Source organism: Pan paniscus, chromosome 18 (genome assembly GCF_029289425.2).
Source record: "Pan paniscus chromosome 18, NHGRI_mPanPan1-v2.0_pri, whole genome shotgun sequence".
NCBI lineage: Eukaryota > Metazoa > Chordata > Mammalia > Primates > Hominidae > Pan > Pan paniscus.
Window position 1 is genome coordinate 33546033 of NC_073267.2, and position 63777 is coordinate 33609809.

Consider the following 63777-nt stretch of genomic DNA (forward strand, 5'->3'; position numbering starts at 1 on the left):
GAACCTAAAATTACCCGCTCTTCCCACATCCTGTGTCTCTGTGAGCCAGGGAAGCCTGCGTCTCCTGTCTAGATGAGCGCCTCCTCTGTGGCATCAGTGGCTTCTGGGTTCTGTCTACATTCAGGTCTGTGCGGCCATGTTAAATGCCCCTCCCACAGCCACTGCCTCTGGTCCCAACAGGAAAAGGAAGAGGCTGCTCTATGGCCAGGCGCGGTGGCTCACGCCTGCAATCCCAGAACTTTGGGAGGCCAAGGTGGGTGGATCACAAGGTCAGGAGATGGAACCATCCTGGCTAACACAGTGAAACCCCGTCTCTATGAAAAATACACAAAAGTAGCCAGGTGTGGCGGCGCGCGCCTGTAATAGAGCTACTCAGGAGGCTGAGGCAGTAGAATCACTTGAACCTGGGAGGCAGAGGTTGCAGTGAGCTGAGATGGCACCACTGCACTGCAGCCTGGGCGACCGAGCGAGACTCTGTCTCAAAAAAAAAAAGAAAAGAAAAGAATCCAGATGAGAATACAGAGAAAGAACAGCAACTTCATCACAGCTTTGTTTAATTGCAAGAAGTTGGAAATAACCTAAATATCATCACCAAATAATGGATTTTAAAAACTGTGTCATAACTGTACAATGGAAATGTACCACCATTAAAAAGAATTGCATATATATATATTTTTTGACAAAATGAGTTCACAATGTTAAATGAAAAAAGGCAACTTACAAGATAATATACACAGTAAAATCCTTGTTCATTAAAATAAAAAATCCTGGCTGGGTTTGGTGGTACACACCTCTAATCTCAGCACTTTGGGAGACGCCTGCCTCACTTTGGGACAGGCAGGAGAATCGCTTGAGGCCAGGAGTTTGAGACCAGCCTGGGCAACATAGTGAGACCTCGTCTCTACAAAAAATGAAAAAGTTAGCCAGGCATGGTGGTGTTTACCTGTAGTCCAGCTGCTCAGGAGGCTGAGGTGGGAGGATTGCTTCAGCCTAGGGGTTCAAGGCTGCAGTGATTGGCACCACTGCACTCCAGCCTGGGTGGCACAGTGAGACCTGATCTCAAAAAAGCACTATTCCATTTAATCCTTTTTAAGAACTGGTTTAGCTCAGGCCTGTGAAGGTGAGGACAGGAGCCACAGGGCACGCCAGGCCTCTGGGGTGATATCCCCAAGCAAGGGGACTCTGTATTTGGAAGATGCTCTAAGGTTTCGAGAGCAGGATATCCCAAGGATCCTGTCTCTTAAGGAAAAATAAAAATAAAAGATCCAGCTTTCTCTTCGCATGAGGTTATTGCACAGAGAACAGGTGGGGCAGACACACACCAGGGGGTGCAATCATGGGACAGCTGCTGCTTCACTCATAAGTTTTTCTGCATTTTTTTTTTTTTTTTTTTTTGAGGCAGAGTCTCTGTCACCCAGGCTGGAGTACAGTGGCGCGATCTCGGCTCACTACCACCTCTGCCTCCTGGGTTCAAGCCATTCTCCTGCCTCAGCCTCCCGAATAGCTGGGATTACAGGCGCCCGCCACCACACCCAGCTGATTTTTACATTTTCAGTAAAGATGGGGTTTTGCCATGTTGGTCAGGCTGGTCTCAAACTCCTGACCTCAGGCGATCTGCCCACCTTGCTTCCGAAAGTGCTGGGATTACAGGCGTGAGCCACTGTTTCTGACCTCTGAACTGTTTTTGATTAATGGCTCTTAACTTTAAAAATGACAATCAAAGCAGTTTGAAATGAGCCTCGAGGAAGTGGGTAGAGGGGCTGCCACTCTGCTTAATTTTCTCCACACTGGGGTCTCATTTCCTCCTTGCCAGAGGGCTTGGAGAGTGAGACTTCCAAAGCAGCTCCAGTTTCCACAGGACCCACTAGGTGGGATACCTGTGAGTGGGAAGGGAGGTTTCAAGCCCTTCCCGAGAGACAAGAGCCCCACTGCACTCAGCCTGCCTTCCCCACAGCGCTCTCCTCCGCCCACCTGCCCTCCCCAAGGTCTCTCCAGACTTCCTGTGACCACTCTGTGATGAGGGCAACACAAAAGTCAAAAACCCATCAACACAGGCGGCACGGGCCGAGAGGGAGTTGCTTCTGGGTGGGAAAGAAAGTCCCCGAGTGGTGCGGAAAGGAGAGGAGCAGGCGAGTACCCTGTGGGCGCGCGTCCAGCTGCGCAGGGGCCCCCACGCACCCGTTTCCCGTGGGTCAGTTTCCCATGAGCCAGTACCTGTGGGGTCTCGTGCGGCCAGGTTTCTGCCCTATCCGTCCAAGACACAGGATGAAGCTCATGCCTCACTCAGGGTCTCCTTCTCTCTCCCTGCAGTGCACCCACTCTGGACGGGCCCGGTCTCCGTGCCAGGGGGCACCCGGCAGTCTCCTATCAACATCCAGTGGAGGGACAGCGTCTATGACCCCCGGCTGAAGCCACTCAGGGTCTCCTATGACGCGGCATCCTGCCTGTACATCTGGAACACTGGCTACCTCTTCCAGGTGGAATTTGACGATGCCACCAAGGCATCAGGTGAGTGCCAGCTGGGGCTCGAGGACTTTCTCCTCTCCGCTCCCTGTTCTGGGAGCAGGGTCAGGGGCTTCGCGGAGAAGGCGGAGGAGAGCAGGAAGGTGCCGCTTTCCTTGTGCTGCTGGCGCGCCACTGCACTTCAGCCTGGGAGACAGAGCGAGACTCCGTCTCAAAAAAAAAAAAAAAGAAGAAGAAATAGAAAACTTGAATAGGCCGGGCACGGGGGCTCACACCTGTAATCCCGGCACTTTGTGGTTTTTTTTTTCTCTCTCTCTCTCTCTTTTTGTTTTGTTTTGTTTGAGATGGAATTTCGCTCTTGTTACCCAGGCTGAAGTACAATTGTGCTATCTCGGCTCACTGCAGCCTCTGCCTCCCAGGTTCAAGCGATTTTCTTGCCTCAGCCTCCCAAGTAGCGGGGATTGCAGGCGCCCACCGCCGCGCCTGGCTAATTTTTTGTATTTTTAGTAGAGACAGGGTTTCACCATGTTGGACAGGCTGGTCTTGAACTCCTGACCTCAGGTGAACCATCCGCCTCGGCCTCCCAAAGTGCTAATCCCAGGAGGCCGAGGCAGGTGGATCACATGAGGCCAGCAGTAGTGCAAGACCAACCTGGAAAACAGGACAAAACCCCGTCTCTAGTAAAATTATAAAAATTAGCTGGGTGTGGTGATGTGCGCCTGTAGTCCCAGCTACTGGGTGTGGAGGCTGCAGTGAGCCAAGTTCACACCGGTGCACTCCAGCCTGGGCAACAGAGTGAAATTCTGTCTCAAAAAAAAAAAAAAAAAAAAAAAAAAGAGAAAAGAAAAGAAAACTTGAATAGCCTTAAATATAATTAATAAGGCTGGGTGTGGTGGCTCACACCTGTAATCCCAGCACTTTGGGAGGCCAAGGTGGGCAGATCGCGAGGTCAGGAGTTTCAGACCAGCCTGACCAACATGATGAAACCCCATCTCTACTAAAAATACAAAAATTAGCCAGGCATGGTGTCCGGCACCTGTAATCCCAGCTACTCAGGAGGCTGAGGCGGGAGAATCCCTTGAATCTGGGAGGCGGAGGTTGCAGTAAGCCAAGATCGCCCATTGCACTCCAGCCTGGGCAACAAGAGCAAAACTCTGTCTCAAAAAACAAAAAACAAACAAAACAAAACAAAACAAAACACTTTCCTACAAGATTAATTTGAGGTCGGTGCCTAAAGTAAAAGCTTTATCTTTGGAACTAGCACAGCTCTCTAGGCATCAAGAGCAAGGTTTTTCTTTTTCACTCCCAGAAGTGCTCTTTTTAATTTTTTTTTTTTTTTTAAACAGTCTCGCTCTGTTGCCCAGGCTGGAGTGCAGTGACCCAATCTCGACTCATTGCAACCTCTGCCTCCCGGGTTCAAGTGATTCTCCTGTCTCAGCCTCCCGAGTAGCTGGGATTACAGGCATAAGCCACCATACCCAGCTAAGTTTTGTATTTTTAGTAAAGACAGGGTTTCACCATGTTGTCCAGGCTGGTCTCGAACTCCTGACCTCAGGTGATCTGCCCATCTAGGCCTCCCAAAGTGCTGGGATTACAGGCGTGAGCCACCGTGCTTGGCTCTTTAATTTTTAAAATGCATTTTATTTTGTTTTGTTTTATTTTATTTTATTTATTTAGAGACAAAGTCTTGGTCTGTCACCCAGAATGGAGTGCAGTGGCACAATCATAGCTCACTGCAGCCTCAAATTCCTAGGGTCAAGGGATCCTCCTGCCTCAGCCTCTGGAGTAGCTGGAACTACAGGCTCGAGTCACCATGCCTGGCTAATTTTTTAAATTTTCGTAGAGACAGGGTCTTGCTATGTTGCCTAGGCTGGTCTCCAACTCCTGGACTCAATTGAGCCTCCTGCCTCACCCTCCCAAAATGCTGGAATTACCGGCATGAGCCACTATACCTGGCTCAAAGATTTCTTAAATAGGACACAAAAAGCACAAATGATTTTTTAATCAACAAATTAAGCCAGGTGCGGCGACTCACACCTGTAATCCCAGCACTTTGGGAGGCTGAAGCGGGCCAATCACTTGAGGTCAGGAGTTCGAGACCAGCCTGGCCAACATGGTGAAACCCCTTCTCTACTAAAAATACAAAAATTAGCTGGGTGTGGCAGCCTGTAGTCCCAGCTACTCAGGAGGCTGAGGCACAAGAATTCCTTGAACCCAGATGGCAGAGGTTGCAGTGAGCCGAGATTGCGCCACTGCACTCCAGCCTAGACCACATAGTGGGACTCTGTCTCAAAAAAAGAAAAAAAAAAAAAAAGATCAGCCTGGCCAACATGGTGAAACCCCATCTCCCCCATCTCTACTAAAAATACAAAAATTAGCCAGGCATGGTGGTGTGCGCCTCTAACGCCAGCTACTTGAGAAGCTGAGGCAGGAGAATTGCTTGAACCCAGGAGGCGGAGGTTGCACTGAGGTGAGATTGCACCACTGCACCCCAGCCTGGGAGACAGAGCAAGATTCTGTCTCAAAAAAAAGTCAGCAAATTAAATTTTAACCAGATTTAAAACTTTTGTTCTTCAAGATGATGACAGAAAAAAAAAAAAAAAAGACAAGTCATGGATCAAGAAAATATTCACAAAACAGAATCTGACAAAGGACTCATTATCTGGAATATCTAATGATCAAGGTCTCTTACAAGTCAATCAGAAGACAAACAATTCAGTTTTTAAAACAGGCAAAAAATATGAGCAAACACTTGACCAAAAATTTTGACAGGACTTTAGAGTCCCACAGACCTGGGTTAAAATCCTGGCTTTACCACCCTCAGGCTATGTGATGTTGAATGTCACCTCTCTGAGCCTCATTTTTCTCATCAGCAAAGTGGGAGAGATACGTAACTAAATAGGTAGTCAAGGAGATTAAACATAATATTCTGAACTTATTTAGGTCCCTAATAAATGCCAGACACCCTCTTCTTCCCCTGTCAAATAGAGGATGTATATATGTATACATACAAATATATATATATACACTTTTTGTGTGTGTAGAGATGGAGTCTGGCTATATTGCCCAGCTGGTCTCAAACTCCTTGGCTCAAGTCATCTGCCCACCTCAGCTGAGATTACATGCCTGGCAGAGAACGGGCTTAGTGTGTAAGCCTGGGAAGGCTGGGCCAGGTAAGAGGTCTCAATGTCTGAGGCCAGAGGGCAAATGCCCACATTGTATCCAAAGGAATGTGAAGTGTTCAAAACAGAAAAATGTGTCCCAAAGAGTGCACTGGAGCTATAAGGTCTGAAGCCACCAAGAGCTGCAAGGCAGCTGTATGGGGAGGGAATAGGGATGGGTGGGGTATCAGGAAAGTAAGAGCAAGTACGATGGCATCAGAATGGAGAAACTGGGCTGGGCATGGCAGCTCATGCCTGTAATCCCAACACTTTGGGAGACCCAGGCAGGAGGATCATTTGAGGCCAGGAGTTTGAGATCAGCCTGGTCAACATAGTGAGACCCCACGTCTATAAAAAATAAAAATAAAGGGGCTGAAGTGGGAGGATCACTTGAGCTCGGGAGGTCCAGCCTGCAGTGAGCTATGATCGCACCACTGCACTCCAGCCTGGGCAACACAGCAAGACGCTGTCTCTAAAACTAAATGGCAGAGCGCGGTGGCTCACAACTGTAATCCCAGCACTTTGGGAGGCCAAGGCAGGTGGATCACTTGAGGTCAGGAGCTCAAGACCACCCTGGCCAACATGGCAAAACCCCATCTCTATTAAAACTACAAAAATCTGCTGGGCGTGGTGGCGGGCGCCTGTAATCCCAGTTACTCAGGAGGCTGAAGAAGGAGAATTGCTTGAACCTGGGAGGCGGAGGTTGCAGTGAGCCGAGATCACGCCACTGCACTCCAGCCTGGGCAACAAGAGCGAAACTCAGTCTCAATAAATAAATAAATAAATAAATAATAAATACAAATAAATAAGAAGAGGGAAACCAGAGGCTGCCAGCGCCTGCTGCTGACTTTTACAGGCAGGTCATGTGCCACGTCTGCATGGGCAGCTGGGAAGCTGGCATCTTACATAAAGGGACAGAGAAGCCTCCTGGGGAACAGCGGCCTAGCGGGGACAGGATTGCAGCCACCTGCAGCGGCCAACTGGAGATGGCAGGGGTGGCCCACCGCAGGGGGTGTAGGTGGTCAGGGGCCACTGAACCCTCTCCTGTGGAGCATACCCCCGAGGGTGCCCGGCAGCTGGGGACTGGGCTCCACAGGGAGTTCAGAGTGGCTGCTGACTCCACGGAGCACTGTTGTTACTTGGGCCCCACACAAAACATCTACCTTGAAATCCATCCTTGGGAGAAACTCCTCTCAGGTCTTGGCATCAGGAGGAGCTGGGCATGTCCAGGTCTCCGGCTTGGTTCCTGCCGGGAGCAGAACGGAAGGCAAGTAGCTCAGCCTGACCCCCTGCCTGGGAGCCTGGGTGAAACGACTAGCAGCAGGTCATCAAGCTGGCCGCACTGCCGCTCTAGGGTCTGGGTAACTAGACACTCCTTATGGGAAGGGGTGGCAGATGTGGCAGAGACGTGAAGAGCCCTCATTCCTCCAGCATGAGGAGCTGGAGCCTTCACTTATTTGAACCCTGCTGGACTCCTGTGCAGGCCTTGTCTCTCACAGGGCCACAGCAACTGCCCAGGACAGAGTCTGACGCCCCAGGCCTCTGCCAGGAGTGCCGAGACTTCCTTCCCCAACTCCTGCTACTTCTCTGAAGAATAACCTGGCCAAGGCAAGAGGCTGCATTCAGGCCTGGGCGCCATGGCTCACGCCTGTAATCCCAGCACTTTAGGAGGCTGAGGTGGGCGGATCACCTGAGGTCAGGAGTTCGAGACCAGCCTGAGCAACATGGTAAAACCCCGTCTCTACAAAAAAAAATTGCAAAAATTTAGCCAGGAATGGTGCCATGCATCTCTTGCTCCAGCTACTAGGGCGGCCGAGGCAGGATTACTTGAACCCAGAAGCTTGAGGCCGCACTGAGCCATGATTGCACCATTGCACTCTACCCGGCTCGACAGAGCAAGACCCGGTCTCAAAAAAAAAGTTTTAAGTGAAAAGCAAAGAACTTCACCTCTGTGGTCTTCCTCCCTAAACTCCATAACCCAAACCTATTCATGAGAAAAAGGATCAGACAAACCCAAATTTTCGGAATATTCAACTGGGTGTGGAGGCTCACACCTGTAATCTCAGCACTGTAAGAGGCTGAGGCGAGAGGATCGCTTGAGCCTGGGAGTTCAAGAACAGCCTGGGCAACATAGTGAGACCTCATCTCTAGAAAAAATATATATATATATGTATATATATATATAATGCATATATATATAATGTGTATATATATATAATGTGTATATATATATGTGTGTGTGTATATATATATATACATTTTAAATTTATAAAGTTGTTTTTAAAAAGAATATTCTGAGGCCAGGTGCGGTGGCACACACCTGTAATCCCAGCACTTTGGGAGGCCGAGGCAGGTAGATCACCTGAGGTCAGGAGTTTGAGACCAGCCTGACCAACGTGGTGAAACCCCATCTCTACTAAAAATACAAAAATTAGCCGAGCATGGTGGCACACACCTATAATCCCAGTAACTCGGGAGGCTGAGGCAGGAGAATCACTTGAACCGGGGAGGTGGAGGTTGCAGTGAGCAGAGATCACACCATTGCACTCCAGCCTGGGTGACAGAGAGAGACTCCGTCCCCCGCCCCCCGCCGCCAAAAAAAAAAAAGAATATTCTACAAAATACAAACCAGCACTCCTTGAAACTGTCAAGGTCAACAAAGGTGAAGCCTGAGAAGCTGTCAGGCTGAGGAAGCTAAGTAGATGTGACAACTAAATATAATGTGGTGTCACAAGGGATCCTGAAGCAGAAAAGGACATTAGGGGAAAACTAGAAAAATAAAAAAAAAGTGTGAAGTTGAATTAATAAGAAAAATTTTTAAAAAGGGTGAAGTTGAATTAGTAGTAATGTTCCGTACATCCACACAATACAGTTATTCAACAATAAACAAAAGGACTGGGCACAGTGGTTCACGCCTGTAATCACAGCACTTTGGGAAGCCAAGGGGAGCAGATCACCTGAGGTCAGGGGTTTGAGACCAGCCTGGCCAACATGGTGAGACCTAGTCTCTACTAAAAATACAAAAACTAGCTAGGTGTGGTAGCACAGGCCTGTAATCCCAGCTACTTGGGAGGCTGAAGCAGAATCGCTTGAACCCAGCAAGCAGAGGTTGCAGTGAGCCAAGATCGTGCCACTGCACTCCAGCCTGGGTGACAGAGCAAGACTCCGTCTCAAAAAAAAAAAATAATAAAATAAACATAGATGAAGATATCCACATGGCTGAACTTGAAAGCATAGGGCCAAGTGGAAGCCAGACCCAGAAGACCACATATATGATTCCATTATCTTCAATGCCCAGAAGAGGCAAATCTAGAGGCAGGAAGTAGATGGGTGGTTGCCAGGGCTGGGGGGTGAGGAAAGGTGGGGAGTAGCGAGAAGGGGCTACTCATGGGTCAGGTTTCTTTCATGGTAGAAAAAAAAGGTTTTAAAATTAGACTGTGGTGATGGTTGCACAACCCTGTCAATATACAAAAAACCACTGAAGGGTACTGAAGCGTGGTGGCAGGTGCCTGTAGCCCCAGCTACTCGGGAGACTGAGGCATGACAATCCCTTGAACCCAGGAGGCAGAGGTTGCAGTGAGCTGAGATCGTGCCATTTGCACTCCAGCCCGGCAACAAGAGCGAAACTCCATCTCAAAAAAAAAAAAAAAAAAAAGCTTACTCAAACAAAAAGTTTATATCTATCTATCTATCCATATGTATCTCTTACAAACTGTATACATATAAACTGCATATATACACACACACAACTAAAAAAGAAAAGCACACTGGGCACAGTAGCCCATACCTGTAACCCCAGCACTTTGGGAGGCTGATCTGGGAGGATCGGTTGAGTGCAGGAGTTTGAGACTAGCCTGGGCAACATAGCAAGACCCTGCCACTACAAAAAAAAGTTTCTTAATTAGCCAGGTGAAGTGGTGCACTCCTGTAGACCCAGCTACTTAGGAGGCTGAGGTGGGAGGATCACTTGAACCCAGGAGTTCAAGGCTGCATTGAGCTATGATCACACCACTGTACTCCAGTGTAGAGAGATGTTGTCACCCCTACTGGGTGACAGTAACACCCTGTCTCTAAAAACAAAACAAACAAAAAGCCAAGGAGTGCTGTTTCAGATGTGCTATAAAGGCCACCCTAGCAAGAGGCAGCCACATTTATAAGTGCTGACAGGGACCTGAAATAGCAATGTGGTCACAGGAAGGGAGAACTTAGTGAGATCGGGTGGTTCATGAGGTGTCCCCTGGATGCATGAGTAGTTGTTTCCTATTGGGGCTGTTAACAAATTACCACAAACTGAGAGGTTGAAAACCACACCAATTTATTATCTTACAGTTCTAGAGGTCAGGAGTCCAAAATGGTTTTCACCAGGCTGAAGTCTTGTCAGTGCGGCTTTGTTTCTCCACGGAGGCTCTGGGGCAGAATCCAATGCCTTTTCCAGCTCCTCCAGGGGCCACCTCATCGCCTGGCCCCAGGCCTTCTTGCCATCTTCACAGCCAGAAGCTTCCTTGCTTCATGCGCAGACCCTCGTGACTCCCCTTCCCTTATAAGGGCCCCCATGATTACTCGGGGCCCACCTCAACCATCCACGGTCATCTCCCCACCACGAAATCCTGAACTGAAGCACAGGCGCCGGGCCCCTTTTGCCACGCAAGGTAACACTTTCCCACGTCCTGGGGTTCCAAACCTGGACATCTCTGGGGGCTGTTATTCCACCCACCGTCATCAGTGAGGCACCTTCAGGAGGGGCTGTGAGGTCACGTGAGGTCGGCTTCAGAAGGGCTAGGTTTGAGTGCCTGGAGGACACTGGCAGGAGGCGCCCCTGGGCTCCATCCATTTACCACGCACGCACTCAGCACCCCTAAGAGACCATCCCTGGGGCCTACAGGAGAACACTGTACCTCAGCAGCCCTGAAACCTGCTTTCCACTTCTGGACCTTTCTGAAATCAAGACGCATCTTTAGATCAATGGCATCTTACTGTGTCACCGGCAGGCCTCTTCTTTCTTAGTGACGTTTAAAGGAAGGTATCTTACCCCTGATGGCTTCTTGGAGTGAATGAAATTCCGTTGTGAGCAGGCACTAGAAGGGGCCTCACAAGAGTGTCAGGTAACCCCACTCCGCCCTGGCCACCAAGTCTTTCCTAGTTGCTCGTCTGGCCCTTTCTGCCCTGGGATCCCAAGTGTCCTGCAGCTCCAGTGCCCAGACCCCCATAACTAACAGACCCCACTAAAGCCACACACATGCTCAGCTCTACAACCACGGTGGGGTCCAGGAGCCACCCCTCCCGCTAGGTGTGCCTAAACCATGGGGATCTGACTCAGGGGCTCTCTCTCGGCCTGGCTGCAAGCTGAAAACACCTGGGGGCTTCCAAAATGCCCAATGCCTGGGCCACAACCTAGACCAGCTCAATCCGAATCTCCAAAGAGCTATTACAGCTCCCCAGGAGACTCCAAGGGGCAGCCAGAGTGCAAAACCGGAAGAAACCATCTAACGTGGGGCAAGGGAGGCGTAAGGCAATGCTGGTGGGGCGTGGAGGTGGAGGGTGCCAGGCCCAGGCTATAGAATTACATCTGTCTATCTCCCATGCCCCTGCCACCAGACTCTGAATTCCTGGAAGGGGACCAACCCAGCTACCTCAGTTTCCTCAAGGCACTAGCCCTGTGCCAGGCACATAGTGGGGTCCAGAGAATGTAGGCCGCAGGGCCTCCAAGGCCAGGCAGCAAAGGCTTTGTGCCAAGAAAGGTCTGGGAAAGGAGCCCACTGGGTCTGGGCCAGCCCTTTGATTCCTGTGACCTCCAGTGAGTCACTGCCCCTCTCTGTGCCAGTACAATGCACACTTGACCCACACTTGGCCACTGAGTTTGCACTTCACTGAAGGGCTGTGGGAACGACGGCAAGGATAGAGGAAAGCCAGATTAGGGAAGACACTGGCTCTCAGAACCTTAGGGATCTCGGTCTTGGGCCACTCATCCCACTTCTGCCCAGCATCTCAGGAGCTTGAGAGGGTGAAGCGAGAGTGAGAGGGTGAAGCGAGAGTAAGAGGGTTCCATGTTCACCCCCAACAGGGTCCCAATGTCTTCTCGATGCCCTGGTCCTTCTGGGCCTAAAAGATCCACTTCTGGGGCTCTGTCCTCTGGTGGCTACAAGGATAAAGAATCTGAGGTCCTGAAAGCCAAAGACCTAAGAGGAATCGAACAAGAAACCTGGGAGAGGAGCACAGAGCAGCGCAGTTGGGGATGTTTACACGGCAAGCAGAGTCCAGGCAGGGAGGCCACAGGATACCTGACAGGCACCTCCAAGGAGGATCTTCATGGGAGCACTCAGGGACCAAGACAAGTCCAAAGGGACTGTGGAGAAGGCCCCTGGCTTCTGGCCATCAGCACAGCCAAGGCCCCAGTACACAACTAAAGGCTTTTATTGGGAAAGGGAAATTGACTGAAAAATGGCCTCCAATTTCCTCGCTGCCTGAGACACTTGGTGCCTCCTCCACAAAGTCCAGGAAACAAGGGCCCACCAAACTGGGCCCCCAGCAGGCTCAGGTGTAGAGGTCAAAGTCAATGCGTTTGGAGTTGTAGAACTGACCACCAGGGGGGTCCAGCTTCCGGCAATAAACACCGTCCGGGAAGTAGCCTTCACTCACCCAGGTCTGCAAGGAGAGGGCAGAGCTGGGGAACAACTGACAGGAGTGGGGGAAGCAGGGACAAGGCAGAAGGAGGGAGAAAGCAGCTCACCTGCATCTGGGTGCTGGTGAAGGGCCCATACAGCTCGGCATCCCCCGTGTTCTCCCACTTATATTCCCACATCACATCCACCAGACCATCTCCCCGTGACTCTGCTTCTAAAATAACAGGGAAAGCCATTTGGCCTCCAGTGTCTCACTTCCTACCCACTGCCCCCTCCTCTGTCCTCCAAGCTCACCTCCTCTCTGGGTAGGGGTTGGGGTCTCCAGTTCCTCCTCCGCCACCTCCTCAGCGAACATGTCCAGGGAGGGTAGGGGTGTGGGATTGTGGGGTCCTACGGTCTGACACCCCAAACCCTTCAGACGCATAGCCAACCGTTCCCTTGTTTCCTGGTACACACCAAGGTTGCCCCGGGCCACCATCTGGTCGGCCAACCCGGAGAGCCGGTCCAGGCGCTGAGGGGAACTGGGTTGCCCAGGCCCCTTGCTCCCTTTGCCTCCTCCTCGGGCCCCCAGACGCCTCAGTGCCCCAGCCACTGTCTCTCTAGGCAATAGGAGCTCCAAAAGTCCCTCCAAGAGGGCTTGGGCACTCATTGAGGTCTGGCCCAAGCTGTCCTCCTCCTCCGAGTCTGAGGCCTGGCGCTGGCCAGGTGGCCGCTCCCGGATCTTCACCTGTAATGGGAAGATGGAGTGATTTCCCACCAACTGCCACGGGAGCAGGCCCAGCATCTGCCACTCCCAGGCCCCAGCCACGCCAGCCCTGGGCCGCACCCAGTCAATGTTGTCCAGCCAGCTGTCTCGGATCTGAGCATCCCGGTTCAGGAAGTAGTTGCCATCGGCATCAAAGTGGCCTTCCTCCATCTCCTCCTGCAGGTTAAAGGGTGTGATCCGAACACCCCCCTCGCTGGGGAGTGTGGCTGCCTCCTGACCTGCACCAAAGACACAGGTGCCCTTTTCCAGGCATGGAAAAAAGAGACCGGAGCCTCCCTCGCTCCACACCACCAGAGGCCCCTACTTGTTTTTCCAGCAGAGTGTATTCTTGGATACAGCTTACCTTCTACATCCTCTGAGGCCAAGATGTCATATTTGCTGGACCCCCCATCATCATCATCATCCTCCTCATCGCTATCCAAAGAGTGTTTGCCTTTAAAGCGGCTCCCAGGACCCCCTGACCCAGCCACAGGGTCCACCAGCTGTGAGCAGGAGCCAGAAAGTCGAGAAATGCAGGTTACTGGCTACCTCCCCAAATACTTCCGGATCTGAACCCAAATATTCTCCAAATATTTCAGGATCTCGACTACTTCCCCAAATATTTCAGGACCCACACTGAAGACGCTCCCAACCCATTCCTCAGAGAACCTGAAAAAACTAGGCTTTTCTCTGCCTGCCCGCCCCGCCCCTCTCCCGCCAGCTTTCTTCCTCTTCAGGCTTCTAGCTCCTCTTTCCCCCACACAAAGCAGTCTGGCCCCCTCACCTTCTTCTTGGGGACAATGATTTCATCCTCATCCTCCTCATCTCCCACGCCTTGGAAGGTCACTTTCCTCTTTGGCATGACGGGGCAAAGAGGTGTTTCTCAAGCTGAGGAAAGGATGCAGAGGAAGGGAACCGGGTGAGGAGGGGACTCGCCAACAGACGCAGCACAGCAAACATTTTTCCTGGTCTGTGACAGGTACAGTTTGGGAGCGGAGGGAGCACAAAAGCAGGGGCCGAAAGGAAGCTGGCAGCCAGGAGGCCTCCAGGACTTGGGTCTAGCATCCGCGAGTTAAATGGGGCGGGGACGGAGGAGCGGACCCTCTAGATCCCCCGACCCTGGCTGAAAGGAGACAGGCTTCACCACATGACCGCCCCCAACTCCAGCCCCCGCAGTCTGCGCGCCACCGGCTCCACGGGCTAACCCCCGCTCTCTACCCTGGCTCTCTCGGAGCTCGCCGGGCCCGGGCCGACTCAGGACCTGGCGCTCTCGCCACCCTGTTCCTCCCTGCTCCGAACTCCCAATTCCGTGTGGTGAGCCCCAACTGTCCCGGGCTGCGTACAACTTACAGGGCCACGGGGATTCGGGCGGTCCCACCCTCGCGCACTCACCTCGCAATCCGCGGAAGGCGAGGTGGCGAAAAGAAGAGATGCTTGCGCCAGGGCTACATCCGGGGCACCCGGCCGCCATCACCCGGAAGAGGACTGCGGAAGGCGCCCGGGAAGCCCGGAAGTGGCTTCACTCGGGTTAGGGAACTAACTGGAAGAGCGGGCGGAAGTATGCGATAAGCGAGGGAAGACGCCTCCACCCTCTCTCCCGCCAGAAGTGACGTCAGTCGCGTGGGAGGACAATGTTGAGAAGAGGGAACCTAAGAATGCCTGGACTCTGACCGGGCGTGAGAAATGGCCGGAAGTAGCTTCGAGTCCGTCATTCAAGCAGTAGAGGCTCTGGAGAAAAACTGGAGCGCATCTGCTTAAAGGGCCGCCCAGGGTCAGGATGGAGGGGCAAAGTCCGAGCAGGGTCAGTGGGTTGCTGCTCCGTTTTCCTGTCCTGGGTTCAAGTCACCCTTCCCCCAGGGCTAAGGGCTCAGCGCCCCTACCGTCTCGTTAGAAATCCTGCCTTCCCATTCCTATGGTCCAGCGGTCAGCCCTCCTAGCCTGAGAGGTGCAGCCTTGCCTCTCCGAGGGGAAGCCTGGCTCTCCCGATGGCCAGCCTGGGGCCCCTGGACGGCTCTCGGGGCACTTTCTGAACACACCTCCCTTTAGGACCCAGGGGAAGTAATTTGTCCCACGCCCATACCCTGGGCGAGTTCCTGGTTTCTGAGGTGGGAGAGCCATCACTGGAGAGGTGGCATTGGCGCCGGTACTCAGGCCAGAAGCCCCTTGTGCCCTGCTCTCAGGTAGGCCTGGAAAAGGGCAACAGTGCCTCTCTGCAGCATGAAGCCCCCCTGAGCAAATAGGGCCTAGCAACTCCTGCCCAGGTAACGGAATGTGGCCCAAGCAGAAGGGGGAATTGGGGAGGTAGCAGGGATCAGCCCCTGTGCTGGGACCCCTAGCTCTTGACACTCGGAGCTTGCATCCCCCTAAGCCAAGACTGTGCGCAGGCAGCACGTGCTGAAGCCAGACGAGGACAGCATGAGAGTTCCCCTACTCTTCCCCCAGGCAACTAGATGGGCCACTTCTTTCTCCCTAGGGGTTTCCTCCCATATTGGATCACGATGAAACTGCACAGAAAGTCCGTGCTCAGTTTCTTCCATGGTTACAGAACACAGGCCCCAGACCAGGAAGGCATCTTGCTAAAGAAGGGGACCCGAAACCTCAGCTACCAGCGCCGATGGTTCATCCTCCGAGGAAACCTCCTCTTCTACCTAGAACACTAGACCGACCATGCACCCCGGGCCTCATCCTGTTAGAGAACTGCCAGGTGGAACCACACCTTAAGGCCGCAGAACCCTATGCCTTTACCATCCTGACCCCTGGGGTGGAGGGCACAGGTGGGCGGGCCTACAAGCTGGCTGCAGAAACCCAGGAAGAGCTGGAGACTTGGCTGTGGGCACTGGCTGGCGCGAGCTGGAGGCGGCTGGCTGGGCTGCTGTCCCCCCTCCCCCCCCCCACCAAAACCCAATACTGGGAGCTGTGCCAGGCAGCTGGCCAAGAACCCATCTCATCCCCAGAGGACAGTGGCTTTCTAGCCACTGTGAGTACCCCCTCCAGCTTCCAGGAGTTGCATGAGCACTTTGGGAAGGAGATCCGGGTGCTGCACGTGGTGCATAGAGAGCTCCAGGCAGCCAGTGACAATGGAGACAGCAGATCCCAGGCAAAGATGGAGCAGGAGCTCAACCAGTGTCTGATGAGTGACTGAGAGATGGACCCAAAGCTAAGAGGTACCTACTTGCCAAGACAGCAGACTGCTTCAACAGAGACCCAGGTCCTGGCTCTGTCCCTCCCTCCCTCGTCCTTACCCCATCCCCCCCTCATCAAATAACAAGGCAGGAGACAGGCCCAGGTACAACAGCAGGTTCTTTTCCGATTCCTCAAAGCGCTGCATGGGGTGGGGGCAGAGACAGAAGAGAATGTAAACATTGGGTTCCACCCCCTGGAGCTCAAGGGAAGACCCTTACCCAGATAGGGACTAACTGGAGGGGTGGAAGGGAACAAGGTGAAAGGTATGGGTCCTGGTGAGACAAAAGCAGGGGGGCCTGAGAACACAGAGCAAGGTGGGTTTGGAGGGAGCACAGCAGGGTGCAGGAAGGGAGATGGGGGACATTTCCTATTCCAGTGCATGTCCCCTTAAATAAACTGGGTACAGGAGCATTAGGGAAGGAGAACCAAAGGACAGAAGACAAAGCGAGCACCCCCACCCCAGGCCAACGCCATCCTCTGTACACAATTACAACACAGGTCCAGAAGGAGAGCCCTGGCCAGGAAGTGGGGGACACAGGGAGGACTGAAGACAGGGAAAAGGAAGCCAGCTCCACCTCATGGTAAGGGGAGCCATGGAGTGTAAGAATCTGAAACTGCTGACTCCCATCACCAGGAGTCACCCCTGGGATGACAACAGGCCATTCAGGACAGCACCTAGGAGGGGACCCAGAGGGAACTGGGGCAGGAGCGACAGAGACCCCCCAGCTGAGCCTCATGGGAGATGAGAGGCTCCAGACTCATTTGCAGCTGCCCATCTGTCCTGCCCGTGTAGGGATCAGCAGCTGGCGAGGAGATGGGGAACCAAGCCACTTTCCCCAGCAAGGGACAGCCTGACAAGGTGCTAGGGGGTGGCACCTCGGGCCAGGCCTGTTCTTGGCTGAGGGAAAGAGGGGGGCCATGCAGTCCAGCCCCAGGGCAGAGGTCAGAAGTAAGCGTCCTGCCGGGCCTCGGCTGAGGGCCTGTCCCCACCATCATGGGGGCCTGGGGGCCCATCTGCCTTTCGACGCAGCGAAAGCTTCCGGCCTTGAGCCTTCTTCTCCTGCTTCTGCCGCTCCTTCTCCTGCTTCTCTCGCTCCTTTTCCTGCTTCTCTCGCTCTTTCTCCTGCTTCTGCCGCTCCTTCTCCCGCTCCTTCTCCTGTTTCTGCCGCTCCTTCTCCTGTTTCTGCCGCTCCTTCTCCTGCTTCCGGGTCTCCTTGCTGGAACCCAAGGGGGTGCTATTGCCAGTGGGTGAGGGAAGGGATGGATGCAGTCCCTCAGCAGTGACCACAGGCCCTGGGGCAGGCCCAGCACTGGCTCTGCGGATGGGGGGCGGCGGGGACGGGGCCCCTCCAGCTGCCCGGGAGCCTCGGCTCTTGAGGCCAGGGAGGCTGAGGAGGCTGGAGGAGGGGCCCAGGGGTGGCTGTTGCCGCCGGCGCTCCTCGTGGATGGCCCGGGACCCATGCAGTCGCCGTGAGGGCCGATACTGCAGCTCCCCCCGCGTTTCCCGCCACTTCTTGAGCTGGGCTGCATTCTCCCGCTCAATCAGTGCTTCTGTCACCGGCAGATTGGTCACCTGCACAGAGAGGAAATGTGTACCAGAATGGAGCTGAGGGTGGGAGCGGGCTGAGGCAGGCAGGGGCTGCGTTGAGGGCACAGGCCTACCTCATGCACCAGGAAGTCTTCCTGCATGCATTGCTGGGGCAGGTTACGCAGCTGCTCCATGGTCTCATACATGCCTTGGCAGGAGCGCAGCTTCTCCACCGAGCCCAGCGTGTGGCGCAGCAGGACCAGGGCCACCCGGAAGATGATCTTAACGCCTGCAGGGGTGGAGAGTAGAGAGCATGGGGTGGTCAGACCCAAGATCTCAGCCTGTCCTGATCAGGATAGACTCACAGCCCCCATCCCCATCTACTGCCAATCTCAGATGAGGAAACTGAGGCCCTGTGAAAGGACATGAGCTGCTATCAGTCTCAGGATCTTGGCAGGGAGAGCAGGCTCTGGGTTGGTGGCAGAACTAAAATCAGGCCTGTTTCTCCAGCCCCCAGCTGCTTATGGTGAAACCTCCACCCAACAAGTACCTTTTGTCCATGGACCACCAGAAATATGACAGAACCCCTGATAGCCACCACAGAAACCCCAGCCCCTCATGCCTGGAGGGCCACAGAAGTACCTTCACAGAAAAACATGTCCCAGACACGCAGCACCGACGCCCAGGGCAGGGTGCGGGCGAAGATGCACATGAACCACTCCGTCATGTAGAGCACAGGGTCAATGCGCTGCCGCCGCAGGTGGCGATGCGCCAGCGGGGAGGCCCGGCGCAGGAGTGCAAAAAAGATCTCCCCGTCCAGCTGAATGGCCTCCTGCAGGTGGGACAAACCATGAAAAGAGGGCCAAGTCAGCTGTGCCCCTATCAGGGGAGAACTGGCCGGCCCTGTGGGCAGAGGCCGGGTAGGCCAGGGTGGGGCAAGGCAAGGACCTGCCTGCAGCCTGGAGGAAACGCCACAGCCCCGGATGCACCCAGCCTCCAGACACTCACCAGCCCTGCACTGTAGTAACCTGGGAGGTACTTGTCGCAGATCTGCACCAGGCACCAAAAGGCTTGCTGAGAAGAGCAAGAACAAGGAGGAGGGGTGGGGCCTGAGAAGCAGGGAGCAGGGAGCTCCCCCATCACCACTGTAGGCTGAGATCCCCCCTGCCCCTCCCGGCCCAGGACCAGGGCGCTGACCTCCGCAGGCATGTGCATGAGCAGGACCGCAGCCACGGGGGCCTGGGCCTGGCAGTAACCCTCGTCAGGCCGGTAGATGGTGTAGGCCTTCAGGATTCGGTACAGGTCCTGTTGCCTGTGGGGGTTGGGGAAGACTGTGAGGACAGTCACGGGCTGAGAGCTCTGTCCCCAAACCCAGTTCCAGATTCGTCCCAGAGTTTATCACCAGGCTCCTCCATCCACCTGCCCAGTCCTGCTGAGCGAGCTTCAGCTAAAGGCTCAGCCCACAGCAGAGCACTCCAGGCCCCGGGGCTCCGCCTTTGGCTACATACTCCACATGGTCCTGGCCATCCCAGCACAGGCTACACCCTCGCCCTCCTTCCTCAGCCACATCCCAGAAACCTTCCAGGTCATTTTCTCCAGGAAGCTTTCCACAGCCGCAGCATCAGCCCTCCTCTAGCACTAAATGTCTTTGTCACCCCAAAGCAGGAGCTCCCCAGGGCAGGGCCTGCCTTATCGGTCTCACTGGATTTCATGGTTCTTGGGGAAGGCTTGGAAGCCAGCTGTGCCTCAGCCCTTTCTCTTGTCTCTGCATCCAAAAGAATAAAATCTGTACCCTAGACCTGCTCCTCTTGAGGGTGCCCCACTGCCGTGTCCAGGACTTCTATTCACTCAGCCCCACATCAGAAAAGAACCCCTTACTCCAAGCCTAAGCAGCGCTGCACCCTGAATTCCATTCCCGCCTGCTCCTCTCCACCTCCACAGCCATTCACAGCTCAGACCTCCATTTCTTGCCCATAAAAAATGACCTCCCAGATCCTCTCCCTGCCTCCAGTCTCACACATCCTCCTCCTGACCACTTCCCAGAATAGCTTTTCCCAAAACTCCAGGCATTCAAGTGTGATCTTCATTTGTATTTTATCTGCGTACCACCCTACTATTATTTAGTTGACATTTTTTCTCCACTTTGCAAAAGCATCCCCGAAATGACAGGTTTGATATGGTTATTTTACCTAATGCATATTAAAATAAATATGTAACTTCCACAAGCACCCACACCCATCACCCACCTGCCTGCTTCCGTGTCCCTGCCTTCTCCCTGTTGCTATGGGTGAAGAGTCTGTGATCCTGGCAAGCACTTCCTTTCCACTTGGGCCCAGGATCCCATCCCCTCTCGTGTGTACAGGCCACCACTCCAACAACCCTCCCCTTGCTCCTGCACTATCAATTTCTCTCTCCACCGTTCCCACAAGCATACCCACATGCTGTTATTTGAGTTTTAAAAAAAAAAAAGTCTCTTCACCAGGCGCAGTAGCTCGCGCCTGTAATCCTAGCACTTTGGGAGGCTAAGGTGGGTGGATCACCTGAGGTCAGGAGTTCGAGACCATCCTGGCCAACATGGCAAAACCCCGTCTCTACCAAAAATACAAAAATTAGCCAGGTGTGGTGGCGGGCACCTGTGATCCCAGGTACTTGGGAGGCTGAGGTGGGAGAATCACTTGAATCTGGGAATCTGGGAGGCAGAGGTTGCAGTGAGCCAAGATCACACCACTGCACTCCAGCCTGGGCGACAGTCAAGCTCTGTCTCAAAACAAACAAAAAAAAGTCTCTTTACCCCTCTCTTCCCTCCAAATACCACACTGTTTCTTTCCTTACCTATAGACTCACTGTCTTTAATTTCTTTTCTCCCATTCTCCAGTTAGGGTTTCACCCACTGCTCCACACAAAACTGTTTTTGTTTGTTTCGAGACAGAGTTTCACTCTCGTTGCCCAGGCCGCAGTGCAATGGTGCGATCCCAGCTCACGGCAAACTGTCTCCCAGGTTCACGCAATTCTCCTGCCTCAGCCTCCCTATAAAATGCCCGGCTAATTTTGTATTTTTAGTAGAGACAGGGTTTCTCCATGTTGGTCAGGCTGGTCTCAAACTCCTGACCTCAGGTGATCCGCCTGCCTCAGCCTCCCAAAGTGCTGGGATTACAGGCGTGAGCCACCGCGCCCAGCCACAAAACTGTTTTTTTTTTTCCTTTGAGACAGAGTTTCGCTCTTGTTGCCCAGGCTGGAGCGCAATGGCGTGATCTCGGCTCACTGAAACTTCTGCCTCAGCCTCCCGAGTAACTGGGATTACAGGCACCTGCCACCACAGCAAGCTAATTTTTTTTTTTTTTTTGAGACAGAATCTCCTCTGTCACCCAGGCTGGAGTGCAGTGGCGCCATCTCGGCTCACTGCAAGCTCTGCCTCCCAGGTTCACACCATTCTCCTGCCTCAGCCTCCCGAATAGCTGCAACTACAGGCGCCCGCCACCATGCCTAGCTAATTTTTTGTATTTTTTTAGTAGAGACGGGAGTTTCACCGTGTTAGCCAGGATGGTCTCGAACTCCTGACCTCATGATCTGCCCGCCTCGGCCTCCCAAAGTGCTGGGATTACAGGCGTGGGCCACCACGCCTGGCCTTTTAAAAATATTTTTAGTAGAGACGGGGTTTCACCATGTTGGCCAGGCTGGTCTTGAACTCCTGACCTCAGATGATCTGCCCGCCTTGGCTTCCCAAAGTGCTGGGATTACAGGTGTGAGCCACCGCACCCAGCCACAAAACTGTTTTTAACATGGTCACTAATGACTTCTCCAGTGTTCAATCCAGAGGTCAATTTTCAGGCTGGACTTTATTGGACCCTTCAGCAGCATTTCACACAGCTGATGCTTGAAACCCCACTACACTTTGCTCCCAATCACATGCTCCTGGTCCTCCTCCTACCTCTAGCTTCTCATTCCAGTCTCCTTTACCGGCTCTTTCTCATCTTCCCATTCTCAAACTATGGGAGCTGCAGGGCTCAATCGTTGGACATTTCGCATCAATTCCTTTTGTATCTACACTTGTTGCCTTTGTGACTTCATCCAGTCTCGTGGGTAAGATTTAGTCCCTCTATAAGTTGACGACTCTTAATTTCCAATTTATCTCCAGTTTAAACATCTGCCCTGAAATCCAGGTTTGTGTATACTGTACACTGAACTTACATCTCCATCTAGAGGTCCAATAAGCATTTTAAACTTAATGTTCCCTGCCGGGCATGGAGACTCACACCTGTAATCCCAGCACTTTGGAGGCCGAGGTGAGCAGATCACTTGAGGTCAGGAGTTCGAGACCAGCCTGGCCAACATGGCAAAACCCCGTCTCTAATAAAAATACAAAACTTAGCTGGGCATGGTGGCGGGTGCCTGTAATTCCAGCTACTCAGGAGGCTGAGGCAGGAGAATTGCTTGAACCTGGGAGGTGGAGGTTGCAGTGACCCGAGGTGGCGCCACTGCATTCCAGCCTGGGCGACAGAGCGAGACTCCGTCTCAAAAAACAAAAATAAAAAATAAACGTTCCAAAACTGAGCTCCTGATATGCCCCCCACAGCTACCTTTACCCCATCTGTATTAGTAAACAGCAACTCCATTCTTCTCATTTCTCAGGCCAAAAACCCTACTCCCCTCTCTCCTCTCACACTGCATGTCTAATCCATTGGCAAATCCCTTTGACTCGACCTTCAAAATATATCCAGAATCCAACCACTTCTCCCCATACTCCCGCTGCTACCATGCTGGTCTAGCTCTCACCCTCTCCTGGATTACAGGAAGTCTCCTAACTGGTCCGTTTCTGTCCTTGTCTCCCTATAGTCTGTTCTCAGCATGGTAGCCAGAATGACCCTTTTAAAACATAAGCAGGATCAAGTCATTTGTAACCCCATCCCCACTCACATTCTCTATTTCCCTCTTGCTTTAAACTCCTCTTTAGGCCCAGGCACAGTGGCTCACGCCTGTAATCCCAGCACTTAAGGAGGCTAAGGCAGGCGGATCGCTTGAGCCCAGGAGTTCAAGACCAGCCGGGGCAACATGATGAAAACCCATCTCTATCAAAAAACAAATAAAAGTAAAAATAAAAATAACCTCCTCTTTAATGCTTACCATCATTTCACATACAATATACTTTCCTTTCCCTGATTTATTGTTTGTCCCCACTAAAATATAAACACCATGAGATGAGTTTTTGGTTTTTTGTTCACTGCAATCATTTGTGACTAGACAGTGCCTGGTAGATAGCAGATGCTCAATAAATATTTGCTAAAGGATGAATTATTGATTTAAAAAATTGTCCGGCTGACCGTGTTGGCTCACGCCTATAATGCTAGCACTTTGGGAGGCCAAGGCAGGTGAATCACCTGAGGTCAGGAGTTCGAGACCAGCCTGGCCAACATGGTGAAACCCCGTCTCTACTAAAAATACAAAAATTAGCCGGGTGTGGTGGCACGCACCTGTAATCCCAGCTACTTGGGAGACTGAGGCAGGAGAATCACCTGAATCCAGGAGGCAGAGGTTGCAGTGAGCCAAGATCGTGCCACTGTACTCCTGCCTCGGCAACAAGAGCAAAACTCCATCTCAAAAAAAAAAAAAAGAAAAGAAAGAACAAAAAGTCCATCTGGCCAGGCGCAGTGGCTCACACCTGTAATCCCAGCATTTTGGGAGGTCAAGGCGGGCAGATCACTTGAGGTCGGGAGTTCAAGACCAGTCTGGCCAACACAGTGAAACCCCGTCTCTGCTAAAAACACAAAAATGAGCCGGGCACGATGGTGTGCACCTATAATCCCAGCTACTCAGGAGGCTGAGGCATGAGAATTGCTTGAACCTGGGAGGCAGAGGTTGCAGTGGGCTGAGATCGCACCACTGCACTCCAGCCTGGGCAACAAAGGGAGACTCCATCTCAAAAAACAAAACAAAAAAAAGTCCATCAGAGAACTCCCTAAGATGATCATCTTGCATACTACTAGAGAAGAGTATATACTGACATCTGGAGGAAGCTTGGTCTATAGAACAAAATTCCAAATGCTTTGGCATAGCATTTAAGGGTCCCTGGTGATCTTTTCCATAACCCCCAGGCAGGAAAACCCTGCCCCACTGCTGTAGCTCCCACCCCTCCAAAACCCAGCCCAAATGCAAGCTCTTCAAGGAGCCCATGACGTGCCCCCACACACAACCCGAGTCAAGTCTCCTTCCCAGGACAGTTCCTTTGACATGGCTTGACACTTATTCCATTACAGATAGCTCTTCTACAAGTCCTGAAGGGCAAAAACCACTTTCAACTCAGTCTTGTATCCACCTAGATAAAAGGTGGATCCTCCAGCCAATGTTTGCTGACTGACCCCCATGGTCCGGCCACCTTACCCATGCCCCCCTCGAGCAGCAAACATCTCGTGGAAAGGGAACTGGCGGTGCAGGTCCTTCTCAATCACATCCAGCCACTTGGGGTCCCCAGGAGCCCGTTCCAGCTCCTGCAGTGGGACAGTGGGGATTACCTCAGCATCTGGGGGAACTGATACCCCTTGCACAGACAGGGCCACATGTCCCCACACCTTGGAGCTGCACGCACCTCAAACTTTCCTGGGTTCTGCTCCAGAAGTTCCTTGCTATTAGACAGGTACTGCCAGGCCTTGGCTCTGAGAGAGGAGGGGATCCCCTTCCGGCAGCGCAGCTTCACCTAAGGCAAAGTGGCAGGAGGGGGACAGCTTCAAGGGCTGGCACAGCCTCCAAGCTTTCCCCAGCAGTCCACAAACTCCCTGGATACTCCTCCGACATCCCATAGGCTTGATTCCACTGGACCTGGCCTGGACTTCTATTTTTAAAGCCATTCCCCCGCCAGGGCCCATCTATCCCCAGTGTGGTCCAGAGGGCAGATATTATCGGCTTCCTGGGCTTCCCTGGAGCACATGCTACCCCTCCCAACTTGTGCATTGCCCTGCCCACCATTCAGCCCTCAAACCTTCTGGAATCGCCGTGACAGCCACTTATCCCAGTTACTGAACATGTCCAGCCATTTGAGCTCCCGCTGCCGAGCCACGTCCACGGGAATGGAGCTCTCTCTGTAGGGTCGGGGGAGCACGGAAGGGGTCAGTAGCAATAGTGTAAAACCTGCATTGCAGGGGGAACTGAGGCAAGCCACCTCCCCAAGCTCAAACGAGAAACTGGATAGTCTGTGAGCTGCCAAACATCAGGATGTCTGGCCACTTGGGCATCCCAAGGCACACTGAAAGGGCTTCCTTCCCTGATGGATCTCTATTCAGAGGTCATATTTAAATCTCACTTCTGACACATCCAAATCTGGGGAGAGAGTATGGAGTATTTTAAAGCCACATTTTGCATTAGATCTGGATCCAAGTCCTAGCTTTACCATTTATTCATTGTGTGACCTTGGGCAAATCACTTAATTTTGCTAAGCCCAATTTCCTCATCTGTAAGGTGGAGAAAGTAACAATATCTACCCGAAGGGGTTTGTTGAGAGTTTATACGAAATAACACACAGCGAAGTGCCCATTAAGTAATACCTTACTATCCATAAAATAAAACACCCTAGAGGGCCAGGCATGGTAGCTCATGCCTGTAATCCCAGCACTTTGGGAAGCAGAGGCAAGAGGATCACTTGAGGCCAGGAGTTCAAGGCCAGCCTGGGCAACATAACGAGATTCTGTCTCTACAAAAAATAAAAATAAAATAATAAAAGAGGCCGGGCATGGTGGCTCCCACCTGTAATCCCAGCACTTTGGGAGGCCGAGGCAGGTGGATGACTTGAGGTCAGGAGTTTGAGACCAGCCTGGACAACATGGTAAAACCCTGTCTCTACTATAAATACAAAAATTAGCCAGGCATGGTGGCACGTGCTTGAAATCCCAGCTATTCGCGAAGCTGAGGCATGAGAATCGCTTGAACCCGGGAGGTGGAGGGTGCAGTGAGTCGAGATTGTGCCACCGCACTCCAGCCTGGATGACAGAGCGAGACTCCATCGAAAAAAAATAATAATAATAAAATAAAATACAGAACAAATGTACTTCTGTCTCTTTAGACGCAACCATCTGAGTTTTGTCCTATCAAATGTTTGAGATCCCTTGGGTCACCTGCAATTTACTCTACCTCCTCCTCCCTGAAATCACCCCAGGCAAATAAAGGACTCCCTGCCCTATTTACTCACTGTTCTGTCAGAGGTTCATACTCATGGTGCCCCATCATTCTTCAAACACTTACTTGTAGGAGCCTGTACTAGGAGGTGAGTGGAACGGAAGAAAGCTTGGGTCTTAAGAATCAAACCTACCTAAGTTCAAATTTCAGTTCTGTCTCTGAGACAATGGGGAGCTTTGTCAAGGGATGACCTGAGTCCCTTCCTCAATTATAAAAAGACACCACCGGGCCGGGCATGGTGGCTCATGCCTGTAATCCCAGCACTTTGGGAGGCGGAGGTGTCAGAAGTGAGAAGCGGATCACCTGAGGTCGAGAGTTCAAGACCAGCCTGGCCAACATGGTGAAACCCTGTCTCTACTAAAAATACAAACTCAGCCGGGTGTGGTGGCACATGTCTTCAATCCGATACTCGGGAGGCTGAGGCAGGAGAATTGCTTGAACCTGGGAGGCAGAGGTTGCAGTGAGCCAAGATCGCACCATTGCACTCCAGCCTGGGCAACAAGAGCAAAACTCCGTCTCAAAAACAAAACAAAACAAAACAAAAAAAAACACCACCACCACCTACATCACAAAGTTATGAGAAGACTATTGAGAAACTGCATATAAACATCTGTTAAATAGAAGGGGCTCGTTAAATGTTAGTTTCCTTTGTTCTAGAAGCTCCTTAAACAGAGAGACCATCTCTCATTAATTTCTATCATAAGTCGGTTACAAACTCTACCAAGGGCTGGGAAGAGTAAGATACCTTCTGGCCCTCAAGAAGGTTACAGCCTAAGAGGAGCGATAACTGTAATACAGCATGGGAAATGCAATGACAAAGATGCACCAAAGACACATCTAATTGCAGTGGGGGCAGTGGGTATCAGGGAAGCTTCCTGGAGGAGGGGACATCTGAGGTAAGCCATGAAGAAATGAGTAGAACTTAGCAGGCAAAGAAAGGGGAGAAGAGCACTCCTGGCAGGTGCACAGCCTGAATATGAAGGGGAAAGGACTACAACTAGTTCAGCAGGACCACAGCGCAAAGCACCCGGTGAGGAATGGTGGCAAAGGTGACCAGAGAGGCTATGCGCAGGCCAAAGAGCCTGAACTTCATCCTGTGGACAGCAGCGAGCCACTGAACGCTGCGAAAGTAACATGGATTACAGTCAGTCTTGCCCAAGAGGTAGAGTTCTCTGGCATGGAAGCTGATCTTAGAGGGACAAAGCTACAAAGCAGAGAAACAGCACCCGGCATAGTGCCTGGCACACAAGAGGGACTCCCCCAAACTAAATTCAGCCCGAGTTCCTCAGGACAGCCTGCTATTGAGGAGAGAGCCACTGGTCACACAGATCCAGATTATTTGAGGGGGACAATTCACTCAACTGCACTAATTGTTTCTTCGTCTATAAACCGAGTCCTTGTGCCTAGAAAGCACCAGGGTCAAACCTCAGTTGCTTTCCCACGTAAGACCCTGAATGTTGGTACCCAGTCAAAGGCTTTCTGATTTTGGTTGGCTCGTGAACCCTGCCTGGAAAACTCTCCCACAGGGCTTCCCCCGATTCTTGCACACATAGCCAAGACTAAATCAATCCTACTTACTCTCCACGATTCAGAGCAGGTTCAGCTGACTCCCTGCTCTAGGTGCCTCAGGAAACCCTCTGGAGATCTCTAGGCTAAACCCGAGGTCTTCTATTGAAACCAACTGTTTAAGTACTTTTCTTTCTCTCCAGATGATTGGCTCCTTGAAAGGACTATTTTATCCTTAGCACCTGGGGCCTGACACCTGGGGGCCCAGGCGATGCTGTAGGCTGACTGGCCCAGCAGGTCAAAGGGGCACAGGAACAACGGGCAGGATCCAGAGAGGGGGAAGGAAGAAGTCAGAGGCAATCACCCCCTACCTCGGGAGTGACTCAGGCCCCGGAGAGAACTAGGAAAGAGTCAGCCCGGCTGGGGAGATGAGGAAATGGGGAAGAGGCCTCTCCCACCCTTTACTTCAGTGCAGATACAAGACTGCCCTGTTTCACAGCGGGATCCTGACTGCACGGTCTCCCTTCCATCAGCCAGACTTCCCCACCTCTCTACTCCATCCCTGGGACCTAGGGCTATGGGGGAAGGGAGATGCCTGCACCCCTCCCAGGCTATCCACCCTAAGGGACCAAGGGTCTCTACCAGAACCCTCGCCCAACCAACCCTCCAGAATATCCGGCCTGTAGCTGGAGTTCCCCATCAAAGAGCAGGGATGACCTCAGGTATCATCTCATTCAATCCACTTTATAGAGGAAGAAACTGAGGCACGGAAATGGGGAAGCCACTAGCTCAAGGGCACACAACCCATCAAAGGCAAGGCTTAAACCCAGACCTCTTGACCCCTGGTCTGAAACTCCACTAACATGCCAATGTCACAGGCACCTCAGGATGCTCAAGACACGGCAGCTCGCGCTGATCACCCCGTGGATCCTCAGAGGAGGCTGGGCTGCCAGAGTCTGGGCAAAGTGTATCGTTTCGCCCTCCCCCAACCTTTGCTTCCCCGAGGCGGTCCCGCTGGGTGCCCACTGGTACTCACAGGCTGCCCGAGTACTGGCTGCCCCCAAGGAAGCCATACTTGTCCGTCTTGCGCAGGGCCAGCCCGTTTATCTCTGAATCTGAGCCCATGGAGCTCACATCATCCGCCAAGGACTCCAAGGTCCCAGACATGAGGCTCACGGAGTCCAAGTAACTCAGCGTGTCCGGGGCCTGCCCTCGAGGCCCAGAGATGCCAGGTCCCAGGCTGGACGTGGAGCCCAGGTCTTGAGAGTTTTCAGCAGGCTCCGGAGCTGGGGTCACGGTCACGACAGCTACCGGAGCCTCACAAGTCCCAGAGGGGCCTGTGCCAGGGCCTGAGGGGTCCTCAGGAGCCTGTCCTGCTGATGCTGATGTTGCTGCGGCAGCTCCATGCCCACCTGTCACTTGTCCTGATGCACTCCGTGCAGTCACTCCTGAGGCCACTGTGGTTCCCGGCTTGGGGGCAAGCGGGGGTTTGGCGGTCAGGGCACCAGGAGCCGTTCTGGAAGGGGTCCTGGTAGGGGTCCCGGTGGGGGTCCCTGGTCCTGGGGCGGGTGAGGGTCGAGCCTCCTCTGTCTTCGGAGAGTCTGCCCCTGCGGCCAGAGCTCTCGATGTCTCAACTCCAGCCACCGCCGCGGGCTCTGGGGATTCCGGGCCGGAGGGGAGCTGCGGCTTTGGGGCTTCGAGCGAGGCCTCCAGGGTCAGCACCACCACCGTGCTGCCCGTGACAGCCGGGGCTGGGGCCGGGGCTGGGGCCGGAGCCGGAGCCGGAGCAGAGGTCTGGGCCGACCCCGGGACCCAGGCGGGCCGCGCCTCTCCGGGGGCCACCAGGGTGACGGGGGCCGAAGTGGCCGTAGTCACTGGAGGTCCCGGAGCCACCACCACGACGGGCCCGGCCCGGGAACCCCGGGGCGGCGGCGAGGGGGCCGCGGGGGCGCCATGACGGCGCGGCGGGGCCACCAGGGGCGCCGTGCCCGTCTCCATGGCCGCGGGCCGCCCCTCACATCCCCCCGCCGGGGAGGCCGCAGAAGGCGCCGCCCCTCGGGCCTCCCGGCGAGGCCAGCCGAGAAAGGGTAGAGGGCGAAGGGCGCGGCTCGGCGCGCGCCGGGGGCGGAGCGGCCGCTGGGCGCGCAGAGGCGGGGCAGGGGTCGGGGGGCGCCACGCGCCGGGGTCTCTCTCGAGCCCTCTCACCCCCTCGCGCGCTCTCGCCACCGCCCCCTCCCTCCCGCTTGGGGGCGAGCCGCCGACCTCGCGCCTGCGCACACGCTGCAGAGCCGGCTCCGCAGCCAGCGTCTCGGCGTTCCACGCCTGCGCGCGGACTGGCTCATCGCGCTCCTTTTTTCTCCCGCCTAGTCAGAGGATTTGGACGAATAGTGGGAGAGAGAGAACTGGGCTTCTGCCAATCGTTGGAATCGTGGGCGGGGCTGGAGGCGAAAAGGGGGTGGGTCATCTGGAAAGAGGAAACGGAGAAAGCCTAGGGCTGCAAGACCAATCAGAGGACGAGGAAAGGCAGGGGGCGATGGGATGAAAGAAATAACCAATAGAAACGCAGGGGTCTGAACCTCCTGGCCAATGAATATGACTGAAGGGTGAATGACCGCGGAAGGGGCTGCGCGAGTAAGAGGTGGGGCCTGGAGGCTTCTTAACCAATAGGAATGGTAAAAAGGGAGCCAATGAAAAGGGGAGTAGGTGGTGGTCAAATTGACAGGCAGTGATGTCTATTTAGGCGGTGACAGACAGCATCCGCAGTCAATAGGAAGAGCTGAAGAATTCTTTAGGTCTCCCAAAATGGTCAGTAAGGAATGACAGCTGGGAGGAGGCGGGGCAAGCTAGAGATTAATTCGCCCCGTCAGCCAATGATCGTGTTCTCCCACCTTGGCCACAGGACAGGAAAATAGATAGCTGTCTCAGCCAATGGGAGCATCCAAAGGGCAAAGATGCTGCCAGCAGGCGGTGCCAGCCCAGGGATAGTCGGTGACAACCGGAGACAAGCCTTATGGGAGGGTGACAGCTGGGGACAGCACGGAGAAGGGGCGGGGGCATTAGTGCAGCCCTCAACCAATGAGTGCCGCGCTGCCCCCTCTCGAGTCCTTTCCGGGCCCCTATTCTTCGTTCAGCTCCTGAGTCCCCCACTCTGGTGGTCTGTGGGACCCTGAGCCCCACCACAGATCCAGTGCCCTGACCCAGTACTCTCATCCTTTACTCTATAATTCTCCGATCCCGGCCCCCTACTAACCCCAACACTCCAGGCCCAGGTGGCAATAGCCAGAGCCCCCAGATCCTATAAGCAACCCATATCTGTGCTTCACCCATTTCCTGCGGGAATCCCAACCTCCAAGTCCCTCTCCTCAGTTCCCATCTATCTGAGCTCCTCCCCAGAACCCAGGCTCCAGTTCCTCAGACCTTATCCCTCTGAGTACCCCCTCCATTTCTTCTAGTGGGGATCTCAAACCCCAAATCCATGAATCCCTAATACCATGAACTCCCCATATGTGTGTTACTATTCTTTTGGGGATCCAAGGCCCCAGTCCCGTCAACCCCTCTCCCCTCACTGCCACATCCCTTTGTGCTCCTCATGTTCCACTGAGAATCCCGACCTCAATCTCATGAGCGCTCCAGGTTGTCCTTAGATCACAAGCATAAAGACCTGACGTTATGAGCTCCAACCTTCCAACTTCTAAACGCCCTCTTCTTTCTCTGACCCCCATATTCTGATTTCCATATAGCATCCACCATCCTGGAATTCCAGTGAGACCTAGCTCCCGACTTCTCAGCTCCTCCTTGGTTTCTGAGTTCTCTAAGGTCCCTCACTCCCAACTCAGCCCCATGTCCTGTCAATTCCCACTCAGTGTCTGATCTCCTTCTCCTCACCTTCCCCATCTCCCATTTGACCCAAGCTTCCTGAGCACTCCTCCCATTCCCCTTTTTGGAGTCCTCCTCCTCTCCCAGAACCCAGTAATAAGTGGGCTCCTCCCTGGCCTGGACCCCCATGGTAACCCTATAAGGCGAGGCAGCTGCCGTCTGAGGCAGGGAGGGGCTGGTGTGGGAGGCTAAGGGCAGCTGCTAAGTTTAGGGTGGCTCCTTCTCTCTTCTTACCGAGACAACAGGTGGCTGGGCCTCAGTGCCCAGAAAAGAAAATGTCTTAGAGGTATCGGCATGGGCCTGGAGGAGGGGGGACAGGGCAGGGGGAGGCATCTTCCTCAGGACATCGGGCCCTAGAGGGAGCGGGAGGAGAAGGAGATGATTGTCCTTGCCAACTTGGGGCTTCCTCAGCCACTATTTTTCCAGACTTCTGCTGCATGGAGGGGACTGGGTCACTGAGGCCCAGAGGGAGAAGAGAGGGTACATCAAAGTCACACAATCAGCCAAGCTGGCTCTTGGCCAGAATGAAGTGAGCTGCCACTGGCCATCAAGGCACCTCACAGAAAGTGACCAGCTGGCTGTCCTTTTAGGGTCTTTTCCTCCCCTCCTGAGTTCCAGCCTCCACACCAGTACCCAGAGAAAATATTCTAGACTCATACTAGATCACATCCTTCTTCTGCATGAAACCTTTCCAAGGTTCCCCAGGGTCTCCGTCCTGTGCCTGGCAAAGGCCCCTCAGGGGCTGGTCACCAGCCCCATCACAATTCTGGCCACCTGAACACTTCTGATCTTCCGCTCTCCAGGCCTTTGCTCAGGCCATGCCCTCCGCCCAGCACATCTGCTCCTCCACCTGCACCTGACTCCCTGGGCCTCGTGAAGCCACTCCCATACTCCTAGACAGAGCTGCTGCGCCCTCCACTTCTGGGCTCCTGACCAGCTCTGGTATGTCAGTTTCTGCATTCATTCCTGTCTCTATTAGTTATAAGGCAAGTTCTGTGGGATGGGAACTACATCTCCCTTTTACAGAGGGGAAACCAAGGCCCAGCACAAAACCTGAGACCACAAAGCATCTTGCCTCAAAAAATCCCTCTTGGCTCGGCGCGGTGGCTCATGCCTGTAATCCCAGCACTTTGAGCACTTTGGGAGGTCGAGATGGGTGGATCATCTGAAGTCGGAATTCGAGACCAGCCTGGCCAACATGGTGAAACGCCATCTCTACTAAAAATACAAAAAATTAGATGCCGGGCACGGTGGCTCATGCCTGTAATCCCAGCACTTTGGGAGGCCGAGGCAGGCAGATCACAAGGTCAGGAGATCGAGATCATCCTGGCTAACGCGGGGAAACCCCATCTCTACTAAAAATACAAAAAAATTAGGCGGGCGCGGTGACACGCGCCTGTAGTCCCAGCTACTCGGGAGGCTGAAGCAGGAGAATCACTTGAACCCGGGAGGCGGAGGTTACAGTGAGCCAAGATCACGCCACTGCACTCCAGCCTGGATAACAAAACGAGACTTCATCTCAAAAAAAAAAAAAAAAAAAGTAGCTGGGCATGGTGGCGGGTGCCTGGAATCCCAGCTACTCAGGAGGCTGAGGCAGAAGTATCGCTTGAACCCAGAAGGCGGAGGTTGCAGTAAGCCGAGATCGCACCATTGCACTCCCACCTGGGCGACAAGAGCAAGACTCCATCTCAAAAAAAAAAAAAAAAAAAGAAAAAAAAAAATTCCCCTCTCCTTGAAGGGAGGTAGGAGACCCACCTGATCCCTCAGCTTCCACAGATGGCTCTTTCTCACCACCCTCACACTTACACACACTTGACTATGAACTCCACCATGTGGGGGTGGAGGGATTGTGTCTGCCAAAGTGCATCCACAAAGCCCAGCCTAGCACGTGGCACACTGTGTGTGTTCAATACATGTTTACTGGGTTTATTTTATTAATTTAAAATAGAGACGGGGGCCAGGCGCAGTGGCTCACACCTGTAATCCCAGCACTTTGGGAGGCCTAGGTGGATGGATCACCAGGTCAGAAGATTGAGACCACTCTGGCCGACATGGTGAAACCCTGTCTCTACTAAAAATACAGAAAAAAAAAATTAGCCTGGCTTCGTGGCACACCTATAATCCCAGCTACTCGGGAGGCCAAGATAGGAGAATCACTTGAACAGGGGAGGTGGAGGTTGCAGTGAACCGAGATCACACTACTGCACTCCAGCCTGGGAGACAGAGCGAGACTGTCTAAAAAAAAAAAAAGGGAGACAGGGGTCTCACTATGTTGCCCAGGCTGGTCCTGAACTCCTGGCCTCAAGCAATCCTCCCGCCTCAGCTTCCCAAAGTGCTGGGATTACTGGTGTGAACCACTGCACCCAGACATTTACTGGGTTTAAATCTGAGCCCACCCCACTCAGGGGTACAGGATCTGGTTCATTTATCTCCCAGAATGATGCCTTGGGTTGCGTCCCCTCTAAACTCTGGCACATTCCAGCCCCTCTTTGGGAGAAAGAACATCCCTTCTTGCCCAGGCCCTAGTGAGACATGCATCGCAAGACATGCTCCCCCCTTCCTCCCCCCTGGGCTCCAGCTGCTGCCAGCCCTCCAAGAAAGGAGAGGCCCTGAGTTGGGCTATTTTGGTATCTGGGGTGGGCACCCGCAGGGCTAAGGTTACCTTGGTATGTTAAGGGCTCCCTGGGGCAGGACTATATAACCCCAGAGGGACTGCCCCATGCTGACTCCTTGCTTCTTTCCAGCCGGAGCCGCTGCCTTGCCCCCCGGAGACTGAAGACATGGTGAGTGAGAATCCTCCAACCCCTGCCCAGATCCCTTAGACCTCAGGGCAGCCTCACCCTTTGAAAGAAAGTAGCTGGTTCCCAGTCCAACAAAAAGTTAAAAGGATGCTCATCTCTTTCTCGGCATCACTGATAGAAAACAGACTGTGTGATGGCCTAAAGGATCCAATCAATGATAATCCGCCCAGACATTCAACTCACAGGGACCCAGTCCCTCTCAAAGCCTGATCCATTCGTTCTTGTACTCCATCTTCCTAGGGCCCTCTGGCACCAGCCAGGCAATAACTCCCATCCCATTTTACAAATGAGAAAGTAGAGGCTCAGGCCAGGTGCTGTGGTTCACGCCTGTAATCCCAGCACTTTGGGAGGCCAAGGTGGTTGGATCACTTGAAGCCAGGAGTTCGAGACCAGCCTGGCCAACAGGCGAAACCCCGTCTCTACTAAAAATACAAAAATTAACTGGGCATGGTGGTGCATGCCTGTAATCCCAGCTACTACGGAGGCTGGGGCATAAGAATCACTTGAACCCGGGAGGCAGAGGTTGCGGTAAGCCAAGATCGCAGCACCGCACTCCAGCCTGGGTGACAGAGCAAGACTCTGTCTCAAAAAAAAAAAAAAGAAAAGAAAAGTAGAGGCTCAAACAGGGCAAATGAGTGGCTGGGGTCACACAGCAAGTCTGAGGCTCAGAGGAGCTAGGCTCAGGACACTGAGAAGATAAGGAAGCTTCCACCCATTGTGGGGGATGGAGAGTTGGAGACCCAGGAGCCACAGATGGGAATTTGGGGAATGCAATCAAAGCAAGCCCCCTCAGCAAAGAGGTCCCAAGGAAGGGGAGACTCAGGCCAAAGGGCTGCTTTAGGAACAGGGACTCGAAGAATTCTGAATCTTAATCCATTGCCCCCAGAGAGGTGGAGGGACTGGTCCATGGGTCCCTTTGTTCAACCCTCACCCTCCAGGCACCCAAGAGGGCCAAGAGAAGGACAGTAGAGGGCGGAAGCTCCAGCGTCTTCTCCATGTTCGACCAGACTCAGATCCAGGAGTTCAAAGAGGTGGGTGAGGGGACGGGGAAACTGGAAGGCTGACCAAAAGCAACCCTGCTGGCCCTCTCCCTGGAATGTGCACCTGCTTGAAGGAGGGGAAAGGTTTAGAATTCCTTCCTCCCCTCTCTGCTTGGGGTGGAAGAGGACAGTTGGCTGAGAGCCAGCATCTGATCCTCCTGGGGTAGGGATGCTGAGGCTGGGCCATGGGGGACCTAACCCTCCCCACCACGGCCCTCCCCAGGCCTTCACTGTGATCGACCAGAACCGTGATGGTATTATAGACAAGGAGGACCTTCGGGACACCTTCGCAGCCATGGGTGAGCCCCCTACCCCCAGGTGGGAATATTCAAGGCTGCAGAGTCTAGGAAATTCAGTGGCCTTGGGTTCCAGCCCTGTCAGCTCCACCTTGGGCCTCAGTCTACCCAGCTGAAAAATGAATGGGATCAGCTGAATTAGTGGGAAGCGCAGGCCTGGCCCCAGGAGCCTGCTCCAGCCCATGCTTCCCCCAACCCCCTCCAGGCCGCCTCAATGTGAAGAATGAGGAGTTGGATGCCATGATGAAGGAAGCCAGCGGTCCCATCAACTTCACCGTCTTCCTGACCATGTTCGGGGAGAAGCTCAAGGGTGAGTGGAGTGTCCTGGGTCCAAGGCCCCGGCTGCCGTTTCCCAGACCCTTCAGGGACCCATCAGCTTCATGTGCCCTCTGACCCCCACAGGTGCCGACCCTGAGGATGTGATCACCGGAGCCTTCAAGGTCCTGGACCCTGAGGGAAAGGGCACCATCAAGAAGAAGTTGTAAGCATCGGCTCCCCCACCCTTCCGACCCTTCCCCCACTCCACCAGCTGCTCCCACACTGACAGCCTCCTTAAATTTCTACCAAGACTGGGCCCTGTGGCTCAGGCCTATAATCCCAGTGCTTTGGGAGGCAGAGGCAGGAGGATTTACTTGAGGACAGGAGTTTGAGATCAGCCTGGATAACACAGCATGACCCTGTTTCTAAAAACTTAACTAAAAAATTCGTGGGCTGGCCGGGCACAGTGGCTCATGCCTGTAATCCCAGCACTTTGGGAGGCCAAGGCGGGCGGATCATGTGAGGTCAGGAGTCCAAGAACAGCCTGGCCAACACGGTGAAACCCCGTCTACTAAAAATACAAAAATTAGCTGGGCGTGGTGGCGGGCGCCTGTAGTCCCAGCTACTAGGGAGACTGGGACATGAGAATCGCTTGAACCCTGGAGTCGGAGGTTGCAGTGAGCCAAGATCATGCCACTGCCCTCCAACCTGGGCGACAATAGCAAAACTCCGTCTCCAAAAAAAAGAAAAAAAAAAAATTCGCGGGAGTGGTGGCAAACACCTATAGTCCCAGCTACTCCGGAGGCTGAGGCAGGAAGATCCCTTGAGCCCAAGAGTTCCAGGTTGCAGTGAGCCGTGATCAAACCACTGCATTCCAGCCTGGGCGACAGGGTGAGACCCTGTCTCAAAACAAACAAAAACCCAAAAATTCCTACAAAGGGTTAGGCACTGCCAGAGGTAAGGGAGTAGTTAAGATTGTGGTAATGGGCGGTAAGATTGCATTTTCACAGCAAATGTGGGCGGAGAGGGCAAAAGCGAGTGTCTGGGAGGCCAATGAAGGAAGTAGAGTGACCTGGGTTTTCAGGGGAGGCTGGGGCTGGCATCGGGGATGAGGTGCGAGGGAGTGGAAAGGAACCAGGAACCCAATCGCAACTCCCCTTGTGTCACCTCTCTCCAGCCTGGAGGAGCTGCTGACCACGCAGTGTGACCGCTTCTCCCAGGAGGAGGTGAGTGGGGACCGGGGCGGGGCCGGAGCAGCAAAGGGGCTGGGGCCGGGGAGACTAAGGGCCTGTGCGAGACGCCCCTACGTCTTTCCCCAGATCAAGAACATGTGGGCGGCCTTCCCCCCCGACGTGGGCGGCAACGTCGACTACAAAAACATCTGCTATGTCATCACGCACGGCGACGCCAAGGACCAGGAGTAGGGGCCCCCGCGGGCCTCCGCTGCCCGACGCTTCTGTTCGGCCCGACCTCCACCCCGGCTCCCAATAAAATTTAACTGATCTTTGTTTCTTATGGGCGGCGCCTTCAGAGTGTCTGCGCGAGGGCCTCAGGTGGGAGCGCCCCACAAATGAATGGATGCGGCCTGGAGGCCTGCGGGGGTCGGCCCCACAATCTACGCCCGCCGCCTTTTTCCGCAAGGAAGGAGAAGGCTCGCGTGGCCGCGGGAAGCTCAGTTTTTATTGAAGACAGAGTCTGGGAGAAGAAGGGGGACTCCGGAAGACAGTGATGCGGTCGGAGATTGTGCAGGCCCCGGGCCGGGAAGTGGGCGGTGTCTGGGTGGGCGGGACCAGCGCCGGGGCGGGGCTACGGACTCAGGCTGGGAGAACCTCCCCCTAGCCCGCGCGAGGGCGGCACCCGCGGAGGTCCCGGGGGGCGCTGGGCAGTGTGGGGCGCGGGGATTGGACAAGAGGCCGACTGAAGGCGGAGCCGAGGTAAGGCCGGGCGGGGCGTGGCCTCAGAGGGCGTCTGACTGCTCGCCCTGGGCCTGGCTCTGCTGCATTTGGGCCTGCATCTTCTCCAGCATCTCTTGCATGCGGCGCAGCTGTGCAGGGCGAGATTGCAGGCGGTGACCTGGCGAGGCCAGAGGGGGACCTGGGGCATCGGTCGGGGGGAAGCGAGGTGCGTGCTCACCTCTTCGTCTTTCTCGCGGATCAGCTTCTCGGTGTCCGCCAGAGGCAGCATGGGCAGCGGGATCTCCGTGGCGCTCTGGCGGGAAAGCTTACTGCGGGACAGTGGGAAGGGGACAGGAATCAGGAGCGGGACCTGAGGTTGTGGGTGAGGCCCAGGAGGCAGGGCCTGGGGCGAGGTTGGGGTCTAGGAGGCGGAGCCAGGTCCTTGAGGTTAGGGCCGGAGGCAAAGCGGGTGGGGAGAGAGGGGGAGAGGGGGAGAGGGGGAGAGGGGGAGAGGGGGAGAGAGGGAGAGAGGGAGAGAGGGAGGGAGGGAGAGAGAGAGAGGTCTGAGTGGTGAAGGCGGAGTCACGGGTGGTGGGGACGAGGCCTCAGGGCGGGGTCATGGGTGAGGCGGGACCTTGGAGGCTCCGATACTGTCCGCCCCGGGTCTCACCTGCGGCTGGCTCGATCGCGAGCCCCAGGCCGGGCCAGGCTCTGTAGGCAGCGGGCCCGGTAGCCCTCGTAGAGCAGATCGTGCGTCACCTCTTTCAGGTCCTGCAGGTGTGTCTGCACCAGCATCCGTCGCAGGTTCAGGAAATCGCAGTGATGTGGGTTCTCCACTGGAGGGGGGGCGGCGCGGACCAGCGAACGTCAGGGAGTTTCGGGTCCAACCCACCCGTAAGGGTCGGGTCTACAGGAAAGTCCTGCTGCCACTCTAGCGGAGGGTCCGCGGTCTGCAGCCCAGCGACCCCCCTTTCCTCCTAGGATCCCCTGGGACCAAAGCCCACCCCAACTTCACATGTTGAGTGCGCCTGACCCAGAGGCCCCGGGCTCCCTGCTGGCCTTAGGACCCCTGCCTGGCCTCACTCACCCTCCACGGTCCCCCAGGAGTAGCGGCGTCCCCTCACCGGCCGGTTCCCGCCATCCCTCACCACCTCGCATGATCCCACGACTGCAAAAGGGATGCTTTCCTGGAGGGCAGGGGGCAGGGGTTCACCATTGGCTCACACGGCAGAAACTTTCTCTTTCCCAGCTTCAATCTCCACACCCGCCTCCTCTGCTTCCTGCCCCTTCTTTTTTTTTTTTTTTTTTTTTTGAGACAGGGTCTCACTCCATTGCCCAGGCTGGAGTGTTCAAGTGATTCTCCTGCCTCAGCCTCCCGAGTAGCTGGAATTACAGGCGCCCACCATCACACCTGGCTAATTTGTGTATTTTTAGTAGAGGTGGGGTCTCGCCATGTTGCCCAGGCTGGTCTGGAACTCCTGACCTCAGGGGATCCTCCCGTCTCAGCCTCCCAAAGTGCTGGGATTACAGACGTGAGCCACCGTGCCCGGCCTGCCTTCCTTCTTTGTTTCCCACACCTTCATCTCTGCATCCTGCCTCTTGAAGTCTTCATCTTCATCAGAGTCACATTCGGGGAACTGGTAGATGTGGATCTCCTCTTCCTTCAACTGATCCCGGATCTCAGGGGAAACAGATATAGAGACAGTGTGAAACGGGCCACAATGACAGACATTTCATGACCAGAGACAGTGAGACACAGAGACACTGGGTGGTCAGAGACAGAGAGAAAGACATGAAAGACAGAGATGGGGAGAGATGGACATACAGGAAGACAAAAACAAAATCTCAGAGACATAGATGGTGAGAAACACAAGATTCTAAGATGGGGCAGACATTAAGAGACCAGGAGAAGCCTGGGCAATATAGCTAGATCCCATCTCTACAAAAAATATACACATATATTTTGAAACAAGGTTTCACTCTATCACCCAGGCTGGAGTCCAGTGGCTCCATCTTGGTTCACTGCAGCCTCAACCTCTCAGGTTCAGGTGATCCTCCCATCTCAGCCTCCTGAGTAACTGGGACTACAAGTGCACACCACCACACCTGGCTAATTTTTGTACTTTTTGTAGAGATGGGGTTTTACCATGTTGCCGTGGCTTGTCTTAAACTCTTCAGCTCAAGCAATCCACTGACCTCAGCCTCCCAAAGTGCTGGGATTAACAGGTGTCTGCCACCAAGCCCAGCCAAAAAAATATTTTTTATGTTAGCCAGGCATGGTGGTGTTCATCTATAGTCCCTGCTACTCAAGAGGCTGAGGCAGGAGGATCACTTGCGCCTACAAGTTCGAGGCTGCAGTGAGCTATGATCTTGCCACTGTACTGCAGCCTGGGCCACAGAGTGCGACTCTATCTAAAAAAAAAAAGAGAGAAAGAGAGGCCGAGAGAGATATAGGCAGAAACAGTGGGAAAGGGCTCTGAAGACACGGGGTGGGGGCCAGAGGGAAGTCACTATGTTCTCATGTCTATGCTCCTGCCCTCAAATAGGCCTCAGCCAGGCATCTAGCCCAGGGGCTGCATATGTAGCCTATTTTGAGCCTTCAGAGACATGGCTATGCTGGCGGCTTACCACCCGCCTTCCTCAGAAGCTTCTCCTACAATCTAGCCTGATGCACCATGCTCCAGAAAGGCCACTTCAAGATCAAAGAAGTCTAAGCTGAAATCAGGTTTGGCCTCACATGGGGTCAAAGGTCAGAGGTCATCACTCACACCTTCCGCTTGAGGGCCTGGGTTTCCTGGGGCATCAGAGCATCTGCTTTGCCAATGACTGGGATGATGTTGACTTTCTCGTGTACTGCCCGGAGGAAGGCCACATCTAGGGGCCGGAGCCTGCACCCAGGGATTGGTCATTGCCCAGCCTCAGGGGGCAGAGACCCCCCAGCCCTCCCTAAATGCCCCAGCCCCCAGGATCCCCCCACCAGACCCCCGGCCGAAGGGCGAGATGAAGTAGAGGCAGCAGTGGACTCGGGAGTCCTGGATGTTCTTCCGGTTCAGGCCACTCTCATCCCTAAGGTACTGCTCAAATTGCTCCTCGATGAATTTCACCACCGGAAGCCAGCTGGGTGTGGGGAGAGGATGTGAGGTCAGAGATCAAAGGCCAGAGGGCAGGGGGCAAGGCTAGCCAGGACTGTGGGAGTAGAATGTCATTTCTTTGGCTCCCTCCAAAGACATTAAGGGGAACTGGTGGGGGCCTAGGTGAGTCATCAAGAAGCACAGGGACCCAGTGGCCCTCTGAAACAGACACCACCTTTTGAGATAGGGAGCCAGCACAAACCAGTCCTGTAACTCTCCAGGGAGTTGCCACTGTGAAAGGCTGAGCCTCTGTCCCCTTTCCTCTTCCTCACCAGTCAGAGCAGTCCACTGAGTCCCCAAAGCCAGGTGTGTCCACAAGGGTCAGCTTCACTTTCACACCCCCTTCCTCAATCTCTACGCCCCGGCGCTCAATGGCCAGGGTCTGTGTCAAGCGAGCTGTGGGATGGGGGAGAGGTCAGGGATCCGGGGAGGCTCTGAGGCAGAATTAATTTCCTTTGTCAATATCACAGTTGCCTGCACCCATTTCCCAGGGGAGGAAAGTCTCAGAAAAAAGCAGTCAACTACCTGAGTCCCCAGATGGAAAAGACTAGGGTGTAACCTGGGGACAGGGGCTACTGCCTCGAGAGGGTGGGGAGGGTCTTACCACTGGCCTCTGGCACCTGGCGATCCTCATAGAGGTTGGTGAGGAAGAGGCTGTTGATGAGGGTGGATTTCCCTAGGCCTGACTCCCCTGTGGACAGAACAGGCCCAACTGGTCAGGGGAGGGGACAGCCAGGGTCTCCTAAGGACATCCCCTCCGCAGTTCCCTCTCCAAAACCCCCAGACCTGCCACCATTAGCGTGAAGTCAAACCCCTTCTTGACAGACTTGCGGTGCAGCTGATTGGGGAGGGCAGCAAAACCCACGTACTCCTTGTCCTATGGATGGGGGTGGACAATATGAGGCTGCTGGCAATGGCAGGCAGGGTCCCCAGGATCACTTGAGTTCCTGGGCTAGGAAGAGTCAGTGGGGTCTGGGGACCCCAGGCATGGGGGCTGGGGGCCGAGATGCCCAGGTTTCTGGGTGTAAGGACTCACCATGACTCCGCCAGCCATCACTGCACCTGCCGTCTCTCCCCACTTCCTCTGGTGGGGCAGGAAGCTGAGTGCGGCTAACAAGGGGGCGGGCAGAAGAGGCAGCTGAGATGCTCAAACTGGCCCAGTCCCAGAGAGGTGGGGAAGGCCAAGGCCAAGAACACCTGGGGTTACCACCTCCTGAACCCCTTTGCCCATCACCTGTCTACGTACCTTCAACCCTCCATCCTTCACACATCTGGATTCCAAGTCCCACTGTAGCTCCATCATCGTGGTGAGACATGGGGTATGTGCAGAGAGGAAGGAAGTGGCTCCCTTTGTTAGCAGGGGAGATGAAGGTTTTGATGAGCTGATTAGAAAACAGTTCCCAGGACGGGCAAGGTGGCTCTCGCCTGTAATCTCAGCACTTTGGGAGGCAGAGGAGGGAGGACAGCTTGAGCCAAGGAGTTCCAGACCAACCTGGGCAACAGAGGGACGTGCCCCTCTACCATCTCTACAAAACATTAAAAAATTAGCCAGGCATGTTGGTACAATCCTGTAGTCCCAGCTACTGGGGAGGCTGAGGTGGGAGGATTGCATGAGCCCAGAAGATCAAGACTGCAGTGAGCTGTGATCACACCACTACACTCCAGCCTGAGCAACACAGCAAAACCCTGTTTCTTTTTCTTTCTTTCTTTTTTTTTTTGAGACGGAGTCTCGCTCTGTTGCCCAGGCTGGAGTGTAGTGGCGCCATCTCGGCTCACTGCAAGCTCCACCTCCCGGGTTCCCGCCATTCTCCTGCCTCAGCCTCCAGAGTAGCTGGGACTACAGGCACCTGCTACCGCGCCTGGCTAATTTTTTTGTGTTTTTAGTAGAGACGAGATTTCACCGTGTTAGCCAGGATGGTTTCGATCTCCTGACCTCGTGATCTGCCCGCCTCAGCCTCCCAAACTGCTGGGATTACGGGCGTGAGCCACCATGCCAGGCCAATGCTGTTTCAAAAAAAGAAAAAGAAAAAAGTTCTCATGGTTTAAGTGGACCAGAAGCCATGATGGGATTGGGAGTGGGTGAAGCCATACATTTTCCAGCTCAGACAATGGATTCATAAAAGGACTCCAGGTCTTTGGACACCACTGCCTGAGAGATTTTCCTTCAGAATCCTGGCCAAAGAACTCCACTGCTCAAAATCCTTCAGGAACTCCCCAGTAACTCAGAGTCAAGTCTGAATTCTGGCCTGACTGCCAAAGCCTCCCTCAGCTGGCCTCATCACCCCATCTCTCACTCTTCCAAACGTCCTTGGCTCTCTACCCACATTGAGCTTTTCCTTTTTCTGAATCAGTTAAACTCTTCCTCATCCTTCAAGTGTTTCTTTCCAAGGGCTCTGCCTCTATGCAATCTCTCCACCTACCCTAGGCAGGGTCATTGTCCCTCCTTCAGATTCCCAGCACCTGGCTGGCGTGGTGGCTCACACCTGTAATCCCAGCACTTTGGGAGGCCGAGGTGGGTGGATCACTTGAGGCCAGGAGTTCAAGACCAGCCTGGCCAACATGGCGAGACCCTGTCTAGCAAAAATACAAAAATTAGCCAGGCATGGTGGTGCGTACCTATAATTCCAGCTACTTGGGAATCTGAGGCAAGAGAATTGCTTGAGCCCAGGAGGTGGAGGTTGCAGTGAGCAGAGATTGCACCGCTACACTCCATCCTGGGCAACAGAGCAAGACCCTATCTCAAACAAACAAACAAACAAACAAATCTACCTCAGGACCGCTGTGGTGGCTCACACCTGTAATCCCAGCACTTTGGGAGGCTGAGTCGGGCAGATCACGAGGTCAAGAGATTGAGACCATCTTGGCCAACATGGTGAAACCCCATCTCTACTAAAAATACAAAAAATTAGCTGGGCATGGTGGCATTGCCTGTAGTCCCAGCTACTCAGGAGGCTAAAGCAGAATTGCTTGAACCCAGGAGGTGGAGGTTGCAGTGAGCCAAGATCGTGCCACTGCACTCCAGCCTGGTGACAGAGCAAGACTCCGTCTCAAAAAACAAAAAACAAACAAACAAAAATGCTACTTAATACCATCTAGGGACTGTTAAGAATCTGGAAAGGGGGGCTGGGTGCGGTGGCTCATGCCTGTAATTCCAGCACTTTGGGAGGACAGGGCAGTCGGATCAATTGAGGCCAGGAGTTCGAGACCAGCCTGGCCAACATGGTGAAACCCCCGTCTCTACTAAGAATACAAAAATTAGCCAGGCATGGTGGTGCACGCCTGTAATCACAGCTACTAGGGAGGCTGAGGCAGGAGAATTGCTAGAACCTGAGAGGCGTAGGTTGCAGTGAGCCAAGATCCTGCCACTGCACTCCAGCCTGGGCGACAGGGCAAGACTCCGTCTCAAAAAAATAAATAAGTAGGCCAGGCGCGGTGGCTCATGCCTGTAATCCCAGCACTTTGGGAGGCTGAGTCAGGCAGATCACCTGTGGTCAGGAGTTCGAGACCAGCCTGAGCAATATGGAGAAACCCTGACTCTACTAAAAATACAAAATTAGCAGGGCGTGATGGCGCATGCCTGTAATCCCAGCTACACGGGAGCTGAAGCAGGAGAATCACTTGAACCTGGGAGGCGAAGTTTGCGGTGAGCTGAGATTGTGCCATTGCACTCCAATCTGGGCAACAAGAGCAAAACTCTTTCTCAAATAGTAATAATAATAATAATAATATAAATAAATAAATAAATAAATAAATAAGCAAAGGGCAGGGATCATGTTACCTCTCAGCACTCCACCACCGGCCTTCCTCCTGCATCTCTCACCAGGTTGAGCATCTCTACGGTCTGAGTTAAAATTCTGAAATCAGCTGGGTGTGGTGGTTCACACCTGTAATCCCAGGACTTGGGGAGGCCAAGGCAGGCAGATCAGAAGGTCAGGAGATCGAGACCATCCTGGCCAACATGGTGAAACCCCGTCTCTACTAAAAATACAAAAATTAGTTGGGTGTGGTGGCGCGTGCCTGTAATCCCAGCTACTTGGGAGGCTGAGGCACAAGAATCACTTGAACCCAGGAGGCACAGGTTGCAGTGAGCCAAGATCACACCACTGCACTCCAGCCTGGCGACAGAGCAAGACTCTGTCTCAAAAAAAAGGAAAAAAAACTTTCTGAACTCCTCCCACTCTCACTCCCCACAAGTGTTTCCAGTGAGTTTCCAATTCCCACCTATCCTTCAGAAAAATTGGTCCCCTTTTCTTCACACTCTCCATGCCATTAACTTGCTTTGGGTTCAGACCCTAATCAACTCTTCTCTGAGTTATTCAACAGCCTTTGACAGAATAACATGTTTAAAGGAAAAAAAAAAAAATGTTGGGCGTGGTGGTTCACGCCTGTAATCCCAGTGCTTTGGGAGGCTGAGGTGGGAGGATTGCTTGAGGCTAGGAGTTCAAGACCAGTCTGGTCAACATAGCAAGACCCGATCTGTATTAAAAAAATAAATAAAAAAGAGGATAACATGTAGGCCAGGCAGTGGCTCATGTCTGTAATCTCAGCACTTTGGGAGGCCGAGGTGGGAGGATCACTTGAGGCCAGGAGTTTGAGACCAGCCTGAGCAACACAGTGAGATCCTGTCTTTACAAATTAAAAAAAAAAATTAGCTGGGCATCGTGGTGCACAATTGTTGTCCCAGCTAGTTGGGAGGTTGAGGCAGGAGGATCACTTGAGCTCAGGAATTTGAGGCTGCAATGAGTCACTGTGGTGTCACTACACTTTAGCATGGGTGACAGAGCGAGACCCTGTCTCAAAAAAAATACAAAATTTAGGATGACATATATTTATCTATTTATTGTACAACCAACACATGTTTTCATAGAAAAATTATAAAATGCAATTGAAATATAAACATTTAAATGTGGGCCGGGAGTGGTGGCTCATGCCTGTAATCCCAGCACTTTGGGAGGCTGAGGCAGGAGGATGGCTTAAGCTCAGGAATTCGAGACCAGCCTGGGGAACATGGTGAAACCCCACGTCTACAAAAAATACAAAAATTAGCTGGGCATGGTGGCATGCACCTGTGGTCCCAGCTACTCAGAAGGCTGAGGTGGGAGGATCGTCCAGTCTGTGTGACAGAGCCAGACCCTACCTCGAAAAAAATATATTTTTTAATGTGATATCACCATTTTTTTTTTCTTGAGATGGAGTTTCGCTCTTGTAGTTTCGCTCTTGTTGTCCAAGCTGGAGTGCAATGGTGTGATCTCGGCTCACTGCAACCTCCGCCTCCCGGGTTCAAGTGATTTTCCTGCCTCAGCCTCCCGAGTAGCTAGGATTACAGGCATGTGCCACCATGCCCAGGTAATTTTGTATTTTTAGTAGAGATGGGGTTTCACCATGTTGGTCAGGCTGGTCTCGAACTTCTGGCATCCCAAAGTGCTGGGATTACAGGTATGAGCCACTGCAACTGGCCTTTTTTTTTTTTTTTTTTTTTTTGAGACGGAGTCTCGCTCTGTCGCCCAGGCTGGAGTGCAGTGGCGCGATCTCGGCTCACTGCAAGCTCCGCCTCCCGGGTTCACGCCATTCTCCTGCCTCAGCCTCCCGAGTAGCTGGGACTACAGGCGCCCGCTACCACGCCCGGCTAATTTTTTGTATTTTTAGTAGAGACGGGGTTTCACCGTGTTAGCCAGGATGGTCTCGATCTCCTGACCTCGTGATCCACCCGCCTCGGCCTCCCAAAGTGCTGGGATTACAGGCGTGAGCCACCGCGCCCGGCCTTTTTTTTTTTTTTTTTTTTTTTTTGAGACAGAGTCTTGCTCTGTCGCTCAGGCCGGAGTGCAGTGGCACGATCTTGGCTCACTGCAAGCTCTGCCTCCAGGGTTCATGCCATTCTCCTGCCTCAGCCTCCCGAATAGCTGGGACTACAGGTGCCCACCACCATGCCTGGCTAATTTTTTTGTATTTTTAGTAGAGATGGGGTTTCACTGTGTTAGCCAGGATGGTCTCGATCTCTTGACCTTGTGATCCACCCGCCTCAGCCTCCCGAAGTGCTGGGATTACAGGCGTGAGCCACTGCGCCTGGCCTTTTTTTTTTTTTTTTTTTTTTTGAGACGGAGTCTCGCTCTGTCACCCAGCCTGGAGTGCAGTGGCGTGATATCAGCTCACTGCAAGATCCACCTCCTGGGTTCATGCCATTCTCCTGCCTCAGCCTCCCAAGTAGCTGGAACTACAGGCGCCCGCCACCAGGCCCGGCTAATTTTTTGTATTTTTAGTAGAGACGGGGTTTCACCATGTTAGCCAGGACGGTCTCGATCTCCTGACCTTGTGATCCGCCCGCCTTGGCCTCCCAAAGTGCTGGGATTACAGGCGTGAGCCACCGCACCCGGCCTTCTTTTTTTTTTTTTTTAAAGACAGTGTTTCGGCGGGGCACCATGGCTCACTCCTGTAATCCCAGCACTTTGGGAGGCCTAGGTGGGCGGTTCACCTGATGTCGGGAGTTCAAGACCAGCCTGGCCAACATGTTGAAATCCTGTCTCTACTAAAAATACAAAAATTAGCCAGGCATGGTGGTGCATGCCTGTAATCCCAGCTACTCGGGAGGCTGAGGTAGGAGAATCACTTGAACCCGGGAGGCGGAGGTTGCAGTGAGTGGAGATCGCACCATCGCACTCCAGCCTGGGGGACAAGAGTGAGACTTCCTCTCCAAAACAAAACAAAACCAAAAAAAGACAGAGTTTTCCTCGTCACCCAGGCTGGAGTACAATGGCGCGATCTCAGCTCACTGCATCCTCTGCCTCCTGGGTTCAAGTGATTCTCCTGCCTCAGCCTCCCGACTAGCTGTGATTACAGATGCCTGCCATCATACCTGACTAATTTTTGTATTTTTAGTAGAGACAGGGTTTCACCATGTTGTCCAGGCTGATCTTGAACTTCTGACCTCAGGTGCTCTGCCCACCTTGGCCTCCCAATCACTATCTTTCTATAACCCTATATTAGTATTTATCCTTCTCGTACGCCTATATATATGTATACACACTGTTTATATTTATAAAAACAGGGTCACATTATAACTTTGGAAACATGCTTTTGTTGCTTCATGTGTTCTCTACATCTTTTTTTTTTCTTTTTTGGAGAGGGAGTTTTTCTCTTGTTGCCCAGGCTAGAGTGCAATGGCGCGATCTCGGCTCACCACAACCTCCGCCTCCTGGGTTCAAGCGATTCTCCTACCTCAGCCTCCCAAGTAGCTGGGATTGATTACAGGCATGCACCACCATGCTTGGCTAATTTTTTTTGTATTTTTAGTAGAGATGGGGTTTCTCAATGTTGGTCAGGCTGGTCTCGAATTCCCAGTCTCAGGTGATCCACCCACCTCAGCCTCCCAAAGTGCTAGGATTACAGGTGTGAGCCACCACGCCAGGCCTGTTCTCTACATCTTTCTATGATACATGCACATGTACATTATCTGTTTTTGTTTTAGTTTTTGTGTTTGTTTTAGCTGGGACTACAGGTGTTCACCACCATACCCAGTTAAGCTTTTTGATTTTTAGTAAAGACAAGATCTTGCTATGTTGCCCTGGCTGGTCTTGAACTCCTGAACTCACACAATCCTCCCTTCTTGGTTTCCCAAAGTCCTGGGATTACAGCCACTGCACCAAGGTATATATTTTAAGCATTTGTACATATTAATGCCAGGCCAGGTGCAGTGGCAATAGGGCGAGACCTTGTCTCAAAAAAAACAACCACAGTCCGGGCGCGGTGGCTCATGCCTGTAATCCCAGCACTTTGGGAGATCAACGTGGGTGGATCACCTGAGGTCAGGAGTTCAAGACCAGCCTGGCCAACATGGCGACACCCCATCTCTACTAAAAAAAAAATACAAAAATTAGCCGGGCGTGGTGCTGCACACCAGTAATCTCAGCTACTCAGGAGGCTGAGGCAGGAGAATTGCTTGAACTCAGGATGCAGAGGTTGCAGTGAGCCGAGACTGCGCCACTGCACTCCAGCCTGGGCGACAGAGTAAGACTCTATCTCAAAAGAAAATTAAAAATAAAAATAAATAAAAATAAAAACAAAAACAACAACAACAAAAAGAAAACAACCCTGTAAAAAAGGCTCTTGTGGCCGGGCGTGGTGGCTCACGCCTGTAATCCCAGCACTTTGGGAAGCTGAGGCAGGCGGATCATGAGATCAGGAGTTCGAGACTAGCCTGGCCAACAAAGTGAAACTCTGTCTCTACTAAAAATACAAAAATTGGCTGGGCGCAGTGGCTCATGCCTGTAATTCCAGCACTTTGGGAGGCCGAGGCGGGCGGATCACGAGGTCAGGAGATCGAGATCATCCTGGCTGACACGGTGAAACCCCTCTCTACTAAGAATACAAAAAATTAGCCGGGCGTGGTGGTGGGCGCCTGTAGTCCCAGCTACTCGGGAGGCTGAGGCAGGAGAATGGCGTGAACCCGGGAGGTGTAGCTTGCAGTGAGCCGAGATTGTGCTACTGCACTCCAGCCTAGGCAACAGAGTGAGACTCCATCTCAAAATAATAATAATAATAATAATAATAATAATACAAAAATTAGCTGGGCATGGTGGTGCGTGTCTGTAATCCCAGCTACTTGGGAGGCTGAGGCAGAAGAATTGCTTGAACCTGGGAGGCGGAGGTTGTGGTGAGCCGAGATCGTGCCACTGCACTCCAGCCTGGGCAACAGAGTGAGACTCTGTCTCAAAAAAAAAAAAAAAAGGCTCTTGCTTGGTCATTGTGTTAAATGTAGAGTTTATATGAATTAACAGTGACACCATAGTCCATTTACATGCTTATTAATTCCAACTAATTATGGCAAATCATTCATATGATATTTGGGGCTTGTTTGCTTCGACAAAGGAAGGCAGTACCTTGAGTTTCATATAGGGCAGTGTGTGGTGGACAGCTCTCTTCCCATTTAGTAATTATTTAGTAATTTGGATTAGTTTTTTTTTTTTTTTTTTTTTTTTTTTTTAGAAACAGGGTCTTGTTCTGTTGCCCAGGCTGGAATGTAGTAGTGCGATCATAGGTTATTGCAGTCTTGAACACCTGGGCTCACTTCTGCCTCCCAAGTAGCTGGGACTATAGCTTTGCAACACCATCCCTGGCTAATTCTTTTTTCTTTTTAGAGATGGGGTCACTATGTTGGCCAGGCTGGTCCCAAACTCCTGACCTCAAATGATTCTCCTGCCTCGGCCTCCAAAGCACTGGGATTCCAGGTGTAAGCCACTATGCCCAGCCCGTATTAGTTCTTCTTCATCTTGCCATCATGTCTTCATAGTTACCTCTTCCCCTCCCCCTTGCATCCCTTGAGGGACTTCTATATCTTTAGACATTAATTCAAGTTCAGATCTAATAACTATAGGATTTGTCCTCTCAAAGTCAGAGTTAGGCAGCTCTGCAAATGAATATGGCAGGCATGCTGACCATTTATACCCTCTTCTATTTCCCAGCACAAATGCCCAGTACCTGATGGATACCCAGGAAATGTTTGTGGAACAAATGAATAAACTTACATTCTTTTTTATTTTTATTTATTTATTTATTTTGAGTCGGAGTCTCGCTCTGTCGCCCAGGCTGGAGTGCAGTGGCGCGATCTGGGCTCACTGCAACATCCCCTCCCGGGTTCACGTGATTCTCCTGCCTCAGCCTCCCGAGTAGCTGGGGCTACAGGCACCTGCCACCACGCCCAGCTAATTTTTTGTATTTTTAGTAGAGACGGGGTTTTTTTTTTTTTTTTTTTTTTTTTTTTTTTTTTTTTGAGATGGAGTTTTCTCTGCCGCCCAGGCTGGAGTGCAGTGGTGTGATCTCGGCTCACTGCAAGCTCCGCCTCCTGGGTTCATGCCATTCTCCTGCCTCAGCCTCCTGAGTAGCTGGGACTACAGGCGCCCGCCATCACGCCTGGCTAATTTTTTTTTTATATTTTTAGTAGAGACGGGGTTTCACCGTGTTAGCCAGGATGCTCTCGATCTCCTGACCTCGTGATCCGCCCACCTCAGCCTCCCAAAGTGCTGGGATTACAGGCGTGAGCCACCGCGCCAGGCCAGAGACAGGGTTTCAATGTGTTAGCCAGGATGGTCTCGATCTCCTGACCTCGTGATCTGCCCACCTTGACCTCCCAAAGTGCTGGGATTAGAGGCATGAGCCACTGCGCCCGGCCGAATAAACTTACATTCTATCTTCATCTTTCACTGCTTTCCTAATATGTAAACTCACAGCACATTAAAACGGAACTATTCTCTATTTTCCTCTCTGAAGATAGGTCATAATCCATAGTCATCTTTGGATCTCAAGCTTCTAGCACACATTAGGTTTTCTTTTATTTTTATTTTTTGAGACGGAGTCTCACTCTGTCGCCCAGGCTGGAGTGCAGTGATCTCTGCTCACTGAAACCTCTGCCTCCCGGTTCAAATGATTCTCCTGCCTCAGCCTCCTGAGTAGCTGGGATTACAGGTGAGAGCCACCACCTCCAGCTAATTTTTTTATTTTTAGTAGAGACGGGTTTTCACCATGTTGGTCAGGCTGGTCTCCAACCCCTGACCTCATGATCCGCCCGCCTCAGCCTACCAAAGTGCTGGGATTACAGGCGTGAGCCACTGCTCCTGGCAGTTTTTTTCTTTTCTTTTTTTTTTTTAAACAGAGTTTTGTTCTGTTGCCCAGAACGGAATGCAGTGGTGTGATCTCAGCTCACTGCAACCTCCGGCTCCCGAGTTCAAGCGATTCTCCTGCCTCCGCCTCCCGAGTAGCTGGGATTACAGGCGCGTACCACCACATCTGGCTAATTTTTGTATTTTTTAGTAGAGATGGGGTTTCACCATGTTGGCCAAACTGGTCTCGAACTCCTGACCTCAGGTGATTCACCTGCCTCAGCCTCCCAAAGTGTGGGGATTATAGGCGTGAGCCACTGATTCCAGCCTAAGGTTTTCTTTCTCTTTCCTTTTCTTTCTCCTTTTTTTTTGGCGGGGGGGTGGGGGTGGGATAGGGTCTTGCTCTGTCACCCAGGCTGGAGTGCAGTGGCATGATCTCAGCTCCCTGCAACTTTCACCTCCCGCGCCCAAGAGATCCTCTCACCTCAGCCTCCCAAGTAGCTGGGACTACAGGTGTGCACCACCACTCCCAGCTAACTTTTTTGTATCTTTTTATTTATTTTATTTTTTCCTGAGGCGGCGTATCGCTCTGTCGCCCAGGCTGGAGCGCAGCGGCGCGATCTCGGCTAACTGGAAGCTCCGCCTCCCAGGTTCACGCCATTCTCCTGCTTCAGCCTCCTGAGTATCTGGGACTACAGGCGCCCGCCACCACGCCCATCTAATTTTTTTGTATTTTTAGTAGAGACGGGGTTTCACTGTGTTAGCCAGGATGGTCTCAATCTTCTGACCTCGTGATCCGCCCACCTCGGCATCCCAAAGTGCTGGGATTACAGGAGTGAGCCACCGCCCCCGGTCCTGTATCTTTTTAGAGACGGGTTTTCACCATGTTGGCCAGGCTGGTCTCAAACTGCTGGACTCAAGAGACCTGCCCACCTCAGCCTCCCGAGGTGTTGGGATTACAGGCGTGAGCCACCATGCCTGGCCCATATTAGGTTTTCAATTAGTATGTGGCCCACTGTTTATTCAGCCCCCACTGCCTGGAGTTGTTCATTCAGCCCCCACTCCAGGCAGAGTCTGGACTTTGCCGAAATCAAACCAATTAGAGTAATAGCTGATACTTTTGCTAAGTGCTTTACACATATTCATCCTCAACCATCAAAGTTAGCTGTTATCATCCCTATTTTACAGTTTGGGAAACAGAAGCTTAAGTAACTTCCCTAAAGTCAAGTAGCAATTAAGTGACAAAGGCCAAGAACCACACTCTGCATAAATGGCTTTAAAGACAGTATCTGCAGCCACTGAACACTACAGAAGGTATCTCTGTGCGCTACACTCCTATAAAATTTTGTCCATACAGTCAATATAGAACCTGTCACACCATCTGACAACTCCATATCCTATTGGGCCAAGAGCTCCCTGAAGAGTTTCCTTATTTCCAGGGCCTAGGACAGTGTTTAGGTATTAGCTAGTGATCAATAGTTATGTGTTGATTTCTGGTCCCTGTTTCTGTCAGTGCTAACATCCATGCATGCCAGGCACACAGAGATTCATTACTACAAACTAGAACCCTTCCTGTTCTCCCACACTGTCGTGAATTGGTCCATATAACTTTTTTTTTTTTTTCTTGAGATGAAGTCTCGCTCTTGTCCCCCAGGCTGGAGTGCAATGGCACGATCTCAGCTCACTGCAACCTCCGCCTCTGGGGTTCAAGTGATTCTCCTGCCTCAGCCTCCCAAGTAGCTGGGATTACAGGTGCCTGCCACCACGCCCTGCTAATTTTTGTATTTTTAGTAGAGATGGGGTTTCACCATGTTGGCCAGGCTGGTCTGGAACTCCTGACCTCAAGTGAGCTCCTGCCTCTGGCTCCCAAAGGGCTGGGATTACAGGTGTGAGGCACCACACCTGGCCTTTTAAATTTTATTTATTTATTTTTTTGAGACGCAGTCTGACTCTGTCACCCAGGCTGGAATGCAGTGGCGTGATCTCGGCTCTTTCCAACCTCCGCCTCTCAGGTTCAAGTGATACTCCTGCCTCAGCCTCCTGAGTAGCTGGGATTACAGGCCTGTGCCACCACGCCCTGCTAAGTTTTGTATTTTTAGTAGAGACGGGGTTTCACCATGTTGGCCAGATTGGTCTCAAACTCCTGACCTCATGTAATTCACCTGCCTCGGCCTCCCAAAGTGTTGGGATTACAGGTGTGAGCCACTGCACCTGGCCGGGTCCATATAACTACCTTAACAGTCTCTCTTTCTCTTTTTTTTTTAGATGGGGTCTCGCTCTATTACCCAGGCTGAAGGGCAGTGTCACAAATATGGTTTACTGCAGCCTCAACCTCCTGGGCTCAGGTGATCCTCCTGCCTCAGTCTCCAGTGTAGCCAGGACCACAGATATGTGCTACCATGCGCTGCTAAATTTTTGGGTTTTTTTGTAGAGACAAGGTCCACTTTTTTGCCTAGGCTGGTTTCGAACTACTGGCCTTAAGTGATCCTCCCACCTTGGCCTCCCAAAGTGCTGGGATTACAGGCATGAGCCACTGGGCCCAGCCCATTCTCTCTCTCTCTCTCTTTTTTTTTTTTTTAAAGAGACAGGGTCTCGCTCTGTTGCCCAGCATGGAGTACAGTGGCACGATCCACGATCATGGCTCACTGCATCCTTGAATGCCCAGGTTCAGGGAATCCTCTCAGCTGGGATTACAGGGGCAGGCCACCAGGCCCAGCTAAATTCTCTAAATTCAGTGATTTGTGTACTTGCTGCTTTAGACTGGTAGCTCTCCAAGGACAAATCTTGCAGGTGTTTCAACTTTTTATCCCCAACTCTTGGCTTAGCACTAAGATGCTAATAAATGTGAATTAATACATAAACCACAGTTACCCCCACCATCATTGGCAGAGGGGCTGAAGACACCTCCAGACACTCTCTCCACCCCAAAACCAAGCCCGCCCAGAGAGCGGATACTGGGATCTTGCTCCTAGGGCCTGGGAACCTGGAAACACAGCTCCAGCCAGGGGCCCACCAGGATGGGAAACAGGGCTTGTTCTTCAGCCTCTCCCTGAGCCTGGCCTCTATAGGGCTGCCGACCTGTCCGGAGTCTTTCTGGCCGCCTCTTTCTTTGTGTCTCTTTCTCTTTGTCTCTGCCTGTTTCGCTCACTATCGTCTTTTGTTCCTCTGCTTCTGGGCCTGTTACTCTCCAGGCTCCCAGCCGCTTACTGCTCCTCGGACTCTGCGTCAATGACTTTATCTCTTATCCGTTTCTACGTCTCTTTGTCTCTAGCGGCCAATCTTTGGCTCCCCTTATTTTTGGTCAGCCGCTGTCCCTCGGTCTCTCTCTGCCTTTGCGTCCTCTGTGACAGGGCTCTAATGTGAGTCTCTGGCTCACGGTCTCTGTTCCGGGCCCCAGGTCTGATTCCATCTCTCCAGCAGCATTTACCCGGTGTCTGCCTCTAGCCTCTGCTCCTGCCTCGGTCTCCCCAGCCCAGCCCCCATTCCATCCCCACCCCCACCCCGGGCCCTCGGCCTCTCGGACCAGCCCCGCTTTGTTTCCCACGTCTCGGCGCCTCGCCCCGCCCCGTCTGGGGTCTCCGCCGCCCTTTGTCTGCCTTGGTCTCTCCCCCACCCCTTTCCCCGGGTCCGTCTTTGGATCCCTCTTTCTTTGTCTCTCCCAGGTCGGAGTGGCTGGCGCTGTCAGCCGGCCCGGGAGGTCGGCGCGGGTGGCTGGAGACACACAGCTACAATTACGAAGAGCCTCGGGCCTCACCACCCAGCTGCAGCTCAGGAGGCACACGGTTAATACCACCGAGTTCGGGCCGCCGGCCTCGGCTTAGAGTAGCCCCTGGGCCGCACGCTGCCGCCCGCCGGCCACAGAGCTACCGCCGACGCGGGCGACCCCCACAGGCGCGCAGCTCCTCCAAGGTCCTAGAGCGGCTCCGTGCGGCCCCGCGCTTCCGCTTCCCGTCCCCGCCCCCGGTGGCCGCCCCCGGGACGCCTGGGTCCGAGCCCGCTCCCGGCTTGGCGCGGAGCCTGCATCCCGGAGCCGCTGGCGGCTCGGGCGCCTGCACCCCACTGAGGAGCTCCGGAGGGCGCCGGGGTGGCGGAGCCGGAGGCGGCCGGCAAGGTGAGAGCGGCGGCTGCGCGCCGGGAGGAGCAGCAGGTGCAGGGGCGGCCGGCGGCGCGGGCGGGGGGCACCGGGAGCCGCGCCCGTACCTGGGACCCGACGCCGCCCGGTGCCCGCGCTGGCCGGCAGAGGGCAGCGGCAGGGCGCCGCGGGCCACACATGGCTGCGTGACCGCGGGATGCTGTCTGTCCCCTTGCTCAGGGCGGCGTGCCGGCGATGGAGCGCGCGGTAGAGCCTTGGGGCCCGGATCTCCACCGCCCGGAGGAGAGGGAGCCACTGAGAGGCGCCCGCACAGGTGAGGGCCTCGGCCGTGCGCCGCCACGGACAGGTAACGGCCGGTGGGGACTGCGATGCTTGGCTGTGGCCGGCCGAGATCCTGGAAGATCGGACGTGAGCTGTGCCTCTGGGGAGATAGGGGGAGGGGAGCTTTCGGAGCACCAACTGTGCGCCAGGCCGGGAGGGGCTCTTCACGGCCTCTGTCCCCTCCCTCACGGCCTTCCTCATCCTTACTGCCTCTGCCCTACTTCAGGCTTCATTCTGTTTTATCCTGGCAATTGCAGTAGCCTCCTCTCTGCCCCTTTCTCTCCACTGATGCATTCTCTCGCCAGCTTGATCTAAGTCCAGATATAATCCTGTGTCTCTTCTGGAAAACCTTCCCTAGCGTCCCCCTGTCTCCTAATTAAAAGCCTTAGCTAGTGTCCAATCCAAACCGTGTGTGCTCAGGTTAGTCCCAACATCCTTTGACACCTTATCTTCCATTCCACTCCATTATTTTCTCTTCGCTCTGCCGTAATGCCGGTTCCTATTTCCTTATCTCCTATCTCTCTTGTGACAACATAGTTATTCTAGTTATTCTGAACCCACAATTATAACCATTGATACTTTAATCTTATCTCTCCTACCACCCTAAGCTTCTTGAGGAAGGGATGTGTGCCTGGGTCCTCTCAGGTACACACAGGATAACTGATGTAATAAATTACCGAATGGGCTAATATAATAAGATACAATAATAATAGCAAATACCAAGTTTTCCAAATAGACAATATAATGTAGGGATTAACACGGGCTTGAGTGTCAGACAGACCTTAGTTAGACACCACGCTTTGCTACCTTTTTTTTTTTTTTTTTTTGGCGACAGGGTCTCACTGTGTCACCCAGGCTAGAGTGGCACAATCACAGCTCACTGCAGCCTCCACCTCCTGGGCTCAAGTGATCCTCCTACCTCAGCCTCCCAGTAGCTGGGACTACAGGTGTGCACCACCATGCCCAGCTAATTTTTGTATTTTTTTTTGTAGAGATAGGGTCTCACCATGTTGCCCAGGCTGGTTTCTAACTCCTGGGCTTAAGTGATCCACCCACCTCGGCCTCCCAAAGTGCTAGGATTACAGGTGTGAGCCACCCTGCTGGCCTGGCTTTGCTACTTTCTAACCTTTATAACCTCCAGCAAAAGGACTTAAATTCTCTGAGTCTTTCCATGCCTGTAATATGGGGATAGTCATAGTGTTATAGTATTGTTTGCAAGTGTTTAATACTAATGCTGAGTTTGGTGAATGACATACATTAAGGGCACAGTAAAAAGAAGTTTTTATTGAGAGGCACAGATAGTAAGTGCACCAGAGGTTGAGAGGACAGAGAGATTGGGGTTCCTGTGACCACAGATTGTCAAGGGAGTCTTCCTGGAGAGGTTGCTGTCAAAGATAAGTACCGAGCCAAAGGGGAGGGTCTACAACTTCCTTTTCTTTCCTCAGGTCTAGGGAGTGAGAACGTGATTTCTCAGCCGAATGAGTTTGAACATACCCCACAGGAAGATGACTTGGGGTTCAAGGAAGAAGATTTGGCTCCAGATCATGAAGTAGGAAATGCCTCTCTCAAACCTGAAGGCATCCAGAACTGGGATGACTTATGGGTCCAGAGAGAGGGTCTAGGAAAGCCTCAGCCTCGGGACAGAGGCCCCCGGCTCCTGGGTGAACCACGCTGGGGCCAGGCTAGTAGTGATCGGGCCGCTGTGTGTGGTGAGTGTGGCAAGAGCTTCAGGCAGATGTCAGATCTGGTGAAGCACCAGCGGACCCACACAGGGGAGAAACCCTACAAGTGTGGGGTCTGTGGCAAGGGCTTTGGGGATAGCTCTGCCCGGATCAAACACCAGCGGACTCATAGTGGGGAGAAGCCCTATAGAGCCCGGCCACCAGCCCAGGGTCCCCCAAAGATTCCTCGGTCCCGGATCCCTGCTGGTGAGCGCCCCACTATCTGTGGTGAATGTGGCAAGAGCTTCCGGCAGAGTTCTGACCTGGTGAAACACCAGCGGACACACACTGGTGAGAAGCCCTACAAGTGTGGCATATGTGGCAAGGGCTTTGGCGACAGTTCCGCCCGCATCAAGCACCAGCGGACACACCGGGGGGAGCAGCCCCCCCGACCAGTGATGCCCCGACGGCAGCCATCTCGGGCAGCCACGGCAGCTACCCAGGGACCGAAGGCCCAGGACAAGCCATATATCTGCACTGATTGCGGCAAGAGGTTTGTGCTCAGCTGCAGCCTCCTGAGTCACCAGCGCAGTCACTTGGGGCCCAAGCCCTTTGGCTGTGATGTGTGTGGAAAGGAGTTTGCCCGGGGATCCGACCTGGTGAAGCACCTGCGGGTGCACACGGGTGAGAAGCCCTACCTCTGCCCAGAGTGCGGCAAAGGTTTCGCGGACAGCTCCGCCCGAGTCAAACACCTCCGCACCCACAGTGGCGAGAGGCCCCATGCCTGCCCGGAATGCGACCGTACCTTCAGCCTCAGCTCCACCCTTCTTCGCCACCGCCTCACTCACATGGAGCCCCAGGACTTCAGCTTCCCAGGCTATCCCCTACCCGCTCTGATCCCCAGCCCACCCCCACCTCCTCTGGGCACCAGCCCCCCGCTGACACCTCGAAGTCCCTCACACTCGGGTGAGCCTTTTGGCCTGCCTGGCTTGGAGCCAGAGCCTGGGGGCCCACAGGCTGGGGAGCCACCCCCACCACTGGCAGGCGACAAGCCCCACAAGTGCCCTGAGTGTGGCAAGGGCTTCCGCCGAAGCTCCGACCTGGTGAAACACCATCGTGTGCACACAGGGGAGAAACCCTACCTCTGTCCTGAATGCGGCAAGGGTTTTGCTGACAGCTCAGCCCGAGTCAAGCACCTCCGCACCCACCGTGGTGAACGGGCCCGGCCACCACCACCATCCACTCTGCTGCGGCCACATAACCCACCTGGCCCAGTACCCATGGCCCCTCGACCCCGAGTTCGGGCCCAGCCTTCTGGACCCAGCCAGCCCCACGTGTGTGGCTTCTGTGGGAAGGAGTTCCCCCGGAGCTCAGATCTGGTCAAACACAGGCGTACACACACGGGGGAGAAGCCATACAAGTGTGCAGAGTGTGGCAAGGGTTTTGGTGACAGTTCTGCCCGCATCAAGCACCAGCGTGGGCACCTGGTCCTGAGGCCCTTTGGGATAGGGGATGGTAGGGCAAGGCCCCTCAAGCAGGAGGCGGCAACAGGACTGGAATGACGCGGTCCAGGGAGGGTGGAGGCCCAGGAGACCAAAGGGAGGGGCTCTGCCGCTTAGCAGAGAAGAAAGGGCCTGGGAGGTGGTGGGAGGGAGAAGGAAGGGAAGAAAGGGGAGGAAGAATAGATAGAAATAGGGATTGGAGACAGTAACCTTGAAGCTCAGGAAACTGTCCTGGCTGGGCTCAGTCAGGACCTTGCCAGGATGGGCTGTACCCCTGGCTTCTAGAAGACTGCCTAGCACACAGTAGGCATTCAATACTTGTTGAATAAATAAACTGGCTTTCACCTAAGGACTCAACCCTAAATTCCTCCTGCCTCATCTGTTAAGAACTAACACTTTCCCCTTGGTGGGCAGGTAGTACACACCTGTAATCCCAGCAGTTTGGGAGGCTGAGGTGGGAGAATCACTTGAGCCCAAAAGTTTGAGGCTGCAGTGAGCTGATTGCACCACTGATGCCTCCCAACCTTGCTCTGGGAGACCAATGCCTGAACCAGGGTTTGTTTACCTTCTGAGCTGCAGAGATGGGGCTTCTGGAATTTAAGGTAACAGGATGAGGCAGGGGTATCTTGATCATCCGGATGGGGCAAATACTGCTGTGTGGCATGGTGGTACCTACCCCTATGGAGGGGCACTCTTGGACAGAGCCCAGACCTTTGTGCCCTGGAGGGAGCCAACCCACCCTGACACGGAGACACTGGCAGAATAGACCAGAGACAGAAGGTGCTCTCATGGTATCCAGCCTGGATGCCAAGCCCAAGTCCTGGTGGATAGCAGAGGCCAGCTGTTTGGGGAAAGGGCAGGACGCTCTGAGGCCTGGCAGCCACATTTCCATGTGTCTTTTTACCAATAAACGGCTTCTCTTCTGAGGCTTGGACAGTGTGTGTGTACACACAGGCATGAAAAAGGTGGAGAGGGGTCTCTGCGCGCAAAACTCAGACTGTAAATTTTGTGTGGTTCCCTTGCTCTCTGAGCCCATTAAATAAAAAGGTTGTCTTGGCGTAGTCAGCGGCTTTCTAGCTCCGACGTCTGGTTCAAAAACGGCCGCCAGCTCCATCAGCCGATGCCCCAGGCCTGAGGTCTGGCTGCCCGCAGGCACCACCTACGCCACAGCATCCAGCGCGACCCTTAAAAGGAAAACCGCGCGGCGCTGCAGAGACAAGGCAGCAAAGAGGAGGAAGAGGGGGCGTGTGGGGGGCGTTGTTGCTATGGCGACGGCTGTCGGCGGGAGGCAGCCCACAGGTCTGGAACCGGCGTGGAAAGCCCGGACGCCGGCGCGCCGCCCACCGGGACCTGGGAAACCCGACACCCGAGACCCTTTTTATGCGTCGGGAAATGAGTCATTCGGCTGCACAGCCTAAAGGGAGGGCAAACGGTGCCCCTTCACCCCCAGAAAAGCCCGCCGGATTTCCCGGCGCCCCGCGGGGCCTGGGAAGCAGGTCTGCAATCCCTAGCGTTTTCACAACCACTGGCCTGATCGGCCAGGGATTAAAGAAAAAAGAAGTCCAGGGCGGTTCTCCCCGCTAAACAATGAAGGCAACGAAGTACAGGGTCGCAAGTTCCCGCCCCCGGCTCTCCCAGATCTCCGTGCGGGAAGAATCCCTGGACGGGTTCTCGCGAGATCGTAAGCACTGGCCTGGCTTCCCTAGAAACCGACCAGGGCTGGCTGCAGTGCGGCTCCTCCCGCTCCGCCCGCCCTTTCCAAATTGATGCACTCTCAAAACCCTAGAACCCTGCGTTCAGGGCTGGGGATCTTGATGGCCTGAGCGGAGCCCTTTGGGGCTTCTGGAAGTTCCTTCTTGCTGGTTTTGCTAGCTCCCTACCCTACCAGTGTGCCCTCCAAGACGACCTGCAGTGAACTTTCTTTTCTTTTTTTTTGAGACGGAGTCTCGCTCTGTCGCCCAGGCTGGAGTGCAGTGGCGCGATCTTGGCTCACTGCAACCTCCGCCTCCCGGGTTCAAGCGATTCTCCTGCCTCAGCCTCCTGAGTAGCTGGGATTACAGGCGCGCTACCAAGCCCGGCTAATTTTTGTATTTTTAGTAGAGACGGAGTTTCACCATGTTTGTCAGGCTGGTCTCGAACTCCGGACTTCGTGATCCGCCCGCCTCAGCCTTCCAAAGTGCTGGGATTACAGGCGTGAGCCACCGCGCCTGGCCACTTTCTTTTCTTGATTTCTTTCTTTTTCTTTTTTCTTTTTTTCTCAAGACAGGGTCTCACTCACTCTGTCGCCCAGGCTGGAGTGCAGTGGCAGGATCTTCGGCTCACTGCAACCTCCGCTCGGGTTCAAGCGATTCTCCTGCCTCAGCCTCCCTAGTAGCTGGGATTACAGGCGTCCGCCACCGCGCCTGGCTAATTTTTTTATTTTTAGTAGAGACGGGGTTTCACCATGTTGGCCAGGCTGGTCTCAAACTCCTGACCTTAGGTGATCTGCCCGCCTCGGCCTCCCAAAGTGCTAGGATTTATAGGCATGAGCCACCGTGCCTTGCCTGCTTTCTAAAATTACATCTGGCCATGTCACTCCCCCATTGAAACCCCACTGGATCTCCACATGCTGTCCCCAAAGCCTAACTTTCATTGGCACTCAAGCCCTTCCATTTGTGTAGTTTCAGCCCTGGGCTCCTTAAATGTCGTTTCTTTTACTTGGAATGCTCCTCCACCACTACCCACCCCTTGTTAATCTCCTCTGTCAAAACACCTCAAGCACTATTTCCTCCAAGAAGCCTACTCTGACCCTCCAGTCTGGGTTAGTTACAGTCCCCTTCTCTGAGCAACCCGTCTCTGAGCACCTAACACATGAAGAGCTTCTTGAGGATAGTTACTCACTCAACAGCTGCACCTATTGTGTGCTGCATACTGGGATAGAAAGATAAACAAGACAAAGTCCCTGACCTGTTTTTATGCGGGAGATAGACATTGAACAAATAATTACAAGTGAGGTGAGAAATGTCCAGCAAACCTATGAGCTGGAAAGAATCCTCTGTGATCCAAAGGCCTTTCCAGGCCAGGTGTGGCTCAGGCCTGTCATCCCAGCATTTTGGGAGGTTGAGGCAGGAGGCCAGGAGGCCAGGAGTTCGAGACCAGCCTGGGCAACATAGTGAGACCTCTCTACAAAAAATACAAAAATTAGGTGGAATGCACCTGTAGTCCCAGCAACTCAGGAGGCTGAGGTGGGAGGATCGCTTGGCCCCAGGAAGTTGAGGCTGCAGTGAGCCATGATCATGCCACTGCACTCCATCCTGGGCAAAAGAGCGAGATCCTGTCTCCAAAAAACAAAAACGACCCCCGCCACCACCAGAAAATACTGTAGTCCCAGCTACTCGGGAGGCTTGAGGCAGGAGGATCGCTTGCGCCTGGGAAGTCAAGGTTGCGGTGAGCTGTGACTGCAAACTGCACTCCAGCCTGGGGGACGGAGTGAGACCTTGTCTCAAAATATATATATATATTTCCACAAACTACTGCCTCCTTGCCAATCTGGCAAAGTCCCACTCATCTTTAGTTTTTGTTTGCTTGTTTTTTTTACAGATGAGCTCTCACTATATTGCCCAGGCTGGAATACAGTAGCTATTCACAGGCACATAGTGCACTATAGCCTTGAACCCCTGGGCTCCAGCAGTCCTCCTGCCTCAGCCTCCTAAGTAGCTGGGACCATAGGTGTGCGTCACCGCACCTGACACCCACTCATCTTTCAAGGTCCTTCACAGTTACCTTCTCAGTGAGACCAGCACGAAATACCTAATACCCCCGAAAGAGTGGTTCACTTACCCCACTCTTCTCCTGCTAGAACACCCTATTATCCTTTTCTTATATCACTCATACTGTATATTTAGAGATCTATTTTAAATCAGAAGCTTCTTTTTTTTTTTTTTTTTTTTTTGAGACAGAGTCTCACTTTGTCACCCAGGCTGGAGTGCAGCATGCAATATTGGCTCACTGCAGCCTCAACCTCCCAGGTTCAAGTGCTCCTCCTGCCTCAGCCGCACAAGTATCTGGGACTACAGGCACGTGCACCATTATGCTCAGCTAATTTTCTTTTTTTGGTGATTTTTGTACAGACGGGGTTTCACCACATTTCCCAGGCTTGTCTCCAACTCCTGAGCTCAAGCAATCCACCTGCCTCAACCTCCCAAGGTGCTAGGATTACAGGTGAGAGCCACCACGCCCAGCCCACAAGCTGCTTCTTCTTCTTCTTCTTCTTCTTCTTTTCTTCTTCTTCCTCTTCCTCTTCCTCTTCTTCTTCTTCTTCCTCCTTCTCCTTCTTCTTTTTTTTTTAAGACAGGGTCTTGCTCTGTTGCCCAGGCTGGAGTGCAGTGGCGCAATCTCAGCTTACTGCAACCTCCACCTCCTGGGTTCAAGCGATTCTCATGCTTTAGCCTCCCAAGTAGCTGGGATTACAGGCGTGTGCCACCATGCCCAGCTAATTTTTGTATTTTTAGTAAAGACAGGGTTTCGCCATGTTGGCCAGACTGGTCTTGAACTCCTGACCTCAAGCGACTACCCACTTTGGACTCCCAAAGTGTTGGTATTACAGGTATGGGCCATTGCTCCTGGCCCCAAAAACTTCTTTTTTTTTTTTTTTTGAGACAGAGTTTAAGCAATTCTCCTGCCTCAGCCTCCCAAGTAGCTGGGACTATAGACATGCGCCACCACACTAGGCTAATTTTTGTATTTTTAGTAGAGATGGGGTGTTGGCCAGGCTGGTCTCGAACTCCTGACCTCAGGTGATCCACCTGCCTCAGCCTCCCAAAGTGCTGCGATTATAGGTGTGACCACCGCGCATGGCCCAAAAACTTCTTTACTAGACTATGAGATCCTCAAGAACATGAACTAGATCGTATTGCATGTAGATACCTGTACATGGTTGCAGGGCAAATCGATGGAGCCCTTTACCTTC

The 63777-nt window shown here is 53.4% G+C and overlaps 6 protein-coding genes across 7 annotated transcripts; 3 read left to right on the forward strand and 3 right to left on the reverse strand.

Annotated features, from left to right (window-relative positions):
• Positions 1-9915: 9915 nt before the first annotated feature.
• Positions 9916-14417, reverse strand: CD2BP2 (CD2 cytoplasmic tail binding protein 2). Its single transcript, XM_003807465.6, has 7 exons — positions 14382-14417; positions 13774-13877; positions 13354-13492; positions 13071-13228; positions 12539-12971; positions 12352-12458; positions 9916-12266 (listed from the first exon to the last, which is right to left on the reverse strand). The coding sequence occupies exons 2-7, from the start codon at positions 13849-13851 to the stop codon at positions 12156-12158; spliced, it is 1026 nt and encodes a 341-aa protein (XP_003807513.1). The 5' UTR covers positions 13852-13877; positions 14382-14417; the 3' UTR covers positions 9916-12155.
• Positions 9916-29687, reverse strand: TBC1D10B (TBC1 domain family member 10B). Its single transcript, XM_008959656.5, has 10 exons — positions 28403-29687; positions 24671-24770; positions 24281-24388; positions 24076-24182; positions 18898-19012; positions 18709-18774; positions 18343-18532; positions 17835-17989; positions 14382-17745; positions 9916-13877 (listed from the first exon to the last, which is right to left on the reverse strand). The coding sequence occupies exons 1-9, from the start codon at positions 29362-29364 to the stop codon at positions 17116-17118; spliced, it is 2433 nt and encodes an 810-aa protein (XP_008957904.3). The 5' UTR covers positions 29365-29687; the 3' UTR covers positions 9916-13877; positions 14382-17115.
• On the forward strand, positions 15057-16131 carry LOC134729283 (uncharacterized). Its single transcript, XM_063597559.1, has 2 exons — positions 15057-15169; positions 15463-16131. The coding sequence occupies exon 2, from the start codon at positions 15604-15606 to the stop codon at positions 16129-16131; it is 528 nt and encodes a 175-aa protein (XP_063453629.1). The 5' UTR covers positions 15057-15169; positions 15463-15603.
• Positions 29688-30254: 567 nt separating the features above from the next.
• On the forward strand, positions 30255-37152 carry MYL11 (myosin light chain 11). 2 transcript variants are annotated; one of them, XM_063597558.1, is made up of 8 exons: positions 30255-32184; positions 33987-34025; positions 34982-35074; positions 35307-35382; positions 35585-35689; positions 35782-35860; positions 36815-36863; positions 36957-37152. In XM_063597558.1, exons 2-8 carry the CDS (start codon positions 34023-34025, stop codon positions 37059-37061), a joined length of 510 nt encoding a protein of 169 aa, XP_063453628.1. In that variant the 5' UTR covers positions 30255-32184; positions 33987-34022; the 3' UTR covers positions 37062-37152. The 2 variants fall into 2 exon arrangements, with proteins under 2 accessions (XP_063453628.1, XP_057155999.1); XM_057300016.2 differs by lacking the exon at positions 30255-32184 and having other exon boundaries at positions 33710-34025.
• A 145-nt stretch (positions 37153-37297) lies between these two features.
• On the reverse strand, positions 37298-47367 carry SEPTIN1 (septin 1). The gene is made up of 12 exons (XM_063597532.1): positions 41910-47367; positions 41700-41773; positions 41450-41540; positions 41268-41354; positions 40936-41059; positions 40515-40649; positions 40303-40420; positions 39110-39211; positions 38620-38719; positions 38203-38368; positions 37771-37861; positions 37298-37681 (listed from the first exon to the last, which is right to left on the reverse strand). The coding sequence occupies exons 1-12, from the start codon at positions 41977-41979 to the stop codon at positions 37595-37597; spliced, it is 1245 nt and encodes a 414-aa protein (XP_063453602.1). The 5' UTR covers positions 41980-47367; the 3' UTR covers positions 37298-37594.
• A 7856-nt stretch (positions 47368-55223) lies between these two features.
• ZNF48 (zinc finger protein 48) lies at positions 55224-59890 on the forward strand. Its single transcript, XM_034940072.3, has 3 exons — positions 55224-55363; positions 55565-55658; positions 57112-59890. The coding sequence occupies exons 2-3, from the start codon at positions 55580-55582 to the stop codon at positions 58887-58889; spliced, it is 1857 nt and encodes a 618-aa protein (XP_034795963.1). The 5' UTR covers positions 55224-55363; positions 55565-55579; the 3' UTR covers positions 58890-59890.
• The last annotated feature ends 3887 nt before the right edge of the window (positions 59891-63777 follow it).

Excerpts from the sequence above, each read along its gene's own strand:
- TBC1D10B (XM_008959656.5), bottom strand. The coding sequence starts at position 29,364 with ATGGAGACGGGCACGGCGCCCCTGGTGGCCCCGCCGCGCCGTCATGGC. Across the intron at positions 24,389-24,670 it reads TGTCACGGCGATTCCAGAAG|GTGAAGCTGCGCTGCCGGAA; the intron begins GTTTGAGGGCTG and ends ACTTTGCCTTAG. Across the intron at positions 17,746-17,834 it reads AAGACTTCCTGGTGCATGAG|GTGACCAATCTGCCGGTGAC; the intron begins GTAGGCCTGTGC and ends CTCTCTGTGCAG.
- MYL11 (XM_063597558.1), top strand. Across the intron at positions 35,383-35,584 it reads GGACACCTTCGCAGCCATGG|GCCGCCTCAATGTGAAGAAT; the intron begins GTGAGCCCCCTA and ends AACCCCCTCCAG. Across the intron at positions 35,861-36,814 it reads GGCACCATCAAGAAGAAGTT|CCTGGAGGAGCTGCTGACCA; the intron begins GTAAGCATCGGC and ends ACCTCTCTCCAG.
- LOC134729283 (XM_063597559.1), top strand. The coding sequence starts at position 15,604 with ATGGTTCATCCTCCGAGGAAACCTCCTCTTCTACCTAGAACACTAGAC.
- SEPTIN1 (XM_063597532.1), bottom strand. The coding sequence starts at position 41,979 with ATGTCTCACCACGATGATGGAGCTACAGTGGGACTTGGAATCCAGATG. Across the intron at positions 40,650-40,935 it reads TCAGTGGACTGCTCTGACTG|CTGGCTTCCGGTGGTGAAAT; the intron begins GTGAGGAAGAGG and ends CCCCACACCCAG. Across the intron at positions 39,212-40,302 it reads CCCAGGCCCTCAAGCGGAAG|ATCCGGGATCAGTTGAAGGA; the intron begins GTGTGAGTGATG and ends GTTTCCCCTGAG.
- ZNF48 (XM_034940072.3), top strand. The coding sequence starts at position 55,580 with ATGGAGCGCGCGGTAGAGCCTTGGGGCCCGGATCTCCACCGCCCGGAG. Across the intron at positions 55,659-57,111 it reads ACTGAGAGGCGCCCGCACAG|GTCTAGGGAGTGAGAACGTG; the intron begins GTGAGGGCCTCG and ends TTCTTTCCTCAG.
- CD2BP2 (XM_003807465.6), bottom strand. The coding sequence starts at position 13,851 with ATGCCAAAGAGGAAAGTGACCTTCCAAGGCGTGGGAGATGAGGAGGAT. Across the intron at positions 13,493-13,773 it reads TCATTGTCCCCAAGAAGAAG|CTGGTGGACCCTGTGGCTGG; the intron begins GTGAGGGGGCCA and ends TCCTGCTCACAG. Across the intron at positions 12,459-12,538 it reads AACCCCTACCCAGAGAGGAG|AAGCAGAGTCACGGGGAGAT; the intron begins GTGAGCTTGGAG and ends CTGTTATTTTAG.